At 36.1% G+C, this 72,089-nt stretch overlaps 3 protein-coding genes and 1 non-coding gene across 5 annotated transcripts; 2 read left to right on the top strand and 2 right to left on the bottom strand.

Annotated features, from left to right (window-relative positions):
* Positions 1-19,426: 19,426 nt before the first annotated feature.
* Positions 19,427-20,698, top strand: LOC130975300 (putative ETHYLENE INSENSITIVE 3-like 4 protein). The gene has a single exon (XM_057900115.1). The coding sequence runs from the start codon at positions 19,427-19,429 to the stop codon at positions 20,696-20,698; it is 1,272 nt and encodes a 423-aa protein (XP_057756098.1).
* A 315-nt stretch (positions 20,699-21,013) lies between these two features.
* LOC130976962 (type I inositol polyphosphate 5-phosphatase 5) lies at positions 21,014-24,804 on the bottom strand. The gene is made up of 10 exons (XM_057901931.1): positions 24,306-24,804; positions 24,111-24,213; positions 23,951-24,025; positions 22,872-22,959; positions 22,669-22,773; positions 22,020-22,563; positions 21,723-21,916; positions 21,540-21,648; positions 21,305-21,453; positions 21,014-21,230 (listed from the first exon to the last, which is right to left on the bottom strand). Exons 1-10 carry the CDS (start codon positions 24,468-24,470, stop codon positions 21,014-21,016), a joined length of 1,749 nt encoding a protein of 582 aa, XP_057757914.1. The 5' UTR covers positions 24,471-24,804.
* Positions 24,805-25,989: 1,185 nt separating this feature from the next.
* On the bottom strand, positions 25,990-28,843 carry LOC130976508 (2,3-bisphosphoglycerate-dependent phosphoglycerate mutase 1-like). Of its 2 annotated transcripts, none has more exons than XR_009084696.1 (9): positions 28,776-28,843; positions 28,454-28,668; positions 28,112-28,353; positions 27,902-28,020; positions 27,646-27,802; positions 27,415-27,516; positions 27,192-27,311; positions 26,604-26,760; positions 25,990-26,514 (listed from the first exon to the last, which is right to left on the bottom strand). XR_009084696.1 is itself a non-coding variant. In XM_057901386.1 (9 exons), the coding sequence occupies exons 2-8, from the start codon at positions 28,662-28,664 to the stop codon at positions 26,716-26,718; spliced, it is 996 nt and encodes a 331-aa protein (XP_057757369.1). In that variant the 5' UTR covers positions 28,665-28,668; positions 28,776-28,843; the 3' UTR covers positions 25,990-26,603; positions 26,693-26,715. The 2 variants fall into 2 exon arrangements, 1 of the variants encoding a protein (XP_057757369.1); XM_057901386.1 differs by having other exon boundaries at positions 25,990-26,603; positions 26,693-26,760.
* Positions 28,844-61,557: 32,714 nt separating this feature from the next.
* On the top strand, positions 61,558-61,665 carry LOC130977166 (small nucleolar RNA R71). Its single transcript, XR_009084871.1, has one exon. It is a non-coding gene; the product is annotated as a small nucleolar RNA R71 (small nucleolar RNA).
* Positions 61,666-72,089: the final 10,424 nt, after the last annotated feature.

Below are 72,089 nucleotides of genomic sequence, written 5' to 3' on the forward strand. Positions count from 1 at the left end.
AATAATTTACAAGGGTTCAAAGATTTCTTATTGTTTCACGAATGATTTGGGACAAAACCTAATAATTTCTCATCACTAGAGCACATCTAACATCATCAAAACTCAAAATCTCAATACCGATGAACTCAACATTTTCAAAATTGAAGAGAGGAAGTTGGTGCACGAAATTGTGATCACTACAACTTCGCACAACTAACCAGCAAGTGCACTAGGTTGTCCAAGTAATAAACCTTACGCGAGTAAGGGTCGATCCCACGGAGATTGTTGGTATGAAGCAAGCTATGGTCACCTTGTAAATCTTAGTCAGGCAGACTCAAAGGGGTATAGATGATGAATAAAACATAAAGATAAAGATAGAGGTACTTATGTAATTCATTGGTAGGAACTTCAGATAAGCGTATGAAGATGCCTTCCCTTCCGTCTCTCTGCTTTCCTACTGTCTTCATCCAATCCTTCTTACTCCTTTCCATGGCAAGCTTATGCAAGGGTTTCACCGTTGTCAGTGGCTACCTCCCATCCTCTCAGTGGAAATGTTCAACGCACCCTGTCACGGCACGGCTATCCATCTGTCGGTTCTCGATCAGGCCGGAATAGAATCCAGTGATTCTTTTGCGTCTGTCACTAACGCCCCGCCTTTAGGAGTTTGAAGCACGTCACAGTCATTCAATCATTGAATCCTACTCAGAATACCACAGACAAGGTTAGACCTTCCGGATTCTCTTGAATGCCGCCATCAGTTCTTGCCTATACCACGAAGATTCCGGTTAAAGAACCCAAGAGATATACATTAGAGCCTTGTTTGCTTGTAGAACAGAGTGGTTGTCAATCACTTGTTCATAGGTGAGAATGATGATGAGTGTCACATAATCATCACATTCATCATGTTCTTAGGTGCAAATGAATATCTTGGAGAAAGAACAAGCGGAATTGAATAGAAGAACAATAGTAATTGCATTAATACTCGAGGTACAGCAGAGCTCCACATCTTAATCTATGGTGTGTAGAAACTCCACCGTTGAAAATACATAAGAACAAGGTCTAGGCATGGCCGTGAGGCCAGCCTCCCAATGATCTAAGAACTAGGTGTCCAAAGATGATCTAGAGATCTGAAGTGATCAAAAGATTTTTTTAAATACAATAGTAAAAGGTCCTATTTATAGAGAACTAGTAGCCTAAGGTTTACAGAGATGAGTAAATGACATAAAAATCCACTTCCGGGCCCACTTGGTGTGTGCTTGGGCTGAGCAATGAAGCATTTTCGTGTAGAGACTCCTCTTGGAGTTAAACGCCAGCTTTAGTGCCAGTATGGGCGTTTAACTCCCATTTTGGTGCCAGTTCCGGCATTTAACGCTGGAATTCCTGAGGGTGACTTTGTACGCCGGTTTAGGCCATCAAATCTTGGGCAAAGTATGGACTATCATATATTGCTGGAAAGCCCAGGATGTCTACTTTCCAACGCCATTGAGAGCGCGCCAATTGAGCTTCTGTAGCTCCAGAAAATCCACTTCGAGTGCAGGGAGGTCAGAATCCAACAGCATCTGCAGTCCTTTTTAGTCTCTGAATCAGATTTTTGCTCAGGTCCTTCAATTTCAGCCAGAAAATACCTAAAATCACAGAAAAACACACAAACTCATAGTAAAGTCCAGAAAAGTGAATTTTAACTAAAAACTAATAAAAATATACTAAAAACTAACTAGATCATACTAAAAACATACTAAAAACAATGCCAAAAAGCGTACAAATTATCCGCTCATCAGAAGTCTGGGTGAGAAATTGTCAATTTCTTACCACTTTGTTCAGATGGTTGTGAAGAAAATTCCAAGATAAACGCATGGCCGCTAACGGCTCGTCAATCGGAGTTCCGGATTGAAAGTTACGTGAGAATGAAATTTGGGTGATTTGGGGGTTAGGGTTCTTGGCTCTTCTCCCTCAATCTCAGCGTGAATTTGTTTTATGAGAGGGAGGAGTGGCTGATTTCTCTTTATATATGTTGGATTTTAGGCCCCAACATAGGCTCGGTTCAATCGGTTTGGTTCGTTGTCCCAGTTTTGGGCCAAAAACTTTAAAATTAGTGTTAAAATTCGTATTTTAAATATTTTTACTTCTTCAAATTATAAAATTTAATTTTCTAATTTTTTTGAATAATAATTAATTTATTGATAAATTATTTATTAATTACTCAGAGTTTACAACTATACTAGATTCGGTTGGGTTCTCTTCCTAACTCACAAGAATGATGCTTTTTCAACTTTCATTGTTTTATGCAAAAAGATTCAAAATGAAAAGGATTTGAAAAATGCTTCTATTAAAAGTGATCACGGAAAAGAATTTTAAAATCAAGTTTTTGAATTATTTTGTGATGAATTAGGTATATCACACAATTTCTCTTGTCCTAGAATACCTCAACAAAATGATGTTGTAGAAAGGAGAAAAATAGAAGTGTTCAAAAAATAGCTCGAGCCATGCTTTGTGAAAGGGATGTACCCAAATTCCTTTAGGCTGAAGCTGTAAATACAACTTTCTATATTTTAAATAGAAACATCATCAAAAAAATTTTTAAGTAAACCTTCTATGAGATATGGAAATGAACTCCTCCAAATCTTAAATACTTTCACATCTTTGAATGTAAATGCTTTATTTTGAATACAAAAGACAATCTTAAAAAATTTGATCCAAAGTCATATGAATGTACTTTTGTGGGATACTCAACCACTAACAAGGCTTATAGAGTATACCTTAAAGAATATATGACCATTGAAGAGACCATACATGTTACTTTTTGTGATTCTAACTCAGTTTTTAGTGTTGTAGAGGATAATGATACAGGAAATCAAGCTTAACAGAATCTAAGTGGAGCCCAAGTTCAAGACAAATAAGAATCCATGCAAGAAATCCCTGATTCTGATATTGTAGACTAAACTGTAGGAGACAAACTCGTTTTATCTGCTAACACTATAGAAACTTTTGGAAGTCTCAACAATCTTGAACGAAACTAGACCGAATCTATTCTTACATCTTCCAAACCAAGAGAATAGAAATTCTTGAAAAATTGTCCACAAGAGTTCATTATTGGAGATTCATCTCAAGGGGTCAGTATTAGCTCATCAAATAGAAAGAGGATGGAACAAAACAATCTTGTCTTTGTTTGTCAAATCGAACCATAAACTATGAGAAACCTCTTGAAGATCCATCATGGGTCAAAACAATGGAAGAGGAGTTGATTCAATTTGAGAAAAATGAAGTGCGGATACTAGTGCCAAGCTTCAATGGAAAAAAGGTAACGGAAACAAAGTGGATCTTTCGAAATAAGTTGGGAGTAGATAGTAGCATAGCAAGAAATAAAGCAAGACTTGTAGCTAAAGGATATGATCAAGAAGAGGGAATTGACTATAACAAGTCGTTTGCTCTAGTTGCAAAAATAGAAGCAATAAGATTGTTACTTGCTTATGCTGCACACCAAGGGTTCAAACTTTTTCAAATGGATGTCAAATGTGCCTTTTTAAATGGTATTATTGATAGAGAGGTATATGTGGCTTAATGGTGCGGTATTTTACAACCCACAAACTAACCGGCAAGTGCACCGGGTCGTACCAAGTAATACCTTACGTGAGTAAGGGTCGATCCCACGAGGATTGATGGATCAAGCAACAATAGCGTTTGATAGGATTAGTTAGGCAAGCAGAAAATGATTTTGATATATTCAAAGAGCATTAAACAGTACTTTAAAAATTTCAGAAAGGCAGATAAATAAGTTGGGAATAAAATATTGAGAAAGCAGTTAAGGTTTCAGAGTTATCTATTTTCCGGATTAACTTTTATTACTAATTAATTTAATCATGCAAGATTTGATTTCATGGCAAACTATATGTGACTAGACCCTAATTCCTTAGACCTTCCTAGTCTCCTCTAAAATTCATTAACTGCCAATTCCTTGGTCAATTAATTCCAATTAGAGGGTGATGATCAATTTCTAGTTTATATGCCAAAAGAATCCTAATTATCAAAAAATAAGGAGATTATATGTCACGTATCCCATTAAATACAAATAATTAGAAATTCAGTATAATAGGTTTTCAAGCTGTTGTTCAAGTAAAGAGCTTTTCCAAGTTTTACAATAACTCAATTAGAACATGGGTCATACTTCCGTTCCACCCATATTCATAAAATAAAGAACAAAAATAATTATTGAAATATAAATCAAGACATGAATTAAATTAAAAAGATCAAACGAATCAATCCATGAAAATAGACAAAGCTCCTAACCTTAACAATGGAGGATTAGTTGCTCATGGTTCAAAGAGAAAAATAAGGATTGTCAACAATGTACCGTGTCTAAATGTACAGAGTTCCTATTTATAACTAATCCTAATAAATTTAAAATCTAGTTATCTAAAATTAAAATAATATATTTTCCTCAAAATTTAAGATTTGAATTTAAATTTGAATTAATTAACAAGTTTTCAGTTGATGGGTGGGGACCACTTGATTTGTCCATCCTGCAGCATCTAATCTGTGTTTTCTGGGATGGAAACCGGGTCAAAACAGCCCAGAAATCGCTCCCAGCGTCTTTCTGCGTTTTTCTGCACGCGGCGCATGTCACGCGTATGCGTCAGTCATGTAGACGCGTCGCTGGTCTTCTTCGCGAGTCACGTGGACGTGTCGGTCACGCGGACGAGTCGCTGAGCAAATCTTCAATTCACGCGTGCGTGTGATATCTCGAATTCACACGCACGCGTGCCATTTCTTTGATTCTTGTGCTGTAGAAACTCCATCAAATTTTGCCGAATGCTACCTGAAATAAATAAAATTACCCAAAACTCAAAATAGCATCCATAGTGGCTAAAATATAATTAATTCTTTATTAAACTCAACAATTTAAGTGCAAATTTACTAGGAAAAGATAGACAAGATGCTCACGCATCACAACACCAAACTTAAACTGTTGCTTGTCCTCAAGCAACCAAAACTAATATACGCTTATGATGTGAATTTGCATGAGAATGAGAGTTCGATTAAGCTCGTGTCTCTTCTTATAGTGGGGTTTACAACTGCAATCCTGAATAGGTTTGGCATCTCACTCTCCTTTGAATCAGAGGAATGTTAATGTCATTCGGAATTAGAATCCAGATAATATTATGAATTCTCTGATCTTTTATATTTCAGTTTAATCCTTGAACACAACAAAATTCACTTTAATTTATTTTTCTTTGGTACTTTGCACCTTGAGCCTAGCCGTGACTTTAAATATTTTGTCTCAAGAGTTACTTGACACAGAAACACCACAAGCACTTAACTGGGGAACTCTCTTTGAGTTCTGATTTTTCTTTCAGTTACTCCCAGACAGTGGTGCTCAAAGCCTTTGGCATACTCTGTTAAACGCACTTGGTCTCGACTCTAAGTGTTCTGTCTCAAGGATTACTTGACACAATCACACCACAAGCATATGACTAGGGAAACAACTCTTTGAGATTTTAATCATGTATGACCTCCCTAGTCATTGATGCTCAGAGCCTTGGACCTTGCTTTTATTTATTAATTATTTTTTTTCTTTTGCTTCAAGGATTAAATTTTAAATTTCAGAGAAGTCATAATAATTCTCTAAATTCCTGTTCCTTATACATTAACATCCCTTGATTCAAATTCAAATATGCACTGTTCATATCATGCATTCAAAAATCATAGAAAATACCACTACCTTTAAGTAAATCAGATTATTCTTAAAATTAACTCAATTTCTCATGCAATACATCACTTCTTTTTCTTTTCTTTTTAGATTCAAGTTCAGTGAGTGGTACATGAAACATCTTTTCAGCATTAAAGCAATAAAAAAAACTAGTCCTAGGATTCTAACTAATAAAAGATCATGCAACAAACAAAGCAAAATAGCAGAAAGCCGGAACATAACATAGAAAAAAGAGGGGATGAATAAAAATGAAAGGAACTCAACCACCTAAGTTATCCTAGCGGTCGCTTTATTCCAGTCGCTTTATTCTTCAGGTTGTGTTCCTCAGTGAAGATGATTCACCTCCCTTTTGTGCCAGAAAAAACCAATAAGCGCAGCGTCAACACCAAACTTAAAGGTTTGCTTGTCCTCGAGCAAAGAAGAACTGAAAATAGAAGAAACAAATATTATGAAGAGAGAAAAAGAAGAGGATAAAAGAATAAGAGAGAATAAGGATTGGGGGAGAGAGAGAAAGAAAACTGGGTGGCGCAAGCGACGCGTGCGCTTATGGCACGAGATCGCATACGTCGCGCACTCTTCATAATGACGCGTTAGCGTCAGGCACGCGTCCGCGTGCCCTGGATTTTGTGCGATTCACGCGAAGCCAGCTGAGCGCCCGCGCGACTCTCTGTTCGCATGGCTTGGGAGCCAAATTTTTAGAAGACGCGTTCGCGTCGTGCACGCGCTCGCGTGGATGGCCATATGTGCAACTGACGCGAACGCGTCACTCACGCGTCTGCGTGTCCGAATTTGTGCTTTTAGCACACTTCCTACCCCAAGCCAACACAACTCTCTGCCCAAACACTCTTTTACATCAAATTTTGCAGGTCACGCATTCGCGTCGGTGGCGCGCCCGCGTGAATGGCAAAAATCACAAACAACGCGAACACGTGGGGTACGCAAACGCGTGGGATCGTTTGTGCGAAAGACTCCATTCTGGCGCCACTTCTGTGCAACTCTCTGTCAAATTTATTTTTTCACTTACACATGATCCATGCGTTCGCGTCAGTGACGCTTGCGCGTCGTATGCATTTTTTTGAATTTTATATAGAGCTTGAGGTGTTCTGTTCCTGTGATAAAATAGCTGCATGATCAAAAAATTAGTAAGAACTCAATAAAAATCAACAAGTAAGAAAACTACTACTACAAAAAATAATTAAGGATACAAAATTATCGGGTTGCCTCCCGACAAGCGCTTCTTTATCGTCACTAGCTTGACGGTCAGCTCCTCTAAGGAGGAGGGTTATAGGGGCTCAGCTCTTCACCACTTACTTTGAACTTCTTTCCTGTGTCTCCATAACGTAGCTCAATATGCTCCAGAGAGAGGATTCTGATTACTATATAAACCCATGATGGATTGCTGGTCAACACTACCTTCATTCCTGGGGAAAAACCTTCAGTGGAGATCTTTTTGTTTCTCCATCCTCTGGGTACTTTCTTCTTTTTGAGAACCTCCTCCTTGGTAAATGATGCATTCCCAACACCAAACAAACTTAGGTTTGATATCAGGAGAAATTTTATTGACTGTTACCAAGGGAGGTTTGAGCTGCAGATTCTGCTGTGCATCATCAGGGGGTTTTTGAAGGTTTGGATCAATAACCTCAGCCTGCATGCACCTCTCTTCTTCACCTGTTGGCTGTATATCTTTGAAGACATGAAAGACCAGTTGCTCATTATGCACTCTAAGCACTAATTCACTCACTTCTACATCAAACAGAGCTCTTCCAGTTGCTAGGAATGGTCTTCCTAGAATTAGAGAGGCATTCTCATCCTCTCCTGTGTCAATAATCACAAAGTCTGCTGGGAGGAAGAACTTACCCACTTTGACCAAGATATTCTCCACTAATCCGTATGCAGGCTTCATAGATTTGTCTGCCATCTGTAATGCTATCTTTGTGGGTTGTGCCTCTTGGATTTGCAGCTTCTTCATCACGGATAAGGGCATTAGATTTATGCTTGCCCCTAGATCGCATAGGGCTTTCTCAAAGGTTGTGCTCCCAATGGTGCATGAAATTTGAAAGCTCCATGGATCTGGCATCTTCCTTGGCAAGTTATTCTGAATTACAGCACTATATTCCTTAGTCAGGATTACTGTCTCATCTCCCTTTAAACGCTTTTTCTTTGACAACAGCTCCTTCATGAACTTGACATAGATAGGCATTTGCTCCAAAACCTCAGCAAAAGGAATATTGATTTGTAACTTTTTGAAGATTTCCAAGAACTTTGAAAACTGCTTGTCCTTGGTCTCCTTTTGAAATCTCTGAGGATATGGCATCTTAGGCTTGTACTCAGGAGCCTTTGGCAATGTAGGATGAGTGTCAAGAGAGTCTGAGAATGGATTGTCCGCACGCTTTGGAGGGGCGTGCTCCAATTCTCCCTTTTTCTCCTCTGGAGCTTCCTTTTCAACTAGCTCTTCATTGGCCTTGGTCTCAGAGCCAGCTACTTTACCACTTCTCAATTGAATAACCTTGTAATATTCTACTGGGTTCACCACTATATCACCTTGAAATATACTTGCAGACCTCTCAAGTATTTGCTTGCTCAGTTGGCCCATTAGCACTTCTAAATTTTTAATGAAGGCTCTGGTTTCCTGCATAACTTGTGCTTCCATACTTGCCACTTGTCCACTTATCACGGTGATAGCCTTGCATTCCTCTCTTGGATTTGGAATTGTGTTACCAGGAAGACTATTAGTAGTCCTCTGATCAATTTCAGTGACTTTTGTGGCTAATTGACCCATTTGAATCTCCAGGTTCTTGATGGATGCTCTGATTTCCTGTCTAAAACCTGTCAATATTGCTTCCAAATCATTGTTCTGTTAGAAACCGCCCTGAGAATTATTGTTGAAGTTCTGAGGTCTCTGAGGTTGATCCCTCCATCCAAAATTTGGGTGATTCCTCCACCCCTGATTGTATGTCTTAGAATATGGATCATTGTTGGGATTTCTAGGAGCACTCCCCATGTAATTGACCTGTTCAGAAGAAGTTTGAGCATAATCATAATTATCATTCTGCACAAAATTACCTGTCATGTCATAAGACGCTTCTTGAGGGGGATATTGAGTGTTGATAGCTAAGACTTGCATGCCACCCATCTGTTGAGTAAGTAGATTTATTTGCTGAGACATCAGCTTGTTCTGAGCAAGAAGAGCATTAACAGCATCTACTTCCAACACGCCTCTCTTCTGAGGGGTTTCAGAATTCACAGGATTCCTGTTAGAGAAGTATAAATATTGGTTGCTTGCAACCAATTCAATAAGCTCAATAGTCTCCTCTAGTGTCTTCTTCTTGTGCAATGAACCTCCTGCAGAATTGTCTAGGCACATCTTGGATATTTCACCTAAGCCTTCATAAAAGATATCTAGTTGAGTCCATTTGGAGAACATGTCTGGAGGGCATTGCCTAATTGGTAGTTTGTATCTCTCCCAAGTTTCATACAGAGTCTCACCATCCTTTTGCCTGAAGGTCTGAACCTCCACCCTAAGCTTAGTCAGCTTCTTTGGTGGAAAAAATTTAGTGAGAAACTCAGTAACCACCTTGTTCCAAGTGTCCAAACTCTCCTTGGGTTGGGAATCTAGCCATAGCTTTACTCCATCCCTCAGAGCAAACGGGAAGAGCATGAGTTTGTACACATCTGGGTTCACTCCATTTATCTTCACAGTATCACAGATTTGCAGGAAGCTAGAAATAAACTGATTTGGGTCTTCGTGGAGAAGACCATGATACTGGCAGTTTTGTTGCACTAGAGTGACCAGTTGAGGCTTCAACTCAAAGTTGTTCGCAGCAATAGGAGGTACCACAATGCTCTTTCCATACAGATCTACTGTAGGAGCGGAAAAAGAACCAAGTACTCTCCTTTATTGTTCATTCCCATTCGGGTTTGCCACATTGGCATTATCAGTATTATTCGGATCCATAGTGGATTCTGCAGCCTTGTAAAGTCTTGCTTGTTGTAAACGCCGCCTGAAAGTCCTTTCAGGTTCAGGATCAAAGTCTAAGAGATGTTCTTCGTCTCTGTTTCTGCGCATAAACAACCAGAAAATAAGAAAGAATGAGAATCTCTACGTCAGAGTGCAGAGAATTCCCAGTGAGGTAACCTGTGTAAAGAAAAAAAATATACTAAATAAATAAATAAATAAATAAATAAAAGAATAATAAATAGTCCACACCAAACTTAATTTCAAAGATTAAGAAAAATATTGGTCCTATTTATTTATTTAAATTATTTATTTATTTATTTATTTAGTAAAATAAAAAAGGTACGGTATAAAGGGGGAGTAACGAAAAAAAGAAAGCAAGGAAATTTTTTTTTGAAAAATAATAAAACAATATTTAAATAAAAATTAAAACTAAAACGCCTAATTTAAGCAATCAAACAACTGATAGTTGTTAATCACTATCAATCCCTGGCAACGGCGCCAAAAACTTGGTGCGGTATTTTACAACCTACAAACTAACCGGCAAGTGCACCGGGTCGTACCAAGTAATACCTTACGTGAGTAAGGGTCGATCCCACGAGGATTGATGGATCAAGCAACAATAGCGTTTGATAGGATTAGTTAGGCAAGCAGAAAATGGTTTTGAGATATTCAAAAAGCATTAAACAGTACTTTAAAAATTTCAGAAAGGCAGATAAATAAGTTGGGAATAAAATATTGAGAAAGCAGTTAAGGTTTCAGAGTTATCTATTTTCCGGATTAACTTTTATTACTAATTAATTTAATCATGCAAGATTTGATTTCATGGCAAACTATATGTGACTAGACCCTAATTCCTTAGACCTTCCTAGTCTCCTCTAAAATTCATTAACTGCTAATTTCTTGGTCAATTAATTCCAATTAGAGGGTGATGATCAATTTCTAGTTTATATGCCAAAAGAATCCTAATTATCCAAAAATAAGGGGATTATATGTCACGTATCCCATTAAATACAAATAATTAGAAATTCAGTATAATATGTTTTCAAGCTGTTGTTCAAGTAAAGAGCTTTTTCAAGTTTTACAAGAACTCAATTAAAACATGGGTCATACTTCCGTTTCACCCATATTCATAAAATAAAGAACGAAAACAATTATTGAAATATAAATCAAGACATGAATTAAATTAAAAAGATCAAACGAATCAATCCATGAAAATAGACAGAGCTCCTAACCTTAATAATGGAGGATTAGTTGCTCATGGTTCAAAGAGAAAAATAAGGATTGTCAAAAATGTACCGTGTCTAAATGTACAGAGTTCCTATTTATAACTAATCCTAATAAATTTAAAATCTAATTATCTAAAATTAAAAATAATATCTTTTCCTCAAAATTTAAGATTTGAATTTAAATTTGAATTAATTAACAAGTCTTCAGTTGATGGGTGGGGACTACTTGATTTGTCCATTCTGCAGCTTCTAATATGTGTTTTCTGGGCTGGAAACTGGGTCAAAACAGCCCAGAAATCGCTCCTAGCGTCTTTCTGCGTTTTTCTGCACGTGGCGCATGTCACGCGTACATGTCAGCTACGCGGACGCGTCGCTAGTCTTTTTCCCGAGTCATGCAGACGCGTCAGTCACGCGGACGTGTCGCTGAGCAAATCTTCAATTCACGCGTGCGCGTCAGTCACGCACACGCATCGCCATGGATACCTCGAATTCACGCGCACACGTCAGGCACGCGTGCGCGTCGCTCCTCATAGCCATCTCTTTGATTCTTGTGCTGTAGAAACTCCATCAAATGCCCCCGAATGCTACCTGAAATAAATAAAATTACCCAAAACTCAAAATAGCATCCATAGTGGCTAAAATATAATTAATTCTTTATTAAACTCAACAATTTAAGTACAAATTCACTAGGAAAAGATAGACAAGATGCTCACGCATCACTTAACCTCCCAGTTTTGAAAACAAAAAATTTCCAAACCATGTTTTTAAACTTTCAAAAGCTCTTTATGGTTTGAGCAAGCTCCTAGAGCTTAGTATAAGAGACTTAGCTCTTTCTTATTGAAAAAAAGCTTTCAAAGATGTACCACGGATACAGCTCTCTTTATTAAAGAATCTAATAATTATTTTATTCTACTTCAAATTTATGTGGATAATATTGTGTTTGGTTTGACAAATAAAATCTTGTGTGCTAATTTAGCACTTTAATTATTACTAGCAAGTTTCATGGGAGAACTCACATTTTTTCTTAGACTCTAAATCAAACAAACTTCTAGTGGTATTTTTATGCATCAAGGTAAATATGCCAAAGAGTTGGTTAAGAAATTTGGTTTAGAAAATACTAAGCCAATGAGCACATCAATGCATCTAAACTCTAAACTTAAAAAGGATGATAATGGCAAAGGTGTGGGTGAGACTAGGTTTAGAAAAATGATCGGATCTCTCTTGTACCTCACTTCCTCTAGACTGGACATAGTTCAAAGTGTTGGAGTTTGTTCTAGATTCCAATCACACCCAAAAATTCTCATCTTTCAATTGTTAAAAGGTTTATTAGATACATAAATGGCACCTCTAATTTTGGCTCATGGTATCCAAAATCTGATAAGTTTGGCATAATGGGTTATTGCGATGCAGATTTTGTTGTGACCAAATAGACCGAAGGAACACATCCAGAATCTGTTGCTTTCTTGGGTAGTCACTAAATGTGTGGTTCAGCAAAAAACAAGCCATTGTAGTCTTGTTCACAGCCGAGACTGAATACATAGCTGCATTTTCATGTTGTTCATAATTGTTGTGGCTGAAAAACTAACTTACAGATTACAAATTGTAAGTCAATAGTATTTCCTTAATGTGTGCAATAAACATTTTCAAAGATTATATTCTGTATTCTAGAACCAAACACATTGAAGTAAAATTTCACTCTATTAGAGAACACGTTCAAAAGGAAACCTTGATATTCAATTTGTAAGATATCATTACCAACTTGCTGATATATTTATTAAACCACTATCTGAAGATAGATTTTGCAAGTTGAGAACAATTTTGAACACTTTTTGTGCTAAATCTTTGAATAATTTGATGATGTTCCCTACATATTTTTATCTTTCAGGTCAACATGAGACAAAACTGGTCAAATGATGAATCCTTCTAGGTTTTCTTGATCAATGCTGAATGTTATCTTTTTTTATTAATAAGGGTCAAAGTTGAATTTTTTTGTGGCTCCTTATATTTTCTTAAAAATTATCATTGGACCCAGAAGAATGATCTATTCTATGAAATGAGTCTCGTCTTATTTTTTTTTATCATAAATCCTAAATATTTGCTTTTATGTTTTTCTAACAAGTTAAATCAAGTTCAGATTCTCAAAGATATTTTTTGAGTTGTCTTTTCACTTGTTTACTTCCAAATGTTTATTAAAATATTTTTTAAATACTTTTTCAAATATTTTAAAAGGTCATTTTGTGAATAAGCATTTATTGTAGTTACTGAAAACTGCTCATCTTCCTCATTTAACTTCTATCATTTTCAAAAACTTCATTCTTTAGGGTTCATTATAATGAGAAAGAAGGTGCCTACTCACAGAATTTCCTTGGCAAACCATCCTCCTCAAAACCCTCCTCCAAAAGGTCAAGCACACACCCATATACACATTCACTCACACTCTTCTTCACATTCATCTCCCATTCCCGAGAATATGGCTCAAACAAAAAACACTTCTCGCCACCCTTCAATGGCATCTCTAGAAGTTGGTACCTCTTGGGCAAATGTGGCCAAGGAAAAAAGTCTATGATCGAGGAAGAACCACCCATGTCTCTATCTCCTCACTCCTAATCTTGTCCACAAGAACGTTCCACTCCCAAAGCTCCCTCAAATCGAATAACCAAAGGTAACCGTCTACCCTTTCTTCAATCTGTAAAAGAACTATACAACTCTGATCCTGTTGAGTTTAAATCTCATTTTGATAATTTTTCACATTCTCATTTTAATGCATTTCGTTTCTCCTCTAGCATGAACTTCGAATTTCACAGGGCTATGGTTTCTAATCGTCCCTTATGTTCAACTTATTTGGCTGATTTAAAAGTTTTGGCTAAAGAAGGGTTTAAACTTTGTTGAAAATATCGTTTATTTAGACTGAAAATTTTTTTTCAATATTCGAAAACCAGTTACCCTGAGTTGGTTTGAGAGTTTTATGCAAACATGTACTATCATGAAGAATCTGTTCATTCATATGTTAAGGACCGTGAAATTTATTTAAACAAAGACTCCATTAGTGAAGTCCTAGATTACTACGGCATAGGTGTAACTGCTTACACCTCTGATAAGTGGGATAATGATCTGGACATTTTACATAAAGATGTTTTGGCCAATATATGTATGAATATTTTCCTCATGGATGGTGTCACTCCTAACCATCAGTCTTTAGGTCCTGTTAGAGCCCAGATGCACCGAATCATCACCCACATTCTCTTGCCTCAAAGTGATTCCTATCAAAGGATTACTCTCTGCGACACCTTAGTTATCTTTGCCATTCTCAACAAAGCATAAATTTCTTTTGCATACTTGATGATGCGTCATATGTATGACAGTATTCGCAGTGATAAAAATATTTTCTTATCATATGGTATTTTTTAACCTATTTTTTGAATCTTTTGGTGTTGATCTAACTAATAAGACTGAAGAGAATAGAACTTCTTATCTTAAAGGCGGTGGTGCAGTAAAACAAACTAAGGGAAAATGGACTAAAGCTGCGTGAGACACAATCATGAAAGAAGAAGGGGATGAAAGTATCCATCCACCTTCAGCTGTCGGTACATCCTCCTCCAATAAGTACTTGGTCAATTGCATTGTGAAAGATGTTTTACAAGAATTTGTGAATATGACCAAGCATTTGATCAATTCGAGCAAGCAAGCTAGGAAATTGGCCATTCAAAATGAAAATTCCTTCAAAAAATCTCAAAGCCGAGTTGAAGTACTTATGAAGTATATTGATTCTTTGGAAAATGAACCAATGTTATCTGATCAAGAAGAAGAAGAAATCTTGGAAACCGAGGATGAGGGATCTGATGTTTAGCTTTTTGTCTCTGTTATCGATGATTAAAAATATTTTTTATGATTATGTTATGCTCATTTGATACTCTTTACTTTAACTGGATGACTATAATAGTGACTTGTAATTTGTTTAACTTTGAATTTCAATCTTTTTTTTTGTGCCTAACAGATTTTGTGCAGGGAATACTTCACCTCCTTGATAATAAAAGGAAAAGTATGTAAAATATAACACCCTACCACACAAAGCCTTACGCTATAGTCGTAAATCAGATGTGGTGAGGCATTACGACACCTAAAAACAAAATATACATACATAGTATTCGAAAGATAATAATATAACTAGGAATCTGTGAAAAAAGAATAAACAAAACGATGACCATTATCACACACGAAGTGTTAAAGATAAGAAGCATTGAATACAAAAACAAAAGACGCATATATAAGACTCGGAATAGATATATAAGAACTAGTCTCGATCTGTAAAGAAAAGGTCGGCTAAAATATTACAAAAAAAAAGTATAAAAAATAAATCCTATTTCTCCAACATAAAACCTCTAAGAGAAATCTACAAACAATATCTAAAAGCGGGAAAAAGATACTACATAAAGCAAAATAAACTCCAAAAGATGTCTTCTTCGCTTTGCCAAAGGAATCCTGCACACTCACCGAGGTGCATCACGTCCTATATTAGTAAAATAGAAATTTTCACAACGGGTGAGAATCCGAAGATTTTCAGTAGGGTAATAGTTCCAAAGAGAGACTATGTAAAACTACATGAACCTGCTAGGCAATCTTAGTCTCCAAACTCACAAAGTTTAACCCTAGGGTTCTTTCTAATCCAAACAGAATTTATATACTAAATCTTAGCTCTTTTCAACACCTCTCAGCATCTTTGATTTCCAATATCACACTTCGAACTCCAAGTCTTTCTTAAGCGGAGGCATCTACCTTGCTCTGTAGCCGGAATATCTAGATTCAAGGGGCGAAGGCAAAGAATTTGAGTGCCATATCTTCCAAAACCTAGGATTCTGATTCAACTTCTCCCACGAGGAAATCCAGCTTTTATAGTGATGCTAGAAGGACAAACCGGGCCCTAGTGGTCCTTATCTTATCACGCCACACATGGAGACATCTCAAATAGCGGTAAATTGGTTTGGGTTCAGTATTCAGTATCCAATTGAGTAGAGACAAACACAATTAGTAATCAATGCAATTCAAACACAATTAGAAAGTGAGTATAGCAAGTAATGCAATTAGCAATTAATAGGATATTCAAATAGGAATACCACATACAATATGCACACTAAAACAATTTCAAATAGATGCACATGATGCATGCATGTCTTATTAGCCATGAGCTCATGGTACCATTATCTCAGCGAAGAGTGTTGTCTCACCTTCTCTTGGAGGTATAAACCGTGCCAAATAATGGAGAGTGTCGTCTCACCTTTCATCTGAGAGAAAGTGGGACGGAATAAAACTGCCATCCTCACATCACACCGCAACCACGGAACAAGTGGGATGGAACCTCCGTCCTTACCCGGTGTGGGTGCCAAATCAATATGCAAGCGAAATAAAACCACCGTCCTTACCAATCAATAATCGTTATCAATTTCAAACACGTAAGCAGGATTAGACTACCGTCTATGCCAATTCAGTCTTTCATACCACAATTAGTTATAATCATTGACTTTAATTACTTTCATAAGTCTTTATATTCTGTAACCCTAATTCTTTGATAATCAGTCAATTTCGTTTTTATGTGAGCAGGATAACAGCATCGTCCTTACTGCGGACGGGATAAAACCACTATCCTCGCAACCATTTTCTCTAATTAACTAAGCGTTTTTCCGAGAATTAATCAATTTAATTTATTGGCTTTAGCCATACTCTTTTCAGAGTTTAAAAATTAGTTATCGAACATCATATGGGATTTACAGGGGTTTACAAGTTTGTCGAAAAAGCTAAACAGTAAAAAACAGAGCTTTTCAAGAAAATAGGATATGTGCACCTGTACACCTCAGTGTGCACCCACGGTTTGTAAAATTTCCTTCGGGTGTGTATGCACACCCTTGTGCATACACACGAGCTTGAACACTCGCTGTTAATAGTACGCACGCACACCTTTATGCACGCATACACATGCCAATCCATCAATAATTTACAACAACAATTAATTCCATTCAAACCTATCCTAGGGACATTTAACCTAAATTTTCACATAACCTTACTTAATGTCTACCTGAAATCAAAACACGTACCTTATTGACGGCAGTTTTCAACCTTTAAATTTTCTCTCCGAAATGGACCCAACCCTAAACCAAGTGCTCACAAGCAAGTCAATCTCTGATTTCACAACAATCAACTCAACCCGAACAAAAGCCCTTGAATCTTTTTTCTCTATCAATCCAAGTCAAGCACTCGAGCAACTTTATTAAATCCAGATTTACCGAATTCTCAACTTAGAGTTAATATAAAATGGGAGTTTAAAAAAAGCAAACGTCACCTTACTTTATTCCATTTGAAATTTGGATAGAATCCAACTACAATCCATGTTTAAGCTTCTTTATTGCATCAAAATCACAAAAATCTCAACACCACATACTTAAAACATGAATTTGAGAGGAATTTCAAAAATAGTTCAAAGTTCTTGGGAGTACTTCCCACAAAAATGGTATAAAATCGAAGAGGACAACAAGGTGGTCGCATGGTCACAAAGAGGTCTTTGATTGGAGATACAGTTTGTGAGTTATGTGAATTTAAAGTGTGATGTAAATAGTAACTTAGGTCTCTCTCTCTCTCTCTAATAAGGGGGTGAATGAGCCAGGGAGTGAATGAGTTGAAATAGGATACATAGTGACTAAAATAGGATATATGGTTGTATCATTCTCTCTTTTCTATTTTTTTCTATTTTTTATTAAAGATAAAATAAAAATATCTCTTACTTTATCTATTTCACAGAAATTACAATAACTCAAAGTAAAGAATTTATTTAGTGCCTAATTAATCATAAAGAGATAAAATAAAATTATTTTTTAAAATATTAACATGACAGACTTAACAATCAATGAATTTTAAATTTAATTTAAAGTAAAGTAAACAAATTTAAAAAAAATTATAAAATTTTTTTTACTAAAGATAAGAAGACTCAAATCCACTACCTTTAAATGAATATAAAAAAACTATGTTATTTGAATTATAACTCATTTACAAAAAGAAGTTTAACTTTTTTTTTTAAGACATTAATAAACCTTCACAATTAAATCGATTTTCATTTACTTTTCAAACACAAACTAATCCGACCCCTGATCAACCATAAAAATAGAATCAAATGTCTTGTAAGCTTTTGTCTTTTCTGTCCTTCCTCCTACGAAAAGAACGGAAAGCTAAGAAAACAAATTTAAAAGACTCCAAATTTGCATGCGCCGGGTACAGATATTGATAAATGAAGATTTGTATACTTTAACATGTAATTATTTCGTTACGACTGTATTATGACCAGTCATAACCTTTTTTTCCAAAAGGATATATCAATATTCAATAAAGAAAAGTGTAAATGAAATGCAAACCGACAATAATCACAGCCTTCTTCCTTTTGTTCTTATTTTTTAATAAAAAATATTTAATAACTAAAAAATATTAATCAAAATCAGTTAAAATTTGAATTAATAAATATTAAATAAGATAAATTTTTATTTTTTTATTTTTTTAGCATTATTATTTTTTATTTTTAATAAACCTTAACACTGTCATTATGCAATCCTTTTCACATCATTGTGGTAACAGCCAGGCTAAGCAGTTATTCTCTCATACTTATTTGGCAAGTCGATAAAGATCGAAACTCCCAGTCCTGTATACTTTGTATATGTAGTAAACAACAGAATAGACTACCATAACTGTCACATAAATCCAGATCATGTTTGCAAGTCCTTGAGTTTTGATTTGCAGAAATTTCTCGTATAAATAAGTTTTCACAATCACGTCTAAGTTAACATATACTACCATTCAATTAACTATAACTCAAATAACATAATCTTTCAATTCTCTTTTAAAAATCAGTTTATAATTCAAAACTCACTCCTTACCTAAAAAAAAAAAGCATAACACCGCCAAGAACATTTTCCCAGAAAGGGTTGACCAAAAAAATCAAGGTTCAATTTAATTATAATATCCATCCAGCCATCTCCTTAAAATATTGGGAGAACTTGACTTGGTGTTTGTCTAAGCTCAGGAAATTTCTAGATGGGCGTTCTGTGAAACACAAAGGACCGGTCGAGAGTGCTAAGAGCCAGTGGATGGTGCACGCTGATGATGACGTCATTGGCAACACACATGCAATGTTAATTAATTCTCCGTCTCCTCCATGCCCACAGCCACTGGCTCCATACAAAATAGTCACTGGGGAGTTCCACTTTGTTCTTTATTAAGTCTTAAGATATATAGTATACAGGTTCACACGGTGCACACGCGTCAGGCGCCACATGATTTCGTCGTCAATCTCCCACTTCACACTCTCTCTTGTCTTGTTTCGTTCTAATCTCCTGTCGTATTTATTGGTTGAATTTCCTAAGCTTCTCTAATTTCTTCATTTCCTTAACGCACCAGCCATTCTACTTCCATCACCGCCATTCCCACTACCTTAGCTTCTTATGCACGTATCTATATATAACCCTCTCCTACTTTAACCACATTATTCCATCTCTTTCTCTCATCTCTTCTACCTACCAAACTAGCATGGTGCAGATACACGAAGAAGAAATGGACGTAGAGGGCGTGGACTACGAAGAGCTGAAGAAGCGCATGTGGAAGGACCGCATGCTGCTCCAGAAGCTGAAGGAAAAGCGTCCTAAGCACGATGACCAAGAAGAAGCCTCCAGGAGGAAGAAGATGGCACGTGCTCAGGACTCCATCCTCAAGTACATGGTCAAGATCATGCAAGTCTGCAACGGTCAGGGCTTCGTCTACGGCATCGTCACTGAGAAGGGAAAACCCATCACTGGCTCCTCTGAGAGCCTCCGCGAATGGTGGAAGGACCAAGTTAAGTTTGATCAGAGCGCTCCCCTCGCCATCTCCAAGTACCTTCCATATAACGAAAATGGTGACTTGGATGCAAGTTCCTCCATGCATCTCTTGAATGAACTCCAGGATACTACCCTGGGTTCTCTCCTCTCCGCGTTGATGCAGCACTGTGTGCCACCGCAGAGAAGGTACCCTCTTGACAGAGGGCTGGCTCCTCCGTGGTGGCCCAAAGGCAACGAGCTATGGTGGGGTGAGCAGGGCCTGCTGGCCCAGGAACAAGGCCCGCCCCCTTATAGGAAGCCCCATGACCTCAAGAAGGCATGGAAGGTTTCCGTCTTGGCTGCCGTCATCAAGCACATGTCTCCTGATCTCCATAAGCTTAGAAGCTTGGTGGCTCACTCCAAGACCCTGCAAGCCAAGATGACTGCCAAAGACACTGCCACGTGGTCCAAGGTTGTCAACCACCAACAATCCCTCACACAAATCACTCCACCATCCCCATCATCCATATCCATGGTAGAAGCTGAAAGCTCCAAGAGGAAGAGTAGTGTGTTTGATTTCGATGATGATGGTGCTGATATTGACGATAACAATAATAAGCAGATGTATGCATGTCAAAACGCTGAGTGTCCGCAGAGTGAGTTGTGCATGGGGTTCCCAGACAAGAACTCAAGGATGAACCATGAATCCCTATGTGCCTACCGCACGGAACAGCCCCATGTTCTTGATGATGACACCAAATTATTGGATGATTTGATGAACATGGACCTAGCATGGTACCATGATGATAATAATCATTTTGGGAACGAAGATCTTGTTGCTTATGAGTTGGCTGAGATTGCAGCGGGTACCACCATACCACAAGACTATGGACTCTTCGGTTTGAATGGTGGCATTCACGAAGATCTTGGATTGAATACATCATCAGAACTCCACTTGGAAGCAGGAGGAGATAACAAGAATATTATAACATGCTTGAAGCCTTGAACTTAATTTAAATCCACCACCTTAACAGATCACACAAGAGCTCGAATCAACCTCAGTCTGGGACTTATGGCGTATCCACTAATTATAAGTGTACTGTATATTCTTATCGATCTAGTAATTAATATAATCGGAAGAAAGTATAAAAAAGTTATCTGGTTTGTTTGCATAACATGATTGTATTGCTTTGTTGTTCTGCTCTACTGTTATAAACACATTGGAGAAAGAGAGAAGTAATGAATTAAAGAATAATTTTGAAATGAAATATCGTTGTTCTATAGTTCCTAAGAAAATATACAAGTTTGATATTAGATTGAATTAATCATAGAAACTATGTCTTTGAGGTATTACGTCTTCGAATTCAAGTCTTGGGTGAGCGTAGGAGTAACCCTTCCTGAACCTGTTGTTTCTATTTCTAACTTCCACATCCACAGAGAAGATAGCACAAACAGGCCTGTGGTCAGAGAACCTTGACTCTCCTCGTATATATGATAGTTGTTCAATGCCTTTACCACGCCATAGTATTCTATCACACCTGAAAATTATTCAACATAAGGGGTAATTATTGGAATGGATTTCTTCATTCAATATCAATATTTATAGTAGTACCATGCTGGAGTTCTGCGTTTTTTCTTGGATTTGACCGTCTCTCCGGCATAGGAATCTGAATTTTGAGAATACTTGTAAGTTGGTGCAAATACGATCCTTCCCTCTTGGAATCCATTGAACACCCTTCCTGCCTCTCTTTCCATGTTCAACTGAGAAAAACATGTATACAAGTCAGTACAATCAAAAGTAATAATAATGTTATGCGAGGACTAGGAAGCATATATACTATACTCACTTGATCTTTCTCTAACAATGTGTCCCAGTCATTATCCTCCAAGAGGGTCCTTGTTTCCTCATAACTCAAAGACACCCGATAGTTCAAATCACCTAGCCATATTATTCGTCTGCAGAAGATGCAGATATTAAACAGGAGAATTTACAACTAAAAAATTAGTATAATAATAGAAATACTACTTACTCATGGTCAACAATCTTTTCAGGGGCTTTAGCACAAGGGTTCTTGCAAATCCTAGGGAACTGTATCCCTTTGAGGATCTCAGCTACATCGGCATTCCTCTTTATCTCATCACCTTCTTTCTCCCCAGAAGCCAAGTGACTACAGATGAAACAAAAGCTTGTTTGGTGTATTGTCATGCTCATTGATATACACCCCTGCAAACCAATTATCATTTCACATGCACTACTATTATTTATTTATTAGTCTTGAAAAACTCAATATGATTAATTATGATTATGAATTTGCATACATATGTACCTTGTTACCTAGGCAACCCATGATTCCTCTTCCAATAGTATCTATTCTAAGATGGCCAATATGAGGTACCAACTCCTTTTTAGTCCATACAGTGAGAAAAATGCCAACCATTTGCTTACTTGATATAAGGGAGTACTTGTTTTGGGAAGTCATTGGTATCTCTGCAATGGAGAGCAACTCTTCCATGCTAGTCTCACCATGAATCTCATTATCTATCTTACTAACAGGGTCACTAAACTTTCTCCCCCTCCTTCTGTCTCTGCTGATTGGAGATTCCAGTGGACAATTACATGCCTTAAGGAGGCAGCTACCCTCTGCCCTGAAGCTCTTACTCACAACTTTCAGTGACGACTTCTGAAAAAAGTTCAGACTTGTAGGCCCCTTCAACTCCCTCGAGTTCTTCAGGTTCGAATCATACGAATCATTGTGCTCGTTTCTTGGCCTGTTTAGTGCCTGACTTATCAATGTTAACCACTTTGCTGCAGGTTCATTGTCTTCAATTACCAATACATTCCCAGCGCTAAGAGGAACTATTTCTTGAAATCTTAATCAAACACAGACACAATCATATATGTCAGCGAACTCAATTCAAAGTTTTTCTTATTAGCTTCTTGCCTTGCCACCAAGCATGATGCAATTGTAAACTCACCCCAATACATATACATCTGCAGAGCCCTCCACCAGCAAGAAATCTTGAAGGTTCAGATCATAGTTTGGGGACTTTCCTCCTACATTCCAAGTTGCAACAAATATCCTACATGCATTCCCAGTTATTATTAATTTATTATAAACAGATGTCTTACTAACACGAGCTTCTAATCTCACTACAATAGGCGAAGAAAAATACCAAACCTAAAACTTTGTCTTTCAGTTTCTGGACCCATAGGTCGTTCAAAAGTAGACAAATTTAGGCCTTCGATTCCTGGGCTAGTCTCCCTTTCTGTCAGCACATATAAGTAACTAAAGTTATGCTTTATTCCCATTATCTTGACTAGTTATAATTGCAATGAGTGTACGGAGACACTCTTTCTAACCATGATGCCTAACACAGTTGGCTACTATATCTGGGGTTTTATTAGGTGAGTAAACGGTAAAATTCCTCTCTCAAAAATTACTCATTTTTTAAATTGGTCCTTAAAAGATTTTTTTGATCAAATTCATCGTCTAAATATTTTAAGTTAGTCGCATTAGTTCTTCTCTCATTTCTGTTGTTCATGGTATCAAAGTTTGCTAATGTGACATCTTAATTAAGTGACACCACAATAGACATTTGACAATTCTAATTAGGTGCTAACATGATAAATTTATGAAATTAGATTAAATCAATTCTAATTTGAGAAATTTCAATGTCTCAAAGTCTTGCTCAATTTGGGATTAATTTGATTTAATTGCATAAATTTAGCATGTTAATCGTCAATTAGGACAGCTATGAATATACTATGATCAATATAGTGTCACTTAATGTGCTACATTAATAAATTTTGATTTAATCAACAACCAAAATGACAAAAGGATTAATGTGACTAACTGAAAATCTCTTAAAAATGAATTTGGTTAAAAAAAATTTTGAAAATCAATTTAAAGAATAAATAATCTGAGAGATGAATTTGACTATTTACTCTTTATTAGCTATTGTGGTCGAAAATAAATACCTAAACAACAAATAAAAGATTTTCTTTTCCCCTTGATCACAAAATATTCTTCCTAATAGCCAAGATTTTTTTTTTTTTTTGTTAGGTAAGCTACAAATATCTTGCCAAGTACTTGGGACTATATACGAGTTGGATGACCCAGAACGTAGCATTGTCCCAAAAGTTTCTCAATGTAAATTCAAGCCATAAAATTTGAATATATAAAAAGAGTTTCAGGAAATGTAAAAAAAAATTTTGTGCTACAAATTAATTGCATGCAACATTAATATATATGCATACCTGAGAAGCTTTTTCTCATGAAGGGAGATACTTCCATGAAAGATTTTCTTCCGAATTCAATCTTCTTCTCCAAATCTTTGGACACGAAAAGAACATTCATCAAAGAAAAATTAAAGCAACGATGACAAAAAAGAGAAAAGAAAAGTGAAAAAGAAATTACCGAGAGTAACTCCTTGATCTCCTTCCTCATGTGGCTTGGTGAAAGCATCATCGTCTGAGCCTCTCCCAGTTCTCTTTGAACCGAAAATCTTGGGAAAGAGAGACTTGAACCAAAGAAAAAAATAAAATAAAAATGAAGATAAGAAATTATAAGAAATGAAGGAAGGCATAATGCAGGAATATATGTAGAACGAACCCTCTTTTTCTTGTCATTCTTGTTGGTAGTAACATCGGGAGAAGAGGCTGCAGAGATTTGCCTGATAGGGCTGATGGAAGGATCGCTGGCTTTGGTCATTTTAGAATTATTATCATTTGATATGGTACAAGTAGAATTGGAACAAGCAGCGTAAAAATACGACATTCACTGGCTACTTCGTGTTTTGGAATATGCATGCATTATATTATTATATATGATGTTGCGTCCTCCACCCTGCTAACATGCACCAGATTGATTGCTATGTAACTAACTCATCATCTACGAGCCTCCTGCAACAACTTTCACTCTCGTATTTTTGCATGATGAGATCATGCGTATGTATGTGTTTAGGATGTTGCTGTTTTCTGTTTTCAAATGGCTCAGATTTTGGCTGCACAACTTTCGGACAACTTAACGATGAGGCCTCATACCCATAACAGGTTATGCTCTTCCCTGATGAGGCCATAAACAACTCACAAATATACCAAATATTGCATGTTTCCATTTTCCACACCCAAATATTGTTATTTACTTGTTTCTATTATAGAATGGGGGTATATACTGAATTCTTTGTTTTAATAATAATAATAATAATGACTCAATTAATTACAAATCATTACATAATTATTAGTATATCTCTATTATTGCTCTTTTTCTATTTTTTTATTTTATTTTTCTCTGAACTTATGGAATGGAATTAGAACATTTGATGGAAAGTCAATTCTCTGATTAATTTTTTCTCAAATAAAAAACATGCTAGAAAAGATATTATGCAATAAAAATTCACACGACAACATCAATTGAAACAAACATCTAGAAGATACACTCCGCATTATAATTTAATGCCAGACTAAGTATTGCATTATTGCAAGATGAAATTCAAATCACAAAATGTCTAAGGAAACTCTTCCAAAATATTTAATGGTTAGTTTGAATTGACTTTTGGAAAAGTAATTATAATTTTTTTAAAAAACATTTTTTAATAAATAAAAATTATTTTATATTTGATTAAGTTTTTAAAAAGAGTTTTCAAGTATTAAAAACGTATTTTGTTTTTACTTTTTTTTAATAAAATATTATTAGCTTTTAGAAAAAGTAAATAATTTTTTTTATAAAAATACTTTCTTTTAAAGACGTATCCAAATTCCAAATAGATAAGAAGTTGATGCAAATCAATCTACTAAAATCTTAAGAAAAGAATGTAGTCAATTCTTTTATTTATTTTACCTTTCAAAACTCTTTTTTTTTTTTTTTGTTTCTCACGATTCTTTTCAATCCGACAATTAATCCGTTACAAACCTGAGTTCCATATTTAAAGGTGTTGTTACCTTTCAAAACCTAATTAAATACTTTTTATTTCTTCATTTGTTGTCCACTTCTAGAATTTTGCTTTTTCAAGGAAAAAAGAAAAAAGAAAGTGTTCGCGTAGCAAATTAATTACAAATTTTTTCAATCATGCTCGTTATTATTGGTACTCTAATCAACATGAAATAAATGATAAAAGCGAATAAATGAATAAAGCAATTAAAAAGAGAATTATTATTATTATTGTCCTAATCTAAAGATAATTATGTAATTTTTTTTATATAACTCCACCAAATTTTAATCATTTTTGTTAATTCAAATTCAAATAAATATTTAAAAGTGAACATACAGAGAGTAAAAAAGTATACATTCAGTCCCTTTTCTTTTCTGTAAATGAAGTCAGAAATATATATTAAGCTCAATAATAATACAACTAAGGAACTCCTGTAACCTGTTTGTTGTTTTCTTCAAACAGTAAATCGATTAGAAGACAAGAACAAGACGAAGGCCGAACAATCCAACGGGAGAATGCAATTTGACCACTTGATGATAAGTGGCAACAAATGCAAAATCACTCTCACAAGTTATAACTGACACAAGACATACCGCTCTAAGAAATATTTTGCCTAGTTTGACAATGTTTTCAATAAAAAACCTTAGATTCAAAATCTTAAACATGGCAACTATGAGTCACTTCCAGGCAGACACATTCAAATTCTATTGCTATATTACCAACATCCAGTTGTCCACTATCTCTCACTCTCCAACCAGAGTCATTTTAGAGTTAAGACTGCACTACTGCAGTGCAGAAAAGTGTTCAGCTTCCAAGTTTCAGTTTCACAGATTTTAAATTATCAAGGGGTTCATCAATTTCTTCCTATAATTTTCCAGTTCTTCTAATGGTCTGCCATAAGATGATTAATTGTGTAGAACGCCACTGTTAGAAATTAAAATATGAAGCTACCCACCAAAAGTTAACATACAAAACTATACCTGCAAATATATATATGAGCACACTCATTATCAGTGACTGTATGGAATACGAGATATTTTACTGGAGAAATTCGCATGAGACTACACACCAGAACTTTCAAGTGATGAACGATCAATGTGACATTTCATCAAACTGCTGTCTGTAATCAGCTAACCCCTGTAGACACAAACAGCAGCATACAACAGGGCTATTAGCATATCAGTTCAAAAGAGATTGATATAGTAAGTGAATCAGGACATTCTGACACCATAAAATAAGAAAAAGAACTCAAAAGTAGTCAAAGAAAAAGAGATTGAGATAGCAAGAATATCTCTCATCTATACCATCACTTATGTAAAGACAGAACAAATAAAAAACTATCGTTGGTCATTCCTTTGACAATAATGGCACACAAGCACATTGAAAACCATGTAAAGCAGCTTGTTTGGTTTTCTAGAAGACTATAGTAAAACTAGAAATGAAGTCAATCGATGGAAGAAATTGAGGGATCTGACAAAACGAAGACATAAGACCTGATAGCATACATCATATAGATATCATAGTAAATAAGTAAATAACAATTTAATTATTAGGGTAAGTGATCATACCTGAGTATATGCATAAACACCAACTTCTGTAGTCCCCACAGGACTGCCTCTACTGATAAACTTCCCCTCTTTGTATATGTAAAGCAATGGTACCCCAGTTGATAGTTCTAAATTCATGACCTGTTTAGCCATGAAGAAGTGAAGATGAAATTAATCCTATATTATTTCAAACAAAGAAATTAGTATTACAGAAATAAGATAGTTGCAAATTGCGGTATGATACCTCTTGAGAGGTTAATTTTTCAAGGTACATTATAATAGACCTCAATGAGTTTCCATGAGCAGCAACCATCACATGCCTTCCAGATTTTAGTTGGGGTTCAATCTACAATGCATGGTTCTGAATATCAGCAGCTCTCATGGAAAATTAAAATGTTTTAGTTCCCAGAAACATATCAAAGTCATAGAAACCAATATTAAACTTTGACTCGACGGAAGAAATTGACACCCTTACAAAATCTTTAAAATAGGCAACAGCTCTCTCTGAACACATTTCCAAGCTCTCACCCTTTGGAGGAGGAATATCAAAACTGCGACGCCACTCGTGCACTTTCTCCTTCCCATATCTTTCGGCAGTTTCCTGCTTGTTAAGGCCCTGTAACTCCCCATACCTATAGAAGTAGCATAAGGAATGACACATCCATCCTCTTAGTATGTATGGGAACAAGCAATAAACAATGGAAAAGATTAATAACTGCAATTCTGCATACATTCTTTCATTCAACTGCCAAGCTGTTATAACTGGAATAGACTGCTTTGTAGTTTTTTCACTGTAAATTCGAGTCCAAGCAGTTGCCTGTTCACTCTCATTATGGATGATTATTGGAACCTGAAGAGTAAACATTTGATTTGATTAAGAAATCCAGGTTCCAAATTCCACTAGTATTTTAAGAAGAATAATAAGTAATTTATGTTAACACCTTCTTCTGGTGGTGCTGAGTCATTGAAAGCATGGCGGTCATCTTGGCTCGAATCAAGACAGAAGTGAAAATAATATCTATGGGTATATAGCTGATCCTCTTACCAGCTTCAATAGCTTCCTCCACACCCTTCCTTGTTAAAGGCACATCACAGCACCCAGTGAACAAGTTCTTTTCGTTCCACAAGGATTCACCATGACGAATCAATATCAAAGTACTCTCACTCTCCCTCTCACTCTCACCTATCCCACACAATCAAAATCAAATGATACATATTACGAAGCAATGCATTATACCTCTGTTGCATGATATAAAAAAAATCAAGAATTCAAAAATGCTTACTAGGTGATTCGTGACGGTGAGAACTGATAATAGCATCAGAGATGAATGCGGCGGGGTCGTCAGAAAAGGATGATGATCCGCGAACCTTGTGGCCGTGCCATGAAAGAGAGGAGGAGGGAAATCGGAGAGAGGAAGACGCGAACTTTCTAGAAGAGGGAATGCAGCAGGAACCTTGAAGCCCCCAAGGGTGGTTTAGAAAAGTAGCGGCCATGAATCTTGGGATCGTTAAATTCAAATCAATTTAAGCATGTTAATTACTGTTAAACTATACATCGTAAATCCACAACAATAAATGTAGAGAAAGAGAAATCAAGATACTGACAAGGATGGGGCCGAAGATCGGACGCAAGTTCCGATTTGGAGAAGAGCAATGCTGAAAAGTAAAAACAGACTATTTCATTCAACTAATTTATTCGGAGACTATAAAACATTAAAAATTAATCATCAACTCAACTCAGTTTTAATATATTTATATATAAATTTTAATTCATTTTTTATTATGTATAGTTTGCATTTTGGTGTCACTTTTACATCATTTTACAAATGGATAAAATATGATGTGAACAAAAAGTTTATACCAAATAAAAATAAGGATAAAAAACGTATTTAAGCCAAGAAAAGGATGTTATTACACTAATAAATTAAATAGAAATCTGATTATCAATCAACTAAAACATATTTTAATGTAATTCGAAGCAATTTGTCTCAAATTCCAATCCTACATAATTCGAAACAATATAGTTTGAATTATGCCCAAGCTTTGTGTACAGGTAATTTGAAGCTACTTGGTTCGAATTACAAAAGTCAAGGTTGCGAGAACCGGACCGGTCAATGAACCGGTGAAGTTACTGGTTCAATGATTCAATGGTTCGACCGGGGTTCAACTGGGATTCAACCGGTTTAATTAAATATTAAATAAAATTATTAAAAAACCTAAAAATAATTTTAAATATATTAATTTAATAAAAAACCGTTAAAAAACCGGCCGGTTCGACCGGTTTATCGGTTAACCGGCCGGTTCGACCGGTTTTTTACCGGTTTTTTGCTGGCCGGTTTTTGAGCTTACCCGGACCGGTTAACTGACCGGTTCCCGGTTTTTCCGGTTGAACCGGCCGGTCCGGTCCGATTTTCAGAACCATGACAAAAGTATAATTCGAAGAAGTTTCATTCGAATTACTAGTAACACGTGATGTCTAAGGAATTCGAATGAGTCTGTTTCGATTTACTAAGAAATTAAGTTCTATCTATAAATAAAATTTGAATTATTAAATTTAATACAAAATCAACCTATATAAATATTAATAAAAATTTTGTAATAAAAAAAGAGTACTTAACTTATCAATTTTTATATGTTATTTTTAAGTTAATAAATAAATAAATATTAATTTTTATTATAATAATAAAGAATTATAGCATACTAAAATAAGATACTAAAAAAATATTATATAATATAAAAAATATACTAAAAAAAAGTATAAAACACGATTATAACAAATTAATTTTAGTATAAAATTATCAAATATAAATTAATTTTAACTCCTATTAGTACATTGAATTAAAAATAACATATAAAAATGTACTTATAATTATTAAATTTTAATAACATATAAAAATTTAACGACTTTTTAAATACTCTTTTTATAATAGGAGTACATTTTTATATACTTTAAATACTTTATAAAAACAAAATTTAAATACTTTATAAAAAAATTATTTAATAAAGTGTTGTGTATATTTATCATACAAAAATAAAGTGTTGTGCCAATATAATAACATTATAACATTTTAAATCATTTTTTTTCTAGAATTTTATATTAAAAACAGCACATGGAAAAGCATTATTGGTATTCTAAAGCTAACTTAATTAAAAAAAGATAGAATGTACATAATTAGGCTAATTTTGTTTAATATTGATCAAAGATGTGTGTTACACTAGGTTATTTGGTTTCAGGTAAATTTTACTCTACTATATTTTTTTTTTTACTTTTCAGAAGACACAAATCTAAAAAATTTTATAAATCAATTTAAAAGAAAACATCATTGATATTTTCATTAAAAATTTAATTGTATTCGTTTTCATCTAATAACATATAAATCATTTTAGAATTGTATATTTTAAATTATATATTAACTGTTATATTCTAGAACAATTTATATTTTGAAGTGCTTCGCACATAAGTCGTCATAAGATATTAAACTTTTAAAATCAACCTTATTCTTGTATGGATACCTGATAGGAGAGCTTGGTCCCTGGGAGTCGACGTCGAGTTGTTATCTTCGGTGCCGACCTTTGAGCTTTTGTGGAAGTCCGAGTTTTTCTCCAAGGAGATGTCCAATTGTGCAGAGCGTGAGCAAGGAACAAGGGGGGAGTGTACCTGCAAAGGCACTCCAAAGATTAAGTCAATATTGAAAATTCAATGTCCCCTTTGAAGATAAAATATTATACCTTTATAGGTGAGATAAAACAGGTCGGTTACGTTTCTATTTATCATCTGAATTGAAGATCAATTAATAGGTTTTAACAAGTGATAATGTCTGATTGTAACGTATAATGTCGAGTTATAACGTAAAGTGCCAAGTTATGGTGCATAATGCCGAGTTATTGTATATAATGCCGAATTATGACATCGGATTTGTAACGGTCGTATCATAGCCCCCAAGCTTAGCCTGGCTATAGTTTGATAAAGCAGGTTGAGCTTTTTTTTAGTTATAACTCGGCGATTTGAGTTATAGGTATGGAGCCCCCAGATCAACTTACTTTATTAAAATAATGAATAATTTGAATTTTCAGACGTAATTTGAAGTTAACATGTATTGGAAAGTGTAGTAGTCTTGTCATTGATTGTGCCTTTGATTTTTCCAATGAAATTTTGAACCGTTGATTTAATAGATGCAACTGTTAGGTTTTTTAATGGAACCGAGTAGTTAATTTGAATAGTTGCTGAGACGATGTTGATAAAAGTGAATTGGTTGGGCGAGAATATTGAGTTAGTTCACCGTTGTTTGGTGATTTGATTGAGTTTGATTGCGCATGTGTAAACGATGCGACTTTGAATTGAAGAGTTGTCGCGAATGGATAAGTGTTTGTACTTGTATGATATGTGATTGAGTTTGTTGACTTTTTATAGTCATAGTTCGGAATTGAAGACTGAGTTTGATTGCCCATGTGTAAACGATGCGACTTTGAATTGAAGAATTACCGCGAATGGATAATTGATTGAAGATTGTGTTTGATTACGCATGTGTAAACGATGCGACTTTGAATTGAAGATTTATCGCGAATGGATAATTGATTGAAGATCGTTGATAGTCATAGTTCGGAAGATAGTTGATATAGATTTGACAAAGAGTGATAATGATTGATATAGAAATGATACTGATTGATATAGCTCGGATAATTATTGATATAAATCTGAAAATAAAGATAATAGATATAGATTTGAAAATAGAAAAACAGATATAGGTCAGCGAATAGGGATAACAGATATAGGTCGACAAATAGAGATGACAGATATAGGTCGGCAAATAGAGATGACAGATATAGATCGGAAAATAGAGATAACAGATATGCAAATAGAGATGATAGATATGGATCGAAAAATAGATATAACAGATATAGATTGGCAAATAGAGATAACAGATATAAATCGGTAAATAGAGATGACAGATTTAGATCGGCAAATAGATATAACAGATATAGATCGAAAAATCAGATTTAGATCGGCAGATAGAGATATCAGATATAATTTGGCAAATAGAGATATCAGATATAAATTGACAACTAGAGATAACTGATAAAGATTGGCAAATAGAGATAACAGATATAAATCAGAAAGTAGAGATGACATAAATAGATCGGCAAATAGATATAACAGATGTAGATCAGAAAATCAGATATAGATCGGCAAATAGAGAGATCAGATATAAATTGGCAAATAGATATAAGAGATGTAGATCGGAAAATCAGATATAAATCGGCAAATAGAGAGATCAGATATAAATTGGCAAATAGAGATATCAGATATAAATTGGCAACTAGAGATAGCTGATAAAGATCGGCAAATACAGATAACATATATAAATTGGAAAGTAGAAATGACATATAGATCAGAAAATCAGATAACAGATATAGATCGGCAAATAGGGATAACGGATATAAATCGAAAAATAGAGATGACATATAGATCAGAAAAATAGAGATAACAGATATAGATCGGCAAATAGATATATCAGATACAAATTGAAAAATAGAGACGACAGATATAGAATTAAAAAATAGAGATAACAGATATAAGTTGAAAAATAGAGATGACAGATATATATTAGAAAAACATATATAGATCGACAAATAGATATAACAGATATAAATAGGCAAATAGGGATAACAGATATAAATCGGAAAATAGAGATGATTGATATAAATCGGAAAATAGAGTTGACTAATATAAATCGAATAACAGAGATGACTGTTATAGATCGGCAAATAGAGATTTTTGATATAAATTGGCAAATATAGATGATTGATATAAATCAGACAATAGATATAGATCAGCAAATAGAGATGACTGATATAAATTAAAAAATAAAGATGACTGATATAGATCAGAAAACAGATATAGATCGGAAAAACAGATATAGATCGGCAAAACAGATATAGATCGACAAATAGATAAACCAGAGATGAATTGAAAAATAGAGAGATGATAGATAATGATCGAAAAAGCAGATATAGATCGTAAAAACAGATAAAGATCGGCAAATAGATATACCATAGATGAATCAAAAAATAAAGATGACAGATATTGATCGAAAAAGCAGATATAAATCGGCAAATAAATATATCAGATGATTTGAAAAATACAGAGATGACAGATAATGATCGAAAAAGCAGATACAGATCGGCAAAACAGATATAGATCGACAAAATAGATATAGATCGGCAAATAGATAAACCAGAGATGAATTGAAAAATAGAGAGATGACAGATAATGATCGGAAAAACAGATATAGACCGAAAAAATAGATATAGATCGGCAAATAGATATACCATAGATGAATTGAAAAATAAATATGACAGATATTGATCGGAAAAGCAGATATAGATCGGCAAATAAATATATCAGATGATTTGAAAAATACAGAGATGACAGATAATGATCGAAAAAGCAGATATAGATCGGAAAAACAGATATAGATCGACAAAACAGATATAGATCGACAAATAGATAAACCAGAGATGAATTGAAAAATAGAGAGATGATAGATAATGATCAGAAAAACAGATATAGATCGGTCTTTTTCGGGCCTTAATGATTTACTATATGACCTTTGTTTACAAAGGTGCAGGTAAGTTTGAAGCCATTGGAAGGAAATGGGGCTTATAAAAAGAAGGGTGTTTATTTCGAGGCCCCACGGTGGGCGCCAATTATTCTTGTATGGATACCTGATGGGAGAGCTTGGTCCCTGGGAGTCGACGTCGAGTTGTTATCTTCGGTGCCGACCTTTGAGCTTTTGTGGAAGTCCGAGTTTTTCTCCAAGGAGATGTCCAATTGCGCAGAGCGTGAGCAAGAAACAAGGGGGGAGTGTACCTGCAAAGGCACTCCAAAGATTAAGTCAATATTGAGAATTCAATATCCCCTTTGAAGATAAAATATTATACCTTTATAGGTGAGATAAAATAGGTCGGTTACGTTTCTATTTATCATCTGAATTGAAGAGCAATTAATAGGTTTTAACAAGTGATAATGTCTGATTGTAACGTAAAGTGCCGAGTTATGGTGCATAATGCCGAGTTATTGTATATAATGCCGAATTATGACATCGGATTTGTAACGGTCGTATCATAGCCCCCAAGTTTAGCTTGGCTATAGTTTGATAAAGCAGGTTGAGCTTTTTTTTTTAGTTATAACTCGGCGATTTGAGTTATAGGTATGGAGCCCCCAGATCAACTTACTTTATTAAAATAATGAATAATTTGAATTTTCAGACGTAATTTGAAGTTAACATGTATTGGAAAGTGTAGTAGTCTTGTCATTGATTGTGCCTTTGATTTTTCCAATGAAATTTTGAACCGTTGATTTAATAGATGCAACGGTTAGGTTTTTTAATGGAATCGAGTAGTTAATTTGAATAGTTGCTGAGACGATGTTGATAAAAGTGAATTGGTTGGGCTAGAATATTGAGTTAGTTCACCGTTGTTTGGTGATTTGATTGAGTTTGATTGCGCATGTGTAAACGATGCGACTTTGAATTGAAGAGTTGTCGCGAATGGATAAGTGTTTGTACTTGTATGATATGTGATTGAGTTTGTTGACTTTTTATAGTCATAGTTCGGAATTGAAGACTGAGTTTGATTGCGCATGTGTAAACGATGGATAATTGATTGAAGATTGTGTTTGATTATGCATGTGTAAATGATGCGACTTTGAATTGAAGATTTATCGCGAATGGATAATTGATTGAAGATCGTTGATAGTCATAGTTCGGAAGATAGTTGATATAGATTTGACAAAGAGTGATAATGATTGATATAGAAATGATACTGATTGATATAGCTCGGATAATTATTGATATAAATCTGAAAATAAAGATAATAGATATAGATTTGAAAATAGAAAAACAGATATAGGTCAGCGAATAGGGATAACAGATATAGGTCGACAAATAGAGATGACAGATATAGGTCGGCAAATAGAGATGACAGATATAGATCGGAAAATAGAGATAACAGATGTTGATCGATAATTAGAGATAACAGATATGCAAATAGAGATGATAGATATGGATCGAAAAATAGATATAACAGATATAGATTGGCAAATAGAGATAAAAGATATAAATCGGCAAATAGAGATGACAGATTTAGATCGGCAAATAGATATAACAGATATAGATCGAAAAATCAGATTTAGATCGGCAGATAGAGATATCAGATATAATTTGGCAAATAGAGATATCAGATATAAATTGATGGTAGCGCGAAATTGTGAACAATACTTTTCACAACTCTCATAATCCCTGGTCATGAACTCCAAAAACTTGGTGGTTCAATTCCATGGCATTACACAACTTCGCACAACTAACCAGCAAGTGCACTGGGTCGTCCAAGTAATACCTTACGTGAGTAAGGGTCGATCCCACGGAGATTGTTAGCATTGAAGCAAGCTATGGTCATCTTGTAAATCTTAGTCAGGCAAACTCAAATGTATATGATGATGAACGAAAGTAACATAAAAGATAAAGATAGAGATACTTATGTAGTTCATTGGTAGGAACTTCAGATAAGCGCATGAAGATGCCTTCCCTTCCATCTCTCTGCTTTCCTACTGCCTTCATCCAATCCTTCTTACTCCTTTCCATGGCAAGCTCGTGTAGGGTTTCACCATTGTCAGTGGCTACCTCCCATCCTCTCAGTGAAAACGATTGCATATGTCCTGTCACGGCATAGCGGAATTCAGCTGTCGGTTCTCGGTCAGGCCGGAATAATATCCATCGATACTTTTGCGTCTGTCACTAACGCCCCGCCTGCTAGGAGTTTGAAGCACGTCACAGTCATTCAGTCATTGAATCCTACTCAGAATACCACAGACAAGGTTTAGACCTTCCGGATTCTCTTGAATGCCGCCATCAGGTCCTGCCTATACCACGAAGATTCCGATTAAAGAATCCAAGAGATATTCACTAAGCCTCAGATGCTTGTAGAACAAGAATGGTTGTCAGTCACCTTGTTCATGAGTGAGAATGGTGATGGGCGTCAATCATCACCTTCCTCAAGTTGAAGAACAAGTGATATCTTGGACAAAGAACAAGTGGAATTGAATGGAAGAACAATAGTAATTGCATTAATACTCGAGGTACAGCAGAGCTCCACACCTTAATCTATGGTGTGTAGAAACTCCACCGTTGAAAATACATAAGAACAAGGTCTAGGCATGGCCGAATGGCCAGCCTCCCAATGATCTAAGATAGCATAAAACGAAGATAGCTACCAAAGTCTTCATACAAATACAATAGTAAAAGGTCCTACTTATAGATAACTAGTAGCCTAAGGTGTACAAAGATGAGTAAATGACATAAAAATCCACTTCCGGACCCACTTGGTGTGTGCTTGGGCTGAGCAATGAAGCATTTTCGTGTAGAGACCCTTCTTGGAGTTAAACGCCAGCTTTAGTGCCAGTTTGGGCGTTTTAACTCCCAATTAGGTGCCAGTTCCGGCGTTTAACGCTGGAATTTCTTGAGGTGACTTTGAACGCCGGTTTGGGCCATCAAATCTTGGGCAAAGTATGGACTATTATATATTGCTGGAAAGCCCAGGATGTCTACTTTCCAACGCCGTTGAGAGCGCGCCAATTGGGCTTCTGTAGCTCCAGAAAATCCACTTCGAGTGCAGGGAGGTCAGAATCCAACAGCATCTGCAGTCCTTTTTGGTCTCTGAATCAGATTTTTGCTCAGGTCCCTCAATTTCAGCCAGAAAATACCTGAAATCACAGAAAAACACACAAACTCATAGTAAAGTCCAGAAAAGTGAATTTTAATTAAAAACTAATAAAAATATAATAAAAACTAACTAAAAGATACTAAAAACATACTAAAAACAATGCCAAAAAGTGTACAAATTATCCGCTCATCACAACACCAAACTTAAATTGTTGCTTGTCCTCAAGCAACTGAAGATCAAATAAGATAAAAAAGAAGAGAATATGCAATGAACTCCAAAAACATCTATGAAGATCAGTATTAATTAGATGAGCGGGGCTTTTAACTTTTTGCCTCTGAACAGTTTTGGCATCTCACTCTATCCTTTGAAATCCAGAATGGTTGGCTTCTTTAGGAACTCAGAATCCAGATAGTGTTATTGATTCTCCTAGTTAAGTATGATGATTCTTGAACACAGTTACTTTATGAGTCTTGGCCGTGGCCCAAAGCACTCTGTCTTCCAGTATTACCACCGGATACATACATGCCACAGACACATAATTGGGTGAACCTTTTCAGATTGTGACTCAGCTTTGCTAGAGTCCCCAATTAGAGGTGTCCAGGGTTCTTAAGCACACTCTTATTGCCTTGGATCACAACTCTTATTCTTTTCTTTTTCTTTCTCTTTTTTTTTCTTTTTTTTTTTCGTTTGCTTTTTTTTTCACTGCTTTTTCTTGCTTCAAGAATCATTTTTATGATTTTTCAGATCCTCAGTAACATGTCTCCTTTTTCATCATTCTTTCAAGAGCCAACATTCATGAACCACAAATTCAAAAGACATATGCACTGTTCAAGCATACATTCAGAGAACAAAAGTGTTGCCACCACATCAAATTAATTAAACTATTATAAAATTCAGAATTCATGCAATTCTTTCCTTTTCAATTAAGCACGTTTTTATTCAAGAAAGGTGATGGATTCATAGGACATTCATAACTTTAAGGCATAGATACTAATGATCACAAGACACAAACATGGATAAACATAAGCATAAAATTCGAAAAACAGAAGAATAAAGAACAAGGAAATCAAAGAACGGGTCCACCTTAGTGATGGCGGCTCTTTCTTCCTCTTGAAGATCCTATGGAGTGCTTGAGCTCCTCAATGTCTCTTCCTTGTCTTTGTTGCTCCTCCCTCATGATTCTTTGGTCTTCTCTAATTTCATGAAGGATGATGGAGTGTTCTTGATGCTCCACCCTTAGTTGTCCCATGTTGGAACTCAACTCTCCTAGGGAGGTGTTTAGTTGCTCCCAATAATTTTGTGGAGGAAAGTGCATTCCTTGAGGCATCTCAGGGATCTCATGATGAGAGGGGTCTCTTGTGTACTCCATCCTTTTCTTGGTGATGGGCTTATCCTCCTCAATGGGGGTATCTCCCTCTATGTCAACTCCAACTGAGTAACAGAGGTGACAAATGAGGTGAGGAAAGGCTAACCTTGCTAAGGTAGAGGACTTATCCGCCACCTTGTAGAGTTCTTGGGCTATGACCTCATGAACTTCCACTTCTTCTCCAATCATGATGCTATGGATCATGATAGCCCGGTCTATGGTAACTTCGGACCGGTTGCTAGTGGGAATGATTGAGCGTTGTATGAACTCTAACCATCCTCTAGCCACGGGCTTGAGGTCATGCCTTCTTAATTGAACCGGCTTTCCTCTTGAATCTTGCTTCCATTGTGCGCCCTCTTCACATATGATTGTGAGGACTTGGTCCAACCTTTGATCAAAGTTGACCCTTCTTGTATAAGGATGCTCATCTCCTTGCATCATAGGCAAGTTGAACGCCACCCTCACACTCTCCGGACTAAAATCCAAGTATTTCCCCCGAACCATAGTGAGATAATTCTTTGGATTCGGGTTCACACTTTGGTCATGGTTCTTTGTGATCCATGCATTGGCATAGAACTCTTGAACCATCAAGATTCCGACTTGTTGAATGGGGTTGGTGAGTACTTCCCAACCTCTTCTTCGGATCTCATGGCGGATCTCCGGATATTCACCCTTTTTGAGTGAAAAGGGGACCTCGGGGATCACCTTCTTCAAGGCCACAACTTCATAGAAGTGGTCTTGATGCACCCTTGAGAGGAATCTATCCATCTCCCATGACTCGGAGGTGGAAGCTTTTGCCTTCCCTTTCCTCTTTCTAGAGGTTTCTCCGGCCTTGGATGCCATAATGGTTATGGAAAAATGAAAAAGCAACGCTTTTACCACACCAAACTTAAAATGTTTGCTCGTCCTCGAGCAAAAGAAGAAAGAAGAGAGTAGAAGAAGAAGAAATGAGGAAGAGGGAGAAGGTGGTGTGTTCGGCCAAGAAGGGAAAGAAGGGGTGTTTAGGTAGTGTGAAAATGAAGGGTTGAAGAGGGGTATATATAGGAGAGAGGGGGGGTAATGGTTCGGCCATTATGGGTGGGTTTGGGAGGGAAAGTGGTTTGAATTTGAAGGGTGAGGTTGGTGGGGATTTGTGAAGGATGGATGTGAGTGGTGAAGAGAAGGATGGGATTTGATAGGTGAAGGGTTTTTGGGGAAGAGGTATTAAGGTGATTGGTGAATGGGGGAAGAAGAGAGAGAGTGGTGGTGGGGTCCTGTGGGGTCCACAGATCCTGTGGTGTCAAGGAAAAGTCATCCCTGCACCAAGTGGCATCAAAATTCACGTTTTGAGCCATTTCTGGCGTTAAACGCCGGGCTGGTGCCCATTCCTGGCGTTTAACGCCAGGTTGTTGCCCTTTACTGGCGTTTAACGCCAGTCTGGTGCCCCTTTCTGGCGTTAAACGCCCAGAATGGTGCCAGACTGGGCGTTAAACGCCCAACAGCTAGCATTACTGGCGTTTGAACGCTAGCTTCTTCTCCTCCAGGGTGTGCTGTTTTTCTTCCTGTTTTTCATTCTGTTTTTGCTTTTTTCATTGTTTTTGTGACTTCTTATGATCATCAACCTACAAAAAAAGATATCATAACAAAAGAAAATAGTTAACTATAAAACATTGGGTTGCCTCCCAACAAGTGCTTCTTTAATGTCATTAGCTTGACAGAGGACTCTCATGGAGCCTCACAGATGCTCAGAGCCGTGTTGGAACCTCCCAACACCAAACTTAGAGTTTGAATGTGGGGGTTCAACACCAAACTTAGAGTTTGGTTGTGGCCTCCCAACACCAAACTTAGAGTTTGACTGTGGGGGCTCTGCTTGGCTCTGTTTTGAGAGAAGCTCTTCATGCTTCCTCTCCATGATGATAGAGGGATGTCCTTGGGCCTTAAACACCAAGGATTCTTCATTCACTTGAATGATCAACTCTCCTCTATCAACATCAATCACAGCCCTTGCTGTGGCTAGGAAGGGTCTGCCAAGGATGATGGATTCATCCATGCACTCCCCAGTCTCTAGGACTACGAAATCAGTAGGGATGTAATGGTCTTCAACTTTTACCAGAACATCCTCTACAAGCCCATAGGCTTGTTTTCTTGAGTTGTCTGCCATCTCTAGTGAGATTTTTGCAGCTTGCACCTCAAAGATCCCTAATTTCTCCATTACAGAGAGGGGCATGAGATTTATACTTGACCCTAAGTCACACAAGGCCTTCTTGAAGGTCATGGTGCCTATGGTGCAAGGTATAGAAAACTTCCCAGGATCTTGCCTCTTTTGAGGCAGTTTCTGCCTAGACAAGTCATCCAGTTCTTTGGTGAGCAGAGGGGGTTCATCTTCCCAAGTCTCATTTCCAAATAACTTGTCATTTAGCTTCATGATTGCTCCAAGGTATTTAGCAACTTGCTCTTCAGTGATATACTCATCCTCTTCAGAGGAAGAATACTCATCAGAGCTCATGAATGGCAGAAGTAAGTCCAATGGAATCTCTATGGTCTCATCTTGAGCCTCAGATTCCCATGGTTCCTCATTGGGGAACTCATTAGAGGCCAGTGGATGTCCAGTGAGGTCTTCCTCAGTGGCATCCTCTGCCTCTTCTTCCTTCCAGAATTCGGCCATGTTAATGGCCTTGCACTCTCCTTTTGGATTTTCTTCTGTATTACTTGGGAGAGTACTAGGAGGGAGTTCAGTAACTTTCTTACTCAACTGACCCACTTGTCCTTCCAAATTCCTAATGGAGGACCTTGTTTCAGTCATGAAACTTTGAGTGGTCTTTATTAAATCAGAGACCATTGTTGCTAAGTCAGAAGTATTCTGCTTAGAACTCTCTGTCTGTTGCTGAGAAGATGATGGAAAAGGCTTGCCATTGCTAAACCTGTTTCTTCCACCATTATTGTTATTGAAACCTTGTTGAGGTCTCTCTTGATTCTTCCATGAGAAATTGGGGTGATTTCTCCATGAAGAATTATAGGTGTTTCCATAGGGTTCTCCTAGGTAATTCACCACCTCCATTGAAGGATTCTCAGGATCATAAGCTTCTTCCTCAGATGAAGCTTCCTTAGTACTGCCAGGTGTATTTTGTATTCCAGACAGACTTTGAGAAATCAAATTGACTTGTTGAGTCAATATCTTGTTCTGAGCCAGAATGGCATTCAGAGCATCAATCTCAAGAACTCCTTTCTTCTGATTTGTCCCATTGTTCACAGGATTCCTTTCAGAAGTGTACATGAATTGGTTATTTGCAACCATTTCAATTAGCTCTTGAGCCTCTGTAGGCGTCTTCTTCAGATGAAGAGATCCTCCAGCAGAGCTATCCAAAGACATCTTGGATAGTTCAGAGAGACCATCATAGAAAATACCTATGATGCTCCATTCAGAAAGCATGTCTGAGGGACATCTTCTTGATTAATTGTTTGTATCTTTCCCAAGCTTCATAGAGGGATTCTCCATCCTTCTGTCTGAAGGTTTGGACTTCCACTCTAAGCTTACTCCATCTTTGAGGTGGAAAGAACTTTGCCAAGAAGGCATTGACTAGCTTTTCCCAAGAGTCCAGGCTTTCTTTAGGTTGAGAATCCAACCATATTCTAGCTCTGTCTCTTACAGCAAAAGGGAATAGCATCAGTCTGTAGACCTCAGGGTTAACCCCATTAGTCTTGACTGTGTCACAGATTTGCAAGAATTCAGCTAAGAACTGATGAGGATCTTCCATTGGAAGTCCATGGAACTTGCAATTCTGTTGCATTAGAGAAACTAATTGAGGCTTAAGCTCAAAGTTGTTTGCTCCAATGGCAGGGATAGAGATGCTTCTCCCATAGAAATCAGGAGTAGGTGCAGTGAAGTCACCCAGCACCTTCCTTGCATTGTTGGCATTGTTGTTGTTTTCGGCTGCCATGGGTTCTTCTTCCTTGAAGAATTCGGTCAGGTCCTCAACAGAGAGTTGTGCTTTAGCTTCTCTTAGCTTTCTCTTCAAGGTCCTTTCAGGTTCAGGATCAGCTTCAACAAGAATGCCTTTGTCTCTGCTCCTGCTCATATGAAAGAGAAGAGAACAAGAGAAATGTGGAATCCTCTATGTCACAGTATAGAGATTCCTTGAAGTGTCAGAGGAAAAGAAAAATAGAAGAAAGAAGGTAGAAGAGTTCGAACTTGATGAGATAGAGTTCGAATTGTGCATTAAGAAAGAGTAGTACTCCATAAATAGAAGGATGTGAGAGAGAGGGAAGAGGATTTTCGAAAATTAAATTAAGAGGATTTTAAAAATATTTTGAAAAATTGATTGATAATTTTCGAAAATTGAAAGTGGAAAAGAAATCAAGTGATTTTTGAAAAAGATTTTGAAATTAGAAATAAAAAAGATTTCATTGAAAACTTATTTTGAAAAAGATGTGGTTGAGAAGATATGATTGGTTTAAGAAAAAATGTGATTGAGAAGATATGATTTGAAAACAATTTTTAAAAGATATGTTTTGAAAATTATTTTAAAAGATTTGATTTTGAAGATTAGTGACTTGCCTAACAAGAAAAGATATGATCCAAACATTAAACCTTTCTCAACAGAAAAGGTAACAAATTTGAGATGTTCAATCAAATCATTAATTGTTAGGAAGTATCTTTGGAAAAGGAAAGAAATTAATTTTGAAAACATTTGATTGAAAAGATATGATTTGAAAAAGATTTGATTTTGAAAAACTTTGAAAACTTGAAAAAAAATTGATTTTGAAAACAAAATCTTCCCCCTAGCACCATCCTGGCGTTAAACGCCCAGAATGGTATACATTCTGGCGTTTAACGCCCAAAATGCTACCTCTTTGGGCGTTAAACGCCCAACCAGGTACCCTGGCTGGCGTTTAAACGCCAGTCTGTCTTCTTCACTGGGCATTTTTGAATGCTCAGCTTTTTCTGTATAATTCCTCTGCAGTATGTTCTGAATCTTCAATTCTTTGTATCATTGACTTGAAAAGACACAAATAAAAAAAATATTTTTGGATTTTTAATAATCAAAATGCAACAAGAATCAAATAACAATGCATGCAAGACACCAAACTTAGCAGTTTGTGTACTACTGACACTATATGAAACACCAAGATACTCAAGTCAATAGAATTTAAAGATCAAAACAAAGAATTACATGCATGGATTCGAAAGATATAACAAAAACATGCATTTGACACCAAACTTAAGATGAGACTCTAGACATCAAATATTTTTGGTTTTTTTTTATGATTTTGTAAATTTTTTTTTTGTGTTTTTCGAAAATTAAGTGGAAAAAGATATCAAAATTCTTAATGAGAATTCCAGGAATTAGTGCAATGCTAGTCTAAGACTCCGGTCCAGGAATTAGACATGGTTTCACAGCCAGCCAAGCTTTCAAAGAAAGCTTCGGTCCAAAACACTAGACATGACCAAAGGTCAGCCAAGCCTCAGCAGATCACTGCTCCAAAAGCAAAATTGATGAAAATCAACAAGCTCTTGTGGTGATAAGTTGAAACCTCGGTCCAATCAGATTAGACATGGCTTCTCAGCCAGCCAGATTTCAACAAATCATCATGAAACTCTAGAATTCATCTTCAAGAATTTCGAAAAAAAAAATACCTAATCTAAGCAACAAGATGAACCGTCAGTTGTCCAAACTAGAACAATCCCAGGCGTTGTTACCAAAAGCTTGCTCAAAACTTGAACAATCCCCGGCAACGGCGCCAAAAACTTGGTAGCGCGAAATTGTGAACAATACTTTTCACAACTCTCATAATCCCTGGTCATGAACTCCAAAAACTTGGTGGTTCAATTCCATGGCATTACACAACTTCGCACAACTAACCAGCAAGTGCACTGGGTCGTCCAAGTAATACCTTACGTGAGTAAGGGTCGATCCCACGGAGATTGTTAGCATTGAAGCAAGCTATGGTCATCTTGTAAATCTTAGTCAGGCAAACTCAAATGTATATGATGATGAACGAAAGTAACATAAAAGATAAAGATAGAGATACTTATGTAGTTCATTGGTAGGAACTTCAGATAAGCGCATGAAGATGCCTTCCCTTCCATCTCTCTGCTTTCCTACTGCCTTCATCCAATCCTTCTTACTCCTTTCCATGGCAAGCTCGTGTAGGGTTTCACCATTGTCAGTGGCTACCTCCCATCCTCTCAGTGAAAATGATTGCATATGTCCTGTCACGGCATAGCGGAATTCAGCTGTCGGTTCTCGGTCAGGCCGGAATAATATCCATCGATACTTTTGCGTCTGTCACTAACGCCCCGCCTGCTAGGAGTTTGAAGCACGTCACAGTCATTCAGTCATTGAATCCTACTCAGAATACCACAGACAAGGTTTAGACCTTCCGGATTCTCTTGAATGCCGCCATCAGGTCCTGCCTATACCACGAAGATTCCGATTAAAGAATCCAAGAGATATTCACTAAGCCTCAGATGCTTGTAGAACAAGAATGGTTGTCAGTCACCTTGTTCATGAGTGAGAATGGTGATGGGCGTCAATCATCACCTTCCTCAAGTTGAAGAACAAGTGATATCTTGGACAAAGAACAAGTGGAATTGAATGGAAGAACAATAGTAATTGCATTAATACTCGAGGTACAGCAGAGCTCCACACCTTAATCTATGGTGTGTAGAAACTCCACCGTTGAAAATACATAAGAACAAGGTCTAGGCATGGCCGAATGGCCAGCCTCCCAATGATCTAAGATAGCATAAAACGAAGATAGCTACCAAAGTCTTCATACAAATACAATAGTAAAAGGTCCTACTTATAGATAACTAGTAGCCTAAGGTGTACAAAGATGAGTAAATGACATAAAAATCCACTTCCGGGCCCACTTGGTGTGTGCTTGGGCTGAGCAATGAAGCATTTTCGTGTAGAGACCCTTCTTGGAGTTAAACGCCAGCTTTAGTGCCAGTTTGGGCGTTTTAACTCCCAATTAGGTGCCAGTTCCGGCGTTTAACGCTGGAATTTCTTGAGGTGACATTGAACGCCGGTTTGGGCCATCAAATCTTGGGCAAAGTATGGACTATTATATATTTCTGGAAAGCCCAGGATGTCTACTTTCCAACGCCGTTGAGAGCGCGCCAATTGAGCTTCTGTAGCTCCAGAAAATCCACTTCGAGTGCAGGGAGGTCAGAATCCAACAGCATCTGCAGTCCTTTTTGGTCTCTGAATCAGATTTTTGCTCAGGTCCCTCAATTTCAGCCAGAAAATACCTGAAATCACAGAAAAACACACAAACTCATAGTAAAGTCCAGAAAAGTGAATTTTAATTAAAAACTAATAAAAATATAATAAAAACTAACTAAAAGATACTAAAAACATACTAAAAACAATGCCAAAAAGTGTACAAATTATCCGCTCATCAATTGACAACTAGAGATAACTGATAAAGATTAGCAAATAGAGATAACAGATATAAATCAGAAAGTAGAGATGACATAAATAGATCGGCAAATAGATATAACAGATGTAGATCAGAAAATCAGATATAGATCGGCAAATAGAGAGATCAGATATAAATTGGCAAATAGATATAAAAGATGTAGATCGGAAAATCAGATATAAATCGGCAAATAGAGAGATCAGATATAAATTGGCAAATAGAGATATCAGATATAAATTGGCAACTAGAGATAGCTGATAAAGATCGGCAAATACAGATAACATATATAAATTGGAAAGTAGAAATGACATATAGATCAGAAAATCAGATAACAGATATAGATCGGCAAATAGGGATAACGGATATAAATCGAAAAATAGAGATGACATATAGATCAGAAAAATAGAGATAACAGATATAGATCGGCAAATAGATATATCAGATACAAATTGAAAAATAGAGACGACAGATATAGAATTAAAAAATAGAGATAACAGATATAAGTTGAAAAATAGAGATGACAGATATATATTAGAAAAACATATATAGATCGACAAATAGATATAACAGATATAAATGGGCAAATAGGGATAACAGATATAAATCGGAAAATAGAGATGATTGATATAAATCGGAAAATAGAGTTGACTAATATAAATCGAATAACAGAGATGACTGTTATAGATCGGCAAATAGAGATTTTTGATATAAATTGGCAAATAAAGATGATTGATATAAATCAGACAATAGATATAGATCGGCAAATAGAGATGACTGATATAAATTAAAAAATAAAGATGACTGATATAGATCAGAAAACAGATATAGATCGGAAAACAGATATAGATCGGCAAAACAGATATAGATCGACAAATAGATAAACCAGAGATGAATTGAAAAATAGAGAGATGATAGATAATGATCGGAAAAGCAGATATAGATCGTAAAAACAGATAAAGATCGGCAAATAGATATACCATAGATGAATCAAAAAATAAAGATGACAGATATTGATCGAAAAAGCAGATATAAATCGGCAAATAAATATATTAGATGATTTGAAAAATACAGAGATGACAGATAATGATCGAAAAAGTAGATACAGATCGGCAAAATAGATATAGATCGACAAAATAGATATAGATCGGCAAATAGATAAACCAGAGATGAATTGAAAAATAGAGAGATGACAGATAATGATCGAAAAAATAGATATAGACCGAAAAAACAGATATAGATCGGCAAATAGATATACCATAGATGAATTGAAAAATAAATATGACAGATATTGATCGGAAAAGCAGATATAGATCGGCAAATAAATATATCAGATGATTTGAAAAATACAGAGATGATAGATAATGATCGAAAAAGCAGATATAGATCGGAAAAACAGATATAGATCGACAAATAGATAAACCAGAGATGAATTGAAAAATAGAGAGATGACAGATAATGATCAGAAAAACAGATATAGATCGGCCTTTTTCGGGCCTTAATGATTTACTATATGACCTTTGTTTACAAAGGTGCAGGTAAGTTTGAAGCCATTGGAAGGAAATGGGGCTTATAAAAAGAAGGGTGTTTATTTCGAGGCCCCACGGTGGGCGCCAATTATTCTTGTATGGATACCTGATGGGAGAGCTTGGTCCCTGGGAGTTGACGTCGAGTTGTTATCTTCGGTGCCGATCTTTGAGCTTTTGTGAAAGTCCGAGTTTTTCTCCAAGGAGATGTCCAATTGCGCAGAGCGTGAGCAAGGAACAAGTGGGGAGTGTACCTGCAAAGGCACTCCAAAGATTAAGTCAATATTGAGAATTCAATGTCCCCTTTGAAGATAAAATATTATACCTTTATAGGTGAGATAAAATAGGTCGGTTACGTTTCTATTGATCATCTGAATTGAAGAGCAATTAATAGGTTTTAACAAGTGATAATATCTGATTGTAACGTATAATGCCGAGTTATAACGTAAAGTGCAAGTTATGGTGCATAATGCCGAGTTATTGTATATAATGCCGAATTATGACATCGGATTTATAACAGTCGTATCAAACCTAAATCATCTTAGAGTGTAATGATTTACACCTTTTACACCTAAAACATATTGAAGTAAGACAATTTATGTATAAAAACTAAATTTTAATAGTCTAAAACGATTTATGTGCAACTTCAAAATATACTATAGAGTATGACAATTTATGTTGATAACGATAACAAATTTTTTAATAATTTAATAATTATTTTCTTCCATCCTTATAATAAATTAGAGTTAGAATCCAAAAATAAACATACAACGTTAAAAAAATAGTTTTATTTAAATAAGAATTTAATAACTCATAACATATATTTTTAATAACCAATATATTAATTAAAATTTGACATATAAATTGTAAAAAATAAAAGATATATAAAAATAATTACAAAAAATGAAACAAAACAGGCTATATAAACTTAAACAATAATAATCTATACAAAATAATTTAAAAAATAACTACAAAGAAGAAAAAAATTATCTTTTTCAACAAAATATAATAAGTTTAACTATTTTAGAAAAATAACATTAGATGAATATTTTTAAGATGTATGAATTTATCTTCTTACATATCTTATTATTATTATTATTATTATTATTATTATTATTATTATTATTATTATTATTATTATCATTATTTGTTGGACAAAATATAATTCTTATAAAAAAATTATAAAAAAATAATTAGTTATATATGGTGATGTTTTCATATATAATATTTATATTATTTTAATTAAATTAGATTATTTGATAGTTTGGTTATTTATTTGATTTTTGAAATTGACCTCAAGCAAGAAGTGCGGGAACAATTACGGGTGCAATTTAAATTTTTCGCAAGTGCTATACAAAGGATAACTGTCAGCTGATAGAAGGTTAGTCTATAAATAGAGTTTTAGGTACACATTGTAAAGAGTTCAGTTTTTTTTGAAAAACACTTAGAAACCGAAAACGCTCTAAGTCCCTTGGCATCACAAAGTAAAATTGGGAATCTTAAGTAATTTATCTGAACTCAAACACTTGTAATTTGTTTTCTTTCAGTTTCTATTAATAAAATTTCTCTACTTTTACTTGTTCTTCCCTTTTTACGTTTATGTTTCTTTCCTCATCTTCTCTTTAATTTCTTGTTTGTTTAATTTTTGCAATTTACTCGCATTTCTTTGTTTATTTGTTACTTTCAATCCTTTTTAATTCTTATTGACGATACAACATTGAGATACTCACATTTTCTTTTAAACATTAACAAAATTTGAGTAAAATAAATTGGCACGTTGACAAGAGAATTTTTATACCAATTTGGAATTTAGATAAAATAAAATTTCTTCTGTTGTAAGTATAGTCCGAACCGGCAATGGATCCTCTTAATCAAATGTTAATTCAAAAGATAGTCACAATCAAAATACAGTAACCGGGAGTTTTAAGTCCCGGGTCGTCTTTCCTAAGAGTTGCAATTAAAGGTCAATTATTGGCTATGAGGAAATGGGGATTGGATGATAGCAATTGGCAAGAAATTAAAAGGCAAGAAGGTAACTTAACATACAAGAAATTAAATGAAGGCAAGTAAAGGTAATGAAAATAGAATTTAAATACTAAAAGAGCTCTTGGTGAGGATTGGGTAATTAGGGCTTGCTATCCTAATAGTGGACCACAAACATGGTAATTGTGTGTGAATTAATTCCAATTAGTCAACCCTACATCGAGGATAAATCAAAAGGGCATAATTAACCTTAATCCACAAGTTCTAGCCAACTCACTAATTAACTTAGTGAAAGGCAAGCGTTAGTAGAAACCAAGTTAATTAACAACCCTCACACAATGTGGAATGGACATCCACCACTCAAGTTCACCTAAACCACTCAATTTCTCAAACATTTACTCAAACATTTTGTCAAACACATGGTGGGTATGAAAAGAAAGCATGGTAAATGACAAGGAATAATAAATGCTACAACTATCAAGTAAGAAAAATAAAAATAGCAACTCAATAGAGCAATAAAAGAGGCATGAAACATAAAATTGCATTAAATGTAAATTAAAGTAATAAGAGTTTGCATAAACATAAAAGATAACTAAAATGGGAAATTAACAAGATAAACAAGGAAATTAAGGCAATAGAACAAATAAAGGTAGAAGAAACTAGATTAAAACAAGAATTAAAGGTAGCAATTACAAGAAAATTAAACTAAAAACCCTAGGTTCTAGAGAGAAGGGGGAGCTTCTCTCTCTAGAAAACTAACAAAAACATGTAAAAACCTAAACATAAGTGCTCCCCCCTTCATTCCTCTTCAATTTGGCATGAAATAGCTTTAGAAATGAGTTGGATTGGGTTTTGGGGTCCAAAAATCGTCCCCAGCGGTTTTCAATTAATGAGGTCATGTGTATGGATCTGTGCGGATGCACAGATGTGTGTGTCCGCACACATGCTGAATCCTGATTTAGACTTATGTCCACTATAGTAAATTGCACATCATTTTGAAGCCCCGGACGTTAGCTTTCTAATGCCGCTGAAACCGCCTCATTTGGACCTCTGTAGCTCAAGTTATGACCAATTTAATAAAGAGAGGTCAGGATTGACAGCTTTCCAAATCCTTCATTTCTTGAATTCTCCCATTTTGCATGCTTTCCTTCCACTTCTTCAATCCATACTTGCCTTGTAAGCCTGAAATTACTCAACAAACACATCAAGGCATCAAATAAAATTAAAGTGAATAAAATTTAGCAATTATAAAGCTTAAAAAATATGTTTTTACTTTCAAGCACAATTTAGAGAGAATTCATGAAAATATGCTATTTCAATGGATAAATGCAAGAAAAGTTAATGAAATTCACCCAAATAGAGTAAATAAATATCATAAAATGTAGATTCATCACACGCCCAACGGGACCTTGTCAATAGATTGTATTTTGTCAAAAGAAAAAATCAGAAGTTTTGAATTTGCATGTGATTACCTAGTGGGAAGATTGTGTTTCTAGAGACCAAGAAATCAGCGTCATTTGACATGTCAAATACATCTACAGCATCTTCTACTTCCAGCGATGAGACTAGAGGAAATGAGTCCGAAAATTCTTCCGTGAGTTCAAATGCAGAGCCTACCTTGCTGTCAGTAAAGCATGATGGCGTTGGCCATGCCCATCTAGAGTTAAATACAACTCACATAAATACCGTGGGGTGGCCGCCTTATGGCTTGCCACCAGGGTATGTCGCCTCCATGGTGACACAAGGATTGCCTGTGCCTCTCTACTCAACATTTCAAAATTTTCTTTACCAGAATGCATATGGCATATCAGATGTACCTATTTCTGGGGTGTCAGGTTCATATATATCACAGCAAAATTTTGTTCATGCTATTAACACAGGAAATAACAGTGCATCTAATTCTACTACACTCACTGTTACTCGGGTAGAAAATTCCAGGCCTGTGTTTCCTGACATGTCAAGAGCAATACCTGTTAATCAACTAAGTCAAACTATTAGATCTTTAGCAAATATTAGACAACAGATTGATGAAAGCTACCACGATCTAGTAAACATGTTAACTCATCAAATGGTGACGATTTTGAATCCTTTTTTAGAAAACACAAACACTAGAACTGAATAATTAAACATGCAAGTTAATAGAATTGTTACTGTGGTAAATTTAGAAGAAAATGATAACCATGGTTTAGGGCTTGATAATGTTAACTAAAATGGTAGAGAAATTCCTAATTATGACGTTCATATGCCTAGACATGGTCAAAATGCTGATGATATGTTGGAAAGACTTAGGCAAAATAACTTAGGGTGGCATTATAATCTAGCTAGGAATGTCGAACAAGTTTTAAATGTTTGGAATTTAATGTTGGTTGTTTAAATAGGCTATATTTCGTGTCTGCCTTTCCTGAATGTGTCCAACAAACAGAGCTTCCAAGAGATTGGAAAATTTTAAAATCCCTTACAAAATTTTTTAGAGAAGAAAATGAGTTTACAGTAGAGCATATTACTCGATATACTATTGAAATTGGGGAAGCAGCTTCTAATGAATATCTCAAGATGAGATATTTTTCTTCTTCTTTAACAAAAAATGCATTTACATGGTTCTCCAACTTGAGAGCAAATTCTATTCATTCTTGGGCGCAGTTACAAAGAAATTTTCATGATCAAATTTTTCGAGGTGAATTGAAAGTTAGCCTTACGAATTTATTCTATGTCAAACGTGCAGAGGGAGAATCCATTGACACTTATTTGGCACAGTTTAGAAACATGAGAAATAAGTGTTTTACTCTAATTTCAGAAACTAAAGTTGTCAAAATGGCTACTAATGGGTTAGAATTTGGAGTTAGGAAGAAACTTGTCAATCAACATACTTTAGATCTTTTTCAGTTAGCTGAGAAAGTAAGACAAATAGAGCAAATTAAGAAAGAGAAAGAAAATTTTAAAAAGGGTTCTAAAAAGGTTGCATATGTTGATTGTTTTTCCGATAGCAATGATTCAGATGAGAAAGAAATTTATATTGCTAAATTACGTGGGGTACTCCTTATGTATGCAAATCTTTGAAGCCTATTAAAGGAAAAGAAAAAGTTTCTTCATATTTCAAAATTGAAAATAAGGCCTATTCTTTTGATATTTCTAAGACAGATCAAATATTTGAAGTTTTATTAAAAGATAAGCAGCTTATTTTACCAGAAGAAAAAAAGATGCATTTAACTGATGAAATAAAGAATAAAAAATTTTGTAAGTTTCATCAGGTATTCTCACACACCACTAATAATTGCGTTTGTTTCAGGGATTTGATACAAAAAGCCATTGAGGAGGGAAGGTTGAAGTTTGAGGATAAAACTGCTATGAAGGTGGACACTGAACCATTTGCTGCTAATTCAAATTATGTTGAGTCATTCAATTTGTCAGTCAACATGGTAGGAATTGATGCTAGTGACTAGTGCTCAAGATGAAAATAAAGACCTAAAATTTTTTTAACAAGACAAAAATCCAGTTTATCCTCGTCCTGGTGAGGATTTGCTAGATTTTTTATTGAGAATTAAATAATCTGACAGCACTATCGCTATGTGCCCAAAGTGCAGTGCTATTTTTGACAAGGAAGCTGTAAAGAAGTTTGAAAAGTACAAAGTTAAAGAGAAAGAAAAAGCTGAGTTGAAAAAGAAGATTGCTAAAAAAGAGAATAAAACCAATGAGCTAAAATGAAAGATAGCTGAGGAAAAACAAAAGTTGGGCGGTCAGACTTCTTTGAACTAATGTGTCAACAATGGTGGGATACAACCCGTCAACCAGAAGATGAAGACTGTAGTCATAATTGATGGAAAACTCGATGAATTTTCTCAACAGACAAAGGTTCCTCTCACCACAATTTCAAACAATAAATGGGTCCAGAATGTGAAGAATGTGCAGAATCAACCTACCGCTTTTTCAAGAGGAAAAAACAAGTGGGTGAGGCCTAGACCTTTTAAGCCCAGGTACTACGAGTCCCAGTTATGGAATATGAATCATGCACAAGATGGAGGTAGTGTATATATTCCAAAAAATATACCTATTCCCTCAAAGCCAATTTATTCTTATTATAATCTTAACATGCAGCAGGTTCCTAACTATTCTCCTTGGCCAAATTGTCAAAATATTCCAAAGTATTCTCTTTTTACAACCTTTGAGAAAAAAGAGAATATACCTGAGTATGTTCCTTTAGATCCATACAAGGGACACGGTGTAGATTTTCCTCTTTTGCCAACCATGGCTAAGTTTGCAGAAACAGGTAATTCTTCTAATCACCCTAAATGCAATAAAAATGTAAAGAAGAATCTTGCTGGAAAGAAGGTAATGGTTGAAAACAAAGGAGAAAAAAATGAAGATTTAATTACTGACAATTTTGACACTGGTTTTGATGACAGCTTAGAAGCGATATTTGGTGTTAAGTAACCTATAGCTGTGGTGTCAGTACTACCTGAGGAGTATAGTCAAGTCCAAGAAGTGAAATCATTAGAAGATGATTGTTATTATGTCTTTCTTGGAAGCGAATGCTTATTGCTAGATGACAATATGTGTGGTGGAGGATTGTTTGAGAAACCTACTAAAAATGATAAGGAACATTTGTGTCCACTACATATCAAGGCTCGTGTTGATGGAAGGATAGTCAATAAGATTTTGATTGACAGGGGAACTGCTGTCAATCTCATGCCTCAAAAAATGATAGGAAGGTTTGGAAAGATTGAAAAAGTTTGATCAAAAGTAGCATTGGGGTGACAGATTTTAATGGAAGGACTTCTTCTATTAAATGTGTGGTTCTACTGTCAATTGAGGTTGGTTCTGTCAATAGGCCAATTCTGTTTGTTGTTGTTCTATCTAAAGCTGGTTTTAACTTACTTTTGGGACGTGATTGAATTCATGGAATATGTGCTATTCCATCCACTTTACATCAAAAATTAATTTTCTGGAATGAAGATTGAGGAGTGGAAGAAGTTCTTGCTGACAATAGTACCTGTTACTATGATGAGATGCATGTGGAGTTCAGGATGTATAATCCTAGAGTCAAGCCGCTAACAGTTGACACCAAGGCATTTAATCCTAAAAATATTGAGATGTGCAAAAAGATAGATATGAATGGTTTTATTTTGGTCCCTAAGGCCGGGATGGACACGGCCTCAGGACAGACTTAGATGATGAGTTTGAAGAGCAACTATCTCGGTTGTCAGCCTATATGGCGGATAAAGAAGGGTGCATTGACAACGTACCTTATGATTGTATATATGATGATGGTTCTTTAGGTTGTAAAAAAATAATACTGACAATGTGAAAAAGGTTGAAGTGCAGAATCCTTTGGAGGAGGTAGATATTGGTAACGGTGATCATCTTAGACCAACATATGTGAGCAAGATGTTGCCTGCTAATTTCAAAAAAGAAATGGTGGAGATATTAAAGGAGTTTTAAGATTGTTTTGCATAGGATTATGAAGAAATGCCAGGTTTGAATTATGAATTAGTAGAGCATTAATTGTTACTGAAGGCCAATGTCAAACCTATAAAGCAGCCACCAAGGAGATTTGCTCCTGAAGTCGTGCAGAAGATTAAAGAAAAGATTGAAAGACTTCTTAAGGCTAAGTTCATAAGAACAGCAAGGCATGTCAACTGGATTTCTAATGTTGTTTCTGTCATGAAAAAGAATAGAAAATTAAGGGTTTGCATTGATTTTAGAGATTTAAATTCTGCAACACCAAAAGATGAATATCCAATGCCTATACCTGATATGTTGATAGATTCTACTGCTGGCCATGAAATTTTAAGTTTTATAGATGGATAATCAGGTTATAATCAAATATATATCGCTGAAGAAGATGTGTCAAAAATTGCATTTAGGCGTCCAGGTACTTTGGAAACTTTTGAATGGGTTGTAATGCCATTTGGGCTCAAAAATGCTGGTGCAACTTATCAAAGGGCAATGAATAAAATTTTTCATGACTTTATTGAAAATTTTATGGAAATTTATGTTGACAATGTGGTTGTCAAATCAAATGCTAAAAAAGAGCATAAAAAATTTAAAAAAAAAGTATTTGAAAGAATGAGAAAGCATAAATTGAAAATGAATCCCTTAAAACGTGCTTTTGGTGTGAATGCAGGGAATTTTCTTGGTGCAGAAAAAGGGGATTGAAAATGACAAGAACAAGACAAAGGCTATCTTAGAGGCTCTTCCTCCAGCTAACAAAAAATAATTACAAGCATTTTTAGGGAAGATCAATTACCTTAAAAGGTTCATTTTCAATTTGTCAAAAAAAACTAAGATTTTTGCCCCTCTGATCAAGTTGAAAAAAGAGGAAGAATTCCAGTGGAAGGTAGAGCACCAAGAAGCTTTTGACAACATCAAGCAGTACTTGACTAATCCTCCTGTTATAACACCTCCAAGGCACGGAGCACCTTTAAAACTTTATGTGTCAGCTTCTGAAGTAACAATTGGTGGAATATTGGCTCAAGAAGATAAGGACGGCAACGAAAGAGTAATTTATTACCTAAGTTGTGTGCTAAATGATGTTGAGAGACGTTATTCTCCAATTGAAAAACTTTGTTTAGCTTTATATTTTTCTTGTTTAAAACTTAAGTACTATTTAATTCCTAGAAATGTTTATGTAATTTCTAAGTTTGATGTTCTTAAATATATGTTGTCTTCTCCAATATTGCATAGTAGACTAGAAAAATGGATGTTGGCCTTAACGAAATTTTTTTTACATTTTATTCCTGCGAGAGCCGATAAGGGTCATTGGTGCACAAAATTGTGATCACTACAACTTCGCACAACTAACCAGCAAGTGCACTGGGTCGTCCAAGTAATAAACCTTACGCGAGTAAGGGTCGATCCCACGGAGATTGTTGGTATGAAGCAAGCTATGGTCACCTTGTAAATCTTAGTCAGGCAGACTCAAATGGGTATAGATGATGAATAAAACAGAAAGATAAAGATAGTGATACTTATGTAATTCATTGGTAGGAACTTCAGATAAGCGTATGAAGATGCCTTCCCTTCCGTCTCTCTGCTTTCCTACTGTCTTCATCCAATCCTTCTTACTCCTTTCCATGGCAAGCTTAAGCAAGGGTTTCACCGTTGTCAGTGGCTACCTCCCATCCTCTCAGTGGAAATGTTCAACGCACCCTGTCACGGCACGGCTATCCATCTGTCGGTTCTCGGTCAGGCCGGAATAGAATCCAGTGATTCTTTTGCGTCTGTCACTAACGCCCCGCCTGCTAGGAGTTTGAAGCACGTCACAGTCATTCAATCATTGAATCCTACTCAGAATACCACAGACAAGGTTAGACCTTCCGGATTCTCTTGAATGCCGCCATCAGTTCTAGCCTATACCACGAAGATTCCGGTTAAAGAATCCAAGAGATATTCACCCAATCTAAGGTAGAACAGAGGTGGTTGTCAGTCACACGTTCATAGGTGAGAATGATGATGAGTGTCACGGATCATCACATTCATCAAGTTGAAGAACAAGTGATATCTTGGACAAAGAACAAGCGGAATTGAATAAAAGAACAATAGTAATTGCATTAATACTCGAGGTACAGCAGAGCTCCACACCTTAATCTATGGTGTGTAGAAACTCCACCGTTAAAAATACATAAGAACAATAGTGATCATTGGCTTCGGCCCCAGAGAGGGAACCAGAAGAACCAAGATGAAAATACAATAGTAAAAGGTCCTATATATAGAGAACTAGTAGCCTAGGGTGTACAGAGATGAGTAAATGACATAAAAATCTACTTCCGGGCCCACTTGGTGTGTGCTTGGGCTGAGCAATGAAGCATTTTCGTGTAGAGACTCTTCTTGGAGTTAAACGCCAGCTTTTATGCCAGTTTGGGCGTTTAACTCCCATTTTGGTGCCAGTTCCGGCGTTTAACGCTGGGATTACTGAAGGTGACTTTGAACGCCGGTTTGGGCCATCAAATCTTGGGCAAAGTATGAACTATTATATATTGCTGGAAAGCCCAGGATGTCTACTTTCCAACGCCGTTGAGAGCGCGCCAATTGGGCTTCTGTAGCTCCAGAAAATCCACTTCGAGTGCAGGGAGGTCAGAATCCAACAGCATCTGCAGTCCTTTTCAGTCTCTGAATCAGATTTTTGCTCAGGTCCCTCAATTTCAGCCAGAAAATACCTAAAATCACAGAAAAACACACAAACTCATAGTAAAGTCCAGAAAAGTGAATTTTAACTAAAAACTAATAAAAATATACTAAAAACTAACCAAATCATACTAAAAACATACTAAAAATAATGCAAAAAAGCGTATAAATTATCCGCTCATCACAACACCAAACTTAAATTGTTGCTTGTCCTCAAGCAACTGAAAATCAAATAAGATAAAAAGAAGAGAATATACTATAGACTCCAAATTATCAATGAAACTTAGCTCCAAATTAGATGAGCGGGACTAGTAGCTTTTTGCCTCCGAACAGTTTTGGCATCTCACTTTATCCTTTGAAATTCAGAATGATTGGCTTCTTTAGGAACTCAGAATCCAGATAGTGTTATTGATTCTCCTAGTTAAGTATGATGATTCTTGAACACAGCTACTTATTGAGTCTTGGCCGTGGCCCAAAGCATTCTGTCTTCCAGTATTACCACCGGATACATACATGCCACAGACACATAATTGGGTGAACCTTTTCAGATTGTGACTCAGCTTTGCTAAAGTCCCCAATTAGAGGTGTCCAGGGTTCTTAAGCACACTCTTTTTGCCTTGGATCACAACTTTATTTCTCTCTTTTTCTTTTCTTTTTCGTTTTTTCTCCTTCTCTCTCTTTTTTTTTTTGTATTCACTGCTTTTTCTTGCTTCAAGAATCATTTTTATGATTTTTCAGATCCTCAGTAACATGTCTCCTTTTTCATCATTCTTTCAAGAGCCAACAATTTTAACATTCATGAACAACAAATTCAAAAGGCATATGCACTGTTCAAGCATACATTCAGAAAATAAAAAGTATTGTCACCACATCAAACTAATTAAGCTAGTTTTAAAGATGAATTCGAAATCCTGTACTTCTTGTTCTTTTGTGATTAAAAACTGTTTTCATTTAAGAAAGGTGATGGATTCATAGGACATTCATAACTTTAAGGCATAGACACTAAGACACTAATGATCATAAGACACAAACATGGACAAACATAAGCATAAAAATTTCGAAAAAAAAAAACAAGAAAATAAAGAACAAGGAGATTAAAGAACGGGTCCACCTTAGTGATGGCGGCTTGTTCTTCCTCTTGAAGGTCTTATGGAGTGCTTGAGCTCCTCAATGTCTCTTCCTTGTCTTTGTTGCTCCTCTCTCATGATTCTTTGATCTTCTCTAATTTCATGGAGGAGGATGGAATGTTCTTGGTGCTCCACCCTTAGTTGTCCCATGTTGGAACTCAGTTCTCCTAGGGAGGTGTTGATTTGCTCCCAATAGTTTTGTGGAGGAAAGTGCATCCCTTGAGGCATCTTAGGGATTTCATGATGAGTGGGGTCTCTTGTTTGCTCCATCCTTTTCTTAGTGATGGGCTTGAGGTCATGCCTTCTCAGTTGAACCGGCTTTCCTCTTGAATCTCTCTTCCATTGAACGCCCTCTTCACAAATGTCTGTGAGGACTTGGTCCAACCTTTGATCAAAGTTGACCCTTTTTTAGTTTGAAAGGGACCTCATGGATCACCTTCTTCATGGCCACAACTTCATAGAAGTGGTCTTGATGCACCCTTGAGATGAATCTCTCCATCTCCCATGACTCGGAGGTGAAAGCTTTTGCCTTCCCTTTCCTCTTTCTAGAGGTTTCTCCGGCCTTGGATGCCATAAATGGTTATGGAAAAACAAAAAGCAATGCTTTTACCACACCAAACTTAAAAGGTTTACTCGTCCTCGAGCAAAAGAAGAAAGAAAAGAGTAGAAGAAGAAGAAATGAGGAAGAAGGGAATGGCTTTTGTGTTCGGCCAAAGAGGGGGAGAAGTGGTGTTTAGGTTGTGTGAAAATGAAGGAGTGAAGAAGGGTTTATATAGGAGAGGAGGGGCTTATGGTTCGGTCATGTATGGGTGGGTTTGGGAGGGAAAGTGGTTTGAATTTGAATGGTAAGGTAGGTGGAGTTTTATGAAGGATGGATGTGAGTGGTGAAGAGAAAGATGGGATTGGATAGGTGAAGGGTTTTTGGGGGAAGAGGTATGGAAGTGATTGGTGAATGGGTGAAGAAGAAAGAGGGTGGTGGGGTAGGTGGGGATCCTGTGGGGTCCACAGATCCTGAGGTGTCAAGGAAAAGTCATCCCTGCACCAAATGGCATGCAAAATCACGTTTTGAGCCAATTCTGGCGTTAAACGCCGGGCTGGTGCCAATTTCTGGCGTTTAACGCCAGGTTCTTGCCCTTTCCTGGCGTTTAACGCCAGTCTGGTGCCCCTTTTTGGCGTTAAACGCCCAGAATGGTGCCAGACTGGGCGTTAAACGCCCATCTGCTAGCCTTACTGGCGGTTAAACGCCAGTAGGTTCTTCCTCCAGGGTGTGCTGTTTTTCTTCCTGTTTTTCATTCTGTTTTTGCTTTTTCAATTGTTTTTGTGACTTCTCATGATCATCAACCTACAAAATAAAATAAAATAACAAAGGAAAATATGTAAAATATAACATTGGGTTGCCTCCCAACAAGCGCTTCTTTAATGTCATTAGCTTGACAGATGGCTCTCATGGAGCCTCACATTTTCTCAGAGCAATGTTGGAACCTCCCAACACCAAACTTAGAGTTTGAATGTGGGGGTTCAACACCAAACTTAGAGTTTGGTTGTGGCCTCCCAACACCAAACTTAGAGTTTGACTATGGGGGCTCTGCTTGACTCTGAATTGAGAGAAGCTCTTCATGCTTCCTCTCCATGGTGACAGAGGGATATCCTTGAGCCTTAAACACAAAGGATTCTTCATTCACTTGAATGATCAGTTCACCTCTATCAACATCAATCACAGCCTTTGCTGTGGCTAGGAAGGGTCTGCCAAGGATGATGGATTCATCCATGCACTTCCCAGTCTTTAGGACTATGAAGTCAGCAGGGATGTAGTGGTCTTCAATCTTCACCAAAACATCCTCTACAAGTCCATGAGCTTGTTTTCTTGAGTTGTCTGCCATCTCTAATGAGATTCTTGCAGCTTGCACCTCAAAGATCTCTAGTTTCTCCATTACAGAGAGAGGCATGAGGTTTACACTTGACCCTAAGTCACACAAGGCCTTCTTGAAGGTCATGGTGCCTATGGTACAAGGTATGGAAAACTTCCCAGGATCCTGCCTCTTTTGAGGCAGTTTCTGCTTAGACAAGTCATCCAGTTCTTTGATGAGCAAAGGGGGTTCATCCTCCCAAGTCTCATTTCCAAATAACTTGTCATTTAGCTTCATGATTGCTCCAAGATATTTAGCAACTTGCTCTTCAGTGACATACTCATCCTCTTCAGAGGAAGAATACTCATCAGAGCTCATGAAAGGCAGAAGTAAGTCCAATGGAATCTCTATGGTCTCATTTTGAGCCTCAGATTCCCACTGTTCCTCATTGGGGAACTCATTGGAGGCCAGTGGACGTCCATTGAGGTCTTCCTCAGTGGCGTTCACTGCCTCTTCCTCCTCTCCAAATTTGGCCATGTTGATGGCCTTGCACTCTCCTTTTGGATTTTCTTCTGTATTGCTTGGAAGAGTACTAGGAGGGAGTTCAGTAATTTTCTTGCTCAGCTGTCCCACTTGTGCCTCCAAATTCCTAATGGAGGACCCTGTTTCAGTCATGAAACTTTGAGTGGTTTTGATTAGATCAGAGACCATAGTTGCTAAGTCAGAGTGGCTCTGCTTAGAACTCTTTGTCTGTTGCTGAGAAGATGATGGAAAAGGCTTGCCATTGCTAAACCTGTTTCTTCCACCATTATTGTTGTTGAAACCTTGTTGAGGTCTCTGTTGATCCTTCCATGAGAAATCTGGATGATTTCTCCATGAAGAATTATAGGTGTTTCCATAGGGTTCTCCTATGTAATTCACCTCTTCCATTGAAGGGTTCTCAGGATCATAAGCTTCTTCTTCAGATGAAGCATCCTTAGTACTGCTTGGTGCATTTTGCATTCCAGACAGACTTTGAGAAATCAAATTGACTTGTTGAGTCAATATTTTATTTTGAGCCAGTATGGCATTCAGAGTATCAATTTCAAGAACTCCTTTCTTCTGATTAGTCCCATTGTTCACAGGATTCCTTTCAGAAGTGTACATGAATTGGTTATTTGCAACCATTTCAATTAGCTCTTGAGCTTCTGTAGGCGTCTTCTTCAGATGAAAAGATCCTCCAGCAGAGCTATCCAAAGACATCTTGGATAGTTCAGAGAGACCATCATAGAAAATACCTATGATGCTCCATTCAGAAAGCATGTCAGAAGGACATTTTCTGATCAATTGCTTGTATCTTTCCCAAGCTTCATAGAGGGATTCTCCTTCCTTCTGTCTGAAGGTTTGGACTTCCACTCTAAGCTTACTCAATTTTTGAGATGGAAAGAACTTTGCCAAGAAGGCATTGACTAGCTTTTCCCATGAGTCTAGGCTTTCTTTAGGTTGAGAGTCCAACCATGTCCTAGCTCTGTCTCTTACAGCAAAAGGGAATAGCATAAGTCTGTAGACCTCAGGGTCAACCCCATTAGTCTTGACAGTGTCACAGATTTGCAAGAATTCAGCTAAGAACTGATGAGGATCTTCCAATGGAAGTCCATGGAACTTGCAATTCTGTTGCATTAGAAAAACTAATTGAGGCTTAAGCTCAAAGTTGTTTGCTCCAATGGTAGGGATAGAGATGCTTCTCCCATAGAAGTCGGGAGTAGGTGCAGTAAAGTCACCCAGCACCTTCCTTGGCATTGTTGTTGTTTTCGGCTGCCATGTGTTCTTCTTCTTTGAAGATTTCTGTTAGGTCCTCTGTAGAGAGTTGTGCCTTAGCTTCTCTTAGCTTTCGCTTCAGGGTCCTTTCAGGTTCAGGATCAGCTTCAACAAGAATGCCTTTGTCTTTGTTCCTGCTCATATGAAAGAGAAGAGAACAAGAAAGTGTGGAATCCTCTATGTCACAGTATAGAGATTCCTTGAGGTGTCAGAGGAAAAGAAAAATAGAAGACAGAGGTAAAAAATTCGAACTTATCAAAAAAGATGGAGTTCGAATTGTGCATTGAGGAATAGTGTTAGTCCATAAATAGAAGAATGTGAGAGGAGGGAAGGTGATTTTCGAAAATTAAGTAAAAGAATTTGAAAACATTTTGAAAAACATTAATTAATTTTCGAAAATAAGAGTGGGAAAGAAATCAAGTGATTTTTGAAAAAGATTTTGAAATTAGAAGTCAAAAAGATTTGATTGAAAACTATTTTGAAAAAGATGTGGTTAAGAAGATATGATTGGTTTTTTTAAAAAAAAATGTGATTGAGAAAATATGATTTGAAAACAATTTTAAAAAGATTTGATTTTAAAAATTAATAACTTGGCTATCAAGAAAAGATATGATTCAAACATTAAACCTTTCTCAACAGAAAAGGCAACATACTTGAAATGTTGAATCAAATCATTAATTGATAGCAAGTATCTTTGAAAAAGGAAAGAAATTGATTTTGAAAACATTTGATTGAAAAGATATGATTTGAAAAAGATTTGATTTTGAAAAACTTTGAAAACTTGAAAAAAAAATTGATTTGAAAACAAAATCCTCCCCCTTGTGCCATCCTGGCGTTAAACGCCCAGAATGGTGCACATTCTGGCGTTTAACGCCCAATGCACTACCTTTTTGGGCGTTAAACGCCCAACCAGGCACCCTGGCTGGCGTTTAAACGCCAGTCTGTCCTTCTTCACTGGGCGTTTTGAACGCCCAGCTTTTTCTGTGTAATTCCTTTGCTGCATGTTCTGAATCTTCAGTTCCCTGTACTATTGACTTGAAAATAGAACCAAGATCAAATAAACAATGCATTGCAAGACACCAAACTTAAAATTAGACACTAGACTCAAACAAGAAACATAAAATATTTTTGGTTTTTATGATTTTGAAATTTTTTTGTGTTTTTTTTCGAAAATTATATGGAAATAGAAAATAAAAGTTTCAGAATTCTTAATTTGGATTCCAGGAATCATTGCAATGCTAGTCTAAGACTCCGGTCCAGGAATTAGACATGGCTTCACAGCCAGCCAAGCTTTCAAAGAAAGCTTTGGTCCAAAACACTAGACATGGCCAATGGCCAGCCAAGCCTTAGCAGATCATTGCTCCAATAGCAAGATTGATAGAGATCAACAAGCTCTTATGATGATCAGTTGAAACCTCGGTCCAATAAGATTAGACATGGCTTCTCAGCCAGCCAGACTTCAACAGATCATCATGAAACACTAGAATTCCTTCTTAAGAACTCTGAAGAAAAATACCTAATCTAAGCAACAAGATGAACCGTCAGTTGTCCATACACGAAACAATCCCCGGCAACGGCGCCAAAAACTTGGTGCACGAAATTGTGATCACTACAACTTCGCACAACTAACCAGCAAGTGCACTGGGTCGTCCAAGTAATAAACCTTACGCAAGTAAGGGTCGATCCCACGGAGATTGTTGGTATGAAGCAAGCTATGGTCACCTTGTAAATCTTAGTCAGGCAGACTCAAATGGGTATAGATGATGAATAAAACAGAAAGATAAAGATAGTGATACTTATGTAATTCATTGGTAGGAACTTCAGATAAGCGTATGAAGATGCCTTCCCTTCCGTCTCTCTGCTTTCCTACTGTCTTCATCCAATCCTTCTTACTCCTTTCCATGGCAAGCTTAAGCAAGGGTTTCATCGTTGTCAGTGGCTACCTCCCATCCTCTCAGTGGAAATGTTCAACGCACCCTGTCACGGCACGGCTATCCATCTGTCGGTTCTCGGTCAGGCCGGAATAGAATCCAGTGATTCTTTTGCGTCTGTCACTAACGCCCCGCCTGCTAGGAGTTTGAAGCACATCACAGTCATTCAATTATTAAATCCTACTCAGAATACCACAGACAAGGTTAGACCTTCCGGATTCTCTTGAATGCCGCCATCAGTTCTAGCCTATACCACGAAGATTCCGGTTAAAGAATCCAAGAGATATTCACCCAATCTAAGGTAGAACGGAGGTGGTTGTCAGTCACACGTTCATAGGTGAGAATGATGATGAGTGTCACGGATCATCACATTCATCAAGTTGAAGAACAAGTGATATCTTGGACAAAGAACAAGCGGAATTGAATAAAAGAACAATAGTAATTGCATTAATACTCGAGGTACAGCAGAGCTCCACACCTTAATCTATGGTGTGTAGAAACTCCACCGTTAAAAATACATAAGAACAATAGTGATCATTGGCTTCGGCCCCAGAGAGGGAACCAGAAGAACCAAGATGAAAATACAATAGTAAAAGGTCCTATATATAGAGAACTAGTAGCCTAGGGTGTATAGAGATGAGTAAATGACATAAAAATCCACTTCCGGGCCCACTTGGTGTGTGCTTGGGCTGAGCAATGAAGCATTTTCATGTAGAGACTCTTCTTGGAGTTAAACGCCAGCTTTTATGCCAGTTTGGGCGTTTAACTCCCATTTTGGTGCCAGTTCCGGCGTTTAATGCTGGGATTACTGAAGGTGACTTTGAACGCCGGTTTGGGCCATCAAATCTTGGGCAAAGTATGGACTATTATATATTGCTGGAAAGCCCAGAATGTCTACTTTCCAACGCCGTTGAGAGCGCGCCAATTGGGCTTCTGTAGCTCCAGAAAATCCACTTCGAGTGCAGGGAGGTCAGAATCCAACAGCATCTGCAGTCCTTTTCAGTCTCTGAATCAGATTTTTGCTCAGGTCCCTCAATTTCAGCCAGAAAATACCTGAAATCACAGAAAAATACACAAACTCATAGTAAAGTCCAGAAAAGTGAATTTTAACTAAAAACTAATAAAAATATACTAAAAACTAACCAAATCATACTAAAAACATACTAAAAATTATGCAAAAAAGCGTATAAATTATCCGCTCATCAGTCATGTTCTAGCTGATTTTTCTGGTTGATCATCCTTATATTGACATTGATGAGAGTTTACTGGATTTTGTTGGTTTGATGCCTTGAAAATTATATTTTGATGATTCATATCATAAGGGTGGTATTGGTATAAGTATTTTAATTATTTCTCCAAGTGGCCAGCCAAGTAAATTTCTCTTTGAATTGAATTATTCATGTTCCAATAATGAGACAGAATATGAAGCGTTAATAATGGGACTAGAATTATTATTAGAAAGAGGAGTAAAAAATATAGAAATTTTTGGAGATTCACAGCTTGTAGTTCGTCAAGTATCACTTGAGTATAGGTGTGTTAGTGAAAATTTAAGAAAGTATTTCAATGTGGCTACAAAGCTGTTGAGCGAGTTTGACAATGTCATTGTAAGGCATGTTCTAAGGGAGTTAAATCAAGAAGCAAATGAATTAGCTCAAATTGCTTCAAGATATAAGATCAAGTCCTCAACACTAGAAAAATTGGTAAGGATAAAGGACATATTTGTGCCTTTGAGAGAAAAAGAAGGGTTGTTATTAGAAAAACTATACCCAAAAGATTGGAGAGTACCAATTGTAGAATATTTAGAAAATTCAAGTTTTAGTGTCGATAGAAAACTTAAATACAGGGCTCAAAGTTATGTTCTAATGAATAATGTCTTCTTTAAGAAATCTGTTGATGAAAATTTCTTGACATGTTTGGGAGAAAAAGAAGCATATTTGGCTCTCGCTGAAGTACACGAGGGAATCTGTGGTGCCCATCAGTCAAGAGAAAAAAGGAAATGAGTGATAAATAGGAGAAGATTGTATTGGCCAACTATACAAAGAGATTGTACAAATTATGCTAGGTCCTGTGAGGAATGCCAAAAACATGAAAGCCTTCAACATATTCTAGTGTCAGAATTACATGTTATAATTAAATCATGGTCGTTTAGAGGTTGGGTTTTAGATCTGATCAGAAAGATTCACCCACCTTCTTCTAAAGGTCATAAGTTCATTTTGGTTGGTGTTGATTATTTTTCTAACTAGGTAGAGACTGTCCCTTTAAGGGAAGTGACTCACAATGAAATAATTGATTTTATTGAGGAGCATATTGTGCATAGGTTTAGAATTCCTCAGTCTATTATCACTGATCAAGGAACCATGTTTATTGGGAAAAAGGTCATAGAATATGCCAAGTCTAGGCATATAAAAATGATTTTTTCTACACTGTATTATGCCCAAGTCAATGGACAAGTGGAGGCAGCGAATAAAATTTTGATTGCATTAATTAAAAAATACATTGGAAGGCATCCAAGAAATTGGCACCAAACTTTCAGTCAAGTTCTTTGGGCTTACCGAAATTCTCCAAGAGGTTCTACTGGAAGCACCCCGTATAAGTGAGTTTACGGTCATGATGCGATATTGCCAATTGATATTAATTTGCAAAGTATAAGGGTGGCTAGACAAGATGAGATACCAGTAGTATATTATTGGAATTCTTTGTATGATGAGCTCAATGAACTAGATGACGAAAAGTTGAGAGCTTTAGAGCGGGTGATTCGATAAAAAAAGGTTATGTCAAAATTATACAACTGTCGTGTTACAGCAAAGACATTTGCGGTTGGAGATTTAGTGTGAAAAACAATTTTGCCTATGGAAAAAAAAGTCAAAAACTTATGGTAAGTGGTCTCCAACTTAGAAATGATCGTATGTGGTTGACAAGATTTATTCTGGAAATGCCTATCAGATTATTAAAGTTGGATCAGGAAGAAGAATCCCTTCAATAAATGGCAACTATTTAAAAATATATAGGCCAGGTATTCACGTGATAAATATTCTACATGTTTAAGGATACAAAAATATCCAATTGAAGTGTCAAGGGATAAAATAAAGAGCTAACTAATATTTGCAATTTAGTTTGTAAAAGCTAACATATCCATGTGATTTCTATAAGTTGCAATGATAGTGTAAAGCATTAAAGATTATAAGGCAGATAAGTGTCCAAGGCATTAATTTAAAATAGGAGTCAATACAGAAAATAACTTATCATTCCTTAAGTGCAGTACAGTACATGGCAACATATAGAAATAAAAGGTTTAGTGAATAAACCTGTGTAAAGTTAGAGGCATGTCAACAAATGCATAGTTGACATACTTTAACAGCACTTGAGGTGAATGCACACGAGATGGCATACACCAGTGCAACCTGAAATAAAAAGATATGGAGGTCATCTCAAATGAAATATAAAAGAGGTCACTATGATATTAATAATTGGTTCAGTGTGAAATAGTGTAATAAATTCACAAAGATAACAAGTGTCAACCAGTCTACAAAATTAAGATAAGGTGCATACAAAGAGAAATAATAAAAAAATCTAAAAGTTCAAAAAGTGAAGATTGTAGGAACATATTAAAATGACAGAAGTTCACATAAGAAATACAAGACTAAGCTTCAAAGATCTCCTTCAAGCAAGTAATTTCAGTTTGGAAAGCGGTTTGGAAGTTCCTGGCTTCTTTTGCGGCCTCATGTGAGAAAAGCATCTTCTCTTCAAGTGACTATAAGGATGCATTGCTACTGTTAAGCATGCTGCTTGCTTTGGCAAATTGACCCTCATTCTTTATCAAAGCAGCATCCAGCCTATTTTTTACTTCTCTCTTGACAGTTAACTGTTGTTCCAAGTCTCAAATCTCTGCAGATAACTCATAAGCCCGATCTTTAACTTTTGCAATATGGGTAGTCAGGGTAGTTTTGGTAGTCTCAAAAGATGAAGTGTCTTATTTCAACTTAAAAAGAGTTTCAGTTGATTGTTGATAGGATGAGATACCGCTTGAGAGTCCAGAAATTTGACGTAAAGGTCATCTTAAACCTTTCGCAAGTGAGCCAACAAATGATCAATAGTCACAGAATGTGGTGTAATTGAAAAGGTTTGAAGAATATCAGAAAGCTAAGCCTTAAAGTTTAGATCGGTGGCAAGTGTCAAAACAAGTTTGGATAGAACAGCACCGAGTTGTTGGGCCAATGGAAGCAGGACGGATTTGTCGCCAGTCTTGGTTGTGGGGCATGTAGTATGGAGCTGCTCTGTTGGAAGGTGGCTTTGAATGGTAGAACAAGATGCAACTATGGCCTTCTGTGTATTCATACTACATGCATATGCTTCATTCAAACTTCCTAAGTCAGCCAACAAATCATCCATCACATTAGGGGTCTGAGCATGAATGGAAGTGATTGGCATTTGTATTTTCGACCACTCACTCGGGGTGACTTCAGAATTTTGAAGCTAGACAAAAATGCAAAGAAGGTGTCAACATAATAATAATAAAATAAAAGATACAAGGAAGAGATACTAATAATCAGGCTAAATGACATGTCATACCTTATCAGCGTTGGCGTTAGGTATAGGGTGGTCAGATGTGGCAGCCATCAGATTTTCAGTGTTAGACACAATCAAGAAAATGATAGGAGCCACAGTGACCTAAAGTAAGAAGTGAAATGATGAAAAAGGTAATTAATGAGAGTAAAAATCAGTATGAGAGACATCATCATCATTTAAGGTCTTCAAGATAATGCTATTTTTAATATGGAGGACATGAGAACATATAAAAATATCTGAGAGGAAAGTTGACCACTGAGACTAAGGGAGTCGACATCATTATCTTCCGAAGAGGATTTACTTACTGCTTTATCACTAAACGTGTTGCTCTCGTTTTCTTTTTCATTTTTGTAAGAGACTACCGGTCCGTCAAGGTTGCCATCAGATGCATTTGATGTGTCATCCTTGTTATCACTATTTGAAGATGTTGACACTGCAATTAGTTCAAGTCTTCTCTTTATCCGGTGGCTTGAATAATTAAAATTGAGTTTATTTTTTTCCTACAAGCCTACCAGAAATTTTCCTCAAAGGAGGATTGGCAGCAAGTGAGGTGGTCTTTTTCTCTATGAAAAAAATATAATAATAATAATAATAAAATAATTAAAATAGGTGCCATTCTTAGAAGGCATTATGCATGAAGAAAATAACATTATACAGCACAGAGAAAAATATAAATTTATGAATTCAAATAGACAAATAATTTGGTTGTAATTACCTTTTTTGACGGTTGATGCTCTTCTTATTTGTTGCATTATAAGAGTAGTAGTCATCCTTTGACAACAGGTACTAAAAGTGACCTTTATGGAAGAGTAATAGATTTTCCACCAAGAGAAGAATGAGCATGTGGTTAACAGGCAAGGTTTAAAAGTGAATAGGTGGAATTTATTTCTCCGCGAAACATTGTCCTTTTGAAAGTTCAACAGATCTTTTGGTGAAGTAGCTTTGATGTGCAAAGATTGAGACCCTTAAAGATGGTAAGGGGAAGGAATGGTTTGAGCTAACTCAAATTCTCTAGAAACAGCATTTGGCATGTAGACTACGATTCTTATGTCATCTTCACCTGAAAATCCAGCAAAAAGTAGTTGGGAAGTCAAAAATTGTGACTAAATAATGATACTTTCCTTTTGTGAAATCTTAGCTGGGGTAAGAGATCACGTCAACCATTCCAGGCCAGTTCAACAATTAGCAAAATGAGTTAAATTGATGTTGTGGTCTTTTTTTGGAAAATAATAGGAAAAACTAAATTGAGCAGATGGTGTCCTATAATCACAGAATCTGTAAGACCTTTTTGGGTCAAACGCGGTTGTAGTTCAGACTCAAAAATGGCAGACAGCCATAATTGAAAGAACCAAACAGGACCGTCAACATTAGTGATTCTCTTCTTCTCCCTTATAAGGTCCGTGATCCAATCCAGAGTGAGGTATAGTCGAGTTAGAAATAATTTGGCTAAACATAACTTCTTACCTTCGACTAATATAATGGCCAATGGGAGATAAATGACTTTAACTTGAATATTCTGAGCACAGAAAACAACACCGCTCAACCAATAGAGAAGAAAGGCTATGTGCTCATTATCAGAAACAGGTGCTTCATCTTGAGTTCTGTTATTGAGAATGAAGCTCGGATAAATGATGGAAGAGACATCAATGGCATACTTAACTCTTGTAGTCGATTTGGTGGTAGTTAAAATTTTCTCTCCCAAAGGAAGTAGTCTAGTTATAGCAGCTATATCCAGAAGAGCAGGCGTAATCATACCATATGGGGTGTGAAAAGTGTGAGAAGTCTTATCCCAGAAATACAAAGCACCTCCCATTAATCCTGAATTGACAGTGTAAGAACTTTTACTAAGCTGAATTAGATCATATATTTCAATCTCTTTCCACAGGGTCATCTTTCTAATTTTAACCCTATCCAATCAAGTACGGTAACGTCCAATGTTGGTCTTTGAAAAATTTTTGAATAGTCTGTTATTAGAGTCGAAGTATCCAATAGGAATGGAGTCTTGAAAAGCAATGGGTTTTCTTTGAGGGTGACTAAGAAAAGAATTTTTTATCTTGTTGGCGACTTTGGGAGAGATAATAGGGCCGACGAAAGCTGAGTCTACACCGTCAATGGTGAAAGGGAGTAGCACCTGAGATTTCCATATTTTTTATTTTGAGACATCTGATTCAGGAGCAAAATCTTTGCCATTTTTGACAATGGGCTTATCACAAATGGCCACTTTAAATAAAGAAGGGGGACTTGTTGACCGACGGTGGCTTGAGGTTGCTATAAAATTGTAGATTAAAAAAATTCAAGTATTGGATAGAAAATAAAAAGGTAGAAAATAAAAAGAAAAATGAATAAAAATTGAACTTATATGGCTTTAATTTAGTTGAAGCAGTAAGCAAGGATTTAATATGAAACAAGATTTAATACTGTTTGTCAACACACATGAACATTATTACCAGGAATCCTAGAATTGTATTCTTCATTAAGAAATCCAATGGCAAAAATGTTGCATAAGCTAAATTATTCCTAATAAGTAGGGCCACAAGATAGCAATTGTTTTTATTTACATTAGAAAAAAGTTTAGTTAAATTAAAATATATCATATTAGTGAAGGGGTCAAAACAAGTTTACTTACTATTAGAAAGAAACTGGAAAATACATACATAAAGAAGTCTGATAAAGCATCTCTTTCAACAAGATCTCGAGGATTAGAAGACAGTCGAACCAGCGGAAAGTAAACTGAAAAAATTCAAGACCTTGATTCTTAACACGTTGTGAGATAGGTTCTGGAGCAACACATAATTTTCAATTAGGGAACATCAGGTTATATCTGTAGATATAATAATATATATTACCAACAAAAAAAAAGAAAAAAGGGATGAAATTTCGACATGTTTGTGCCAAGAAAATAAACCATCTCTTTTATCCTGTTTTTGAAAACAAAATTGACAGAAATATTCTTCTTTTTTCCAGCCTAGCAGAATTGAAGAATAGGAATCCAACAGTCAAATCGTAATTTGAGTCCAAGAATTAAAAAAAAAAAGAAAATGCTCTTTAGAGTAAGATTCTGGTACTGATAGATAACACAAGAGATATTTTGCATATTATATTTTGGGGTTAGAGTTCCTCTAAATCAACTATAGAAAAGAGAAAGATAAAAATGAAACTAGCAATTTAATCTTACTTAAAATATCAGAAAGAACTAAGTCTAGTTGAATTTTTGTGAATGGAGGAAGTCCATCATAATAAATAAAATTTGGAAGAATAGGAGACACAAAATTAAAAAAAAGTCTTTGGACATTCAAACACTAACGTATTCTCTCTCACAAGTATTACATGACAATAGGGTATCAGGCTGTTTATTTTTGTTTAACCAAAATAAAAATAGATAAATAAATAAATAAATAAATAAATAACAAAGAAAAGAGAAAGAGTACATAAGTGACATTTCAAAATGTCATTCTTGTCAACACGTGTTTTTATTATTTATATATATATAAAATAAAAAATAAAAAAATAATAATAATAGTAAATATACGTTTG

This window comes from Arachis stenosperma, chromosome 4 (genome assembly GCF_014773155.1).
Source record: "Arachis stenosperma cultivar V10309 chromosome 4, arast.V10309.gnm1.PFL2, whole genome shotgun sequence".
Taxonomy (NCBI): Eukaryota; Viridiplantae; Streptophyta; class Magnoliopsida; order Fabales; family Fabaceae; genus Arachis; species Arachis stenosperma.

Excerpts from the sequence above, each read along its gene's own strand:
- LOC130975300 (XM_057900115.1), top strand. The coding sequence starts at position 19,427 with ATGGTGCAGATACACGAAGAAGAAATGGACGTAGAGGGCGTGGACTAC.
- LOC130976962 (XM_057901931.1), bottom strand. The coding sequence starts at position 24,470 with ATGTCGTATTTTTACGCTGCTTGTTCCAATTCTACTTGTACCATATCA. Across the intron at positions 24,214-24,305 it reads AGAATGACAAGAAAAAGAGG|TCTCTCTTTCCCAAGATTTT; the intron begins GTTCGTTCTACA and ends CTTTGGTTCAAG. Across the intron at positions 21,231-21,304 it reads AAACGCAGAACTCCAGCATG|GTGTGATAGAATACTATGGC; the intron begins GTACTACTATAA and ends AATAATTTTCAG.
- LOC130976508 (XM_057901386.1), bottom strand. The coding sequence starts at position 28,664 with ATGGCCGCTACTTTTCTAAACCACCCTTGGGGGCTTCAAGGTTCCTGC. Across the intron at positions 28,021-28,111 it reads CTCAGCACCACCAGAAGAAG|GTTCCAATAATCATCCATAA; the intron begins GTGTTAACATAA and ends TTTACTCTTCAG. Across the intron at positions 27,517-27,645 it reads TTGCCTATTTTAAAGATTTT|ATTGAACCCCAACTAAAATC; the intron begins GTAAGGGTGTCA and ends CATGCATTGTAG.